This window comes from Phoenix dactylifera, chromosome 13 (assembly GCF_051530095.1).
Source record: "Phoenix dactylifera cultivar Ajwa chromosome 13, Ajwa_hap1_PhDact_Kaust_v1.1, whole genome shotgun sequence".
NCBI lineage: Eukaryota > Viridiplantae > Streptophyta > Magnoliopsida > Arecales > Arecaceae > Phoenix > Phoenix dactylifera.
In genome coordinates, this window is record NC_143202.1 from 6325730 (window position 1) to 6390391 (window position 64662).

Here is a 64662-nt window from a genome sequence, read left to right on the forward strand (position 1 = left end):
TACAATTCTTCAAAGGTAAAATCTAAATGTGTTTCAGATGTTATCTCATTTTGGTTTGTCATAAAGCAGAAATTGGCCTTTTTCTCTTGTTCCTCTTTCGATGATGATGATTATCGGAGTCAGTCCAGATGGTGACAAGAGCTTTTTTCTTATTGTACTTGTTGCCCTTGTTCAGCAAGGGGCAGTCGGCTCTGAAATGACCGGACTTCTTGCATTCATAGCATCCAGTTCCCTTACTTTTCTTTTTCTTACCTTTATCCTTGTAGAAGGAACTCGAGGAAACTCTCTTCTTATGGAAAGGCTTCTTTCTATTGATGAGTGTTGTGCCGATTTCTGTTTACCTAAAAATACGCTAAACAGATTGTTGTTAGAACCGACAAATAAAGCTTAATTTAATTCTGCTCTTACCTTTTCTACTAGAAGAATAGTGATTGTAAGAGGTCGATCCACAGGGAGGCGATTGGAGTTGCATAAAAATTAGAACGTTCACTCGGATTTGAAATTAATTTTTGAATGATAAAAGGAAAACATTATTTTAAGGATGTTGATAGATGATCTAGTCTACCGGAGAATATTTTTTTAATTGAAATTAACTAAAAGATAGATACTTGGAATCGAGGAGCATTTATAAATTTAATAAAATATTTAACTATTCAAAAAAAAACTTTGGCGTGGATGAAAACAGTGCTTAGGAAGATTGAGGCCTGGAACATAGACTGAATGAAAGAGAATTTAATACATTGCATAAAAAGTAGAAATTAAACTGAACCTAGAACATGGATTGCATGAAAGAAAATTAATTGATTTCGTAAAAAGAAATGATTACAAAAAGTAAAAAGATTGAAGATGAAGCCTAATGCTTCTTTCTTCTAAAAAAAATAAAAAATAAAATAAAATAAAAACAAGAAATCTTATTTCCTCTCCCTTTCTCTCCCACGGTGGACTTTCAACATAAAACACTTTTTTTCTCTCTCTCTCTTCTTCCCTTTTCTCAGAAAATAGGGCCTCCTCTGTTCTTTGGCTCAACACCCAGCCCGCAGCCGAGCTCCTCCTCTCCCCCCGTCTTCTTCCGACGGCCACCCTATTTATAGGCAAGTGAGGATGCTTGGGATTCCGGAAGGGGCGGACTCGGAGGCACGATCCATGGAGCTCGGGTGCGATGATGGGAGGAGCGGATCCGTGGGAGAGGGGCACGGAAGAGATCTTGGATGCTTCACGGCTGGCCACGGGATCAACAGAAGGACGTGGATCCGTGGGTGCAGAGGCGGAGGCTGCCGTGCGACCACTGCTAGCATCACGGGAGGCTTGGATTCCATGGGAGAGGGGGCTAGCCACGGGATGATGGCTGGCTTCACGAAAGGGTGATCGACGGAGGAGGTGCTGGGAGCGATGCGGGATCACCGGATTGGAAGGAGCTGGGGATGCGGTGGATGCTGGGAATCCGGAATGGCTTGAGACGCGGACGGGCTGGCTGCTCGGATTTTGATGGCGTGAGGAAGGAGATCACGGCTTGATGGGCATTGGGAGATCGCTGGGAAGTCGCCGCGGATGCTTCACATGCGTGGAAGCTTGATCTGATCACGAGATGGACGGCTGTGATGACGGCATGATCCGTGGGATGCTAGGAGGACTCGTTGACGATGCGGACGGAGTGGATTTATTTGGGATGTTGATGATTGGCTGGGCAGATGGCCGAGAAGGAAATGATCGCGGGGCCTTGATGCGGGACTGATTTGGTAGGTGACCTGATGGACGGCGCAGAATTTCATGCTTGCATGGCAGTTGGGGAATTTGTTGAGCTCGAGCTACCGAGCATTTGGGCTCAAACCTAATGTTATTGGGTCTCTTGGACTCCTTGCACTCAAACACAAATACAATGTTAATTAATTAATTTTATCATTAAAAATTAACTATAATATTAATTAAGGTGGTACGATGATTGCACTTTTGTGCTCTCATCACACCCCCCAACTAGCTTATTGCTAGTCTCTAGCAATTTAGTGCAGAAATGAGAGTGCAAAAGTATTAATTATTATTATATAAATATATGAACTAAAATAAATATTCACTTTCGTAGAGCACCACGATTGCATTTAGCATGTGCAACAAGCCGTTAAACTCCTAGGTTACCCTAGTGGACGAGTGTTGTCTCGTGAAGGTTTGCAGTGAAGTTACCCACAAACTTCATCAGTCAGGAATTTCTAATTTTTAACTCAAAATTTGAATAAGTATTACTGTATGAAACTAGAATTGCAAGGACAATAGAGACTTATTGCTATCATATTTAACCAGGGTCTAACTCAAGTTTCATTACACCCTATCTATCTGCTAACAAGTCAAGAATGTAGTGATGTGCAAGATAGTATCATATAAATGAGTGGCTTTCGCTTACTTCCAACATGATCACTCCAATTTTCAAGACTTTCTAGAGTTAAATGATAATGAACACCCGAGATTTATTTTTATTTTTTATTTTTATTTTTATTTTTTTTAGCAGACTGAATGCTAAGAAGAATGACTTATGCAATATCTGGCCTTATTAAGCTTTCTAGCTGACCCATGTAGCGAGTGTTAGGACAATGACTCCCGATCCAGATGGCTCAGGGCACTAGGTATAGAGATACCCCAACAGGCTTAATAACTCAAGTTAACTAGGCTTCAAGGCCAAATTAGTCACTCAGAGTTTAATCTCAATCATCCTCACTTTTTTACGCGAACACTCGCTGCTTGCCAGGCAAGAGGCCCGGTTACTCAGTGAGAAGACTTAAAATAAACTCATTATTTTTATTTTATTTTATCTTTCTTTTTTTTTCTTTTTTTTCTTTTTTTTTGATTAGGGTGTTCATCACACATATAACTTTAAATTATTCTGAAGATTAAAAGTATTCATATTACTTGCAAGTACACATACCCCACTATTCATGTGCTTACGTGTTGGTGCTAAATCATCTTGTATCATGTTAGCAGAAGATAGGTGGGACGAAAACTCAAGCTAGAATTGCTATCATATTCCTTAACTCAAAGCTATTGTCAAAGCAATTCCTAGTTTGTACAGCCAAAAAGATTAGAATTTGAGTTAAAAATTTGAACTCCTTTTTTTTAATTTTTTTTTGGTATAAAAAAATCAAAAATATTCTCACCCCCATACCTAAATCTAACATTGTCCTCAATGTTAAAGAAGATTTAAAACAGTAATAGGACAGAGGAGAAGTTACCTAATATGGGTAGGTAAAGTGACAATTGGGGCCAAAAACCTCCAAACCTGCATGTTAGTAAATTTTTTTTATTTTTTTATTTATTTTTATTTATTTATGATTTTTTCTTTTTTTATAATATTTACATGTTGGGTTGCCTCCCAAGAGCGCTAAGTTTTATGTCTTCAGCCAGACAAAATGTGGATTCATTTTTTTTTTCAACTATTATCTAAGAATGGTTTTGGAAGAGTCCGAGAAAGAATAGTTGGCTGATGACGATCTATGCTCATGAGGGGAACAGAATTAGGGAGCGCATGCTTGACCCCTTCATCGGAATGGGCAAGATAAGCTTCGAAAGGGTCCTTACTATAAGTTTGAAAGAAAGTCTTCTAAACCAGACTTTCAATCATGTCAACTTCATTGATTTCTTCATCGTCTGGTGGTTGTTTACTTATGTTAAAGACATTAAGCTCGACTTTCATGTTGCCAAAAGATAATTTCAGCATTCCATTTCGACAATTGATCACAGCATTTGCTGTGGCTAAGAAAGGTCTACATTTGATAAATCGATCTACTGTCCCCCAACTATCAACATGCGCGAAGAAGGTAATGGGTCCTCCCCCCTTCCTAAAGCCATGAGAGTTGGTCAGAAAGACCTCCTCATAGACTCCTAAAATTATAGGTGTGTGACTGTCTGGATGTATTACAGGTTCGGTCTCAAGGATAATGAAGTCCACAGGATAGTAAAACTCGTTTACCTTAACTATTACATCCTCTACAATCCCTTTGGGGTACTTCACCGTCCTATCTGCTAAGGAGAGGGTAATATTTGTGGGCTTTAATTCTCCCAAACCTAGTTCGGTATAGACAGAATAGGGTAATAGGTTTACACTTGCTCCTAAGTCTAATAGGGCTCTCTGAATGATGGTTTCTCCTATTTTAATTTCAACAGTGGGGCAACCAGGGTCCTTGTATTTTGGGGCAATCTGTTGTTGAATAAGAGATGAGGCTTATGCCGCCATCACAGCTTGCCTAGGAATATTGGTTTTCCTTTTCACCGTGGTTAGGTCTTTTAAGAATTTTGTATAGGAGGGGATCTGTCTGATGGCATCTAGGAAGGGTAAATTTATTTGTATATTTTTAAAAACTTTCATGATTTCATCGTACTGAGATTTTTTCTTTGAGTTTTGTAGTCTACTAGGAAAGGGAGCCTTGGGTGTGTATGTCTCTATTGGTTTCTCCTCTATTCGTTGTGTTCCCTGTTCTTGTGCCTTTTTCTGAGTGGGGTTCGGTTCATGCTTTTCTTCTTTTTCTTCTACAGGAAGTTGGACCTTGTTGTCCACTTGCTTGCCAGACTGTAAGGTGGTAATTGCCTAGACTTCATGGGTTGAGTTTTCATTCGAATCAATCTGAAACTGGCCTCTTAGCCCTTGATTCTGTTGCCTACTAGGGTTAGGCACTGGTTGACTGGGTAATTCACCTCTCTTCCTATCCCCCAGAGAGTTAGCTATTTGGCTCAAACTAACCTCAAGTTTTGCAATTGCTTGTGCATGGAATTGGTAAGTCTGGGCTTGGGCTGTATTGGTCATTTGTTGTTGCTTGATAAAATTTTGTTGTTGTTTCATCATATTAGCCATCATAGTTTCTAATTGTGAAGGTTGCTGTGGAATAGGGGCATTATAAGGAGGTACAGATGGAACCAATGGTTGGTTCATTTGTGATGGACCTACCCTAGGGAAGTTGTTCTGAAAACCTGGTGGACCACCTTGAGGCTGAATAGGTTCGTTCTGCTTGTATGAGAAATTTGGGTGGAACCTATTATCAGGATGGTAAACTGGGATAAATAAATTGGGAGTGGGCTTCTTGAAGGCACTATATGAATTTAGAGCATTTGCTTGCTCGGCCTTTATGGTGGGCAGATTAGGGCAGCACTCCACTAGATGCTCCGGACTGTTACACAAGACACACAAACTATATGACTCGTGATCCACTTTCATGACGGGATTTGACTCTTTGTATGAACTCGAACTAGTGGAAACAGTGAAAGCATCAAACTTTTTACTTAAGTTGTTCATTCCAGTCACCAGATTGGACATGACATTTTTTAGTTCTGGATCTGTTTTCATTTCATAATTACCTGGTTTTCTAGATCCGAACTCATCTCTATTTACTTCCTCACCATAGCTACTCCAATTTTGGGCATTTTCAGCTAAGTCAACAAGAAATTCATAGGCTTGATCTGGGGTTTGGTTCATGAACCTACCCTTGTGCATGGACTCAATCATGTTTCTATGTGTCGGAGTTAGTCCTTTATAGAAAAAGTGGACCAGATCAGCCTTATCAAGCCCATGGTGCGGGCACTTGACCAAAAGATCATGGAATCTTTCCCAAAGTTGGAAAAATTCCTCCTCAGATTTTCCTCTAAAAGTTCTTATGGCATCCTTAATTTTTTTAGTTTTTACCATGGGATAGAACTTAGCCATGAACTTTCTAGATAGTTGTTCCCATGATGTGATGGAATTTAAAGCAAGGGAATACAACCATGCAGCAGCACGATTCTCTAAAGTCATGGGAAATAACCTTAATTTAATACCCTCTTCATCTAAGTTTTGGTTTCTAAACATTTGACAAATTGTCAAAAATTTGTTTAGATGAATGTAGGGTTGTTCACTTTCGAACCCATGAAACTTGGGTAACATGTTTATTGTTGCAACCCGAATCTCGAATTGGGCCGCGTTATTTATTGGCAACACTATACATGTAGGTGGACTTGCAGACGTAGGAGCGAATAATTCATTCAGGGTTCTGATATGATCACCCATTGTAGAGATTGGTGGTTGATCACTAATTCGTCGGATGTGACGATAATTTTTTTCCAACCTCTGGGTTAAATGGTGTTAACTTACCCCTTAATGATCTTCTATCATGCATACATTATCCACACTTCATTATATTTGACTCCTACAATGAACGAAATCCTAAAAGAAGAGAAGAAGGGCTAGACCAAGATGACCACAATCAACACCACACAATGGATTGGCTCTTTAATCTTGAGGTTAAAGAAGGTTTAGTAGCTTTTAATCTAGTTGCACAAACATTTATCAGGTTAAAAAGTTCCTGAAATTCTCTCCTAGATTAGACAGCTCCTAATCTCCCTTTCAGATTAAGCTTGAGCTTACCAGTTAAGCGATCCAGTAACCAGTGACCAGAAAAGTCCCGGGGTGTGTGGTGGTGCCAGAAGAGATACACCGATACCACAATACCCGTAACAGTTCTAACTGTTGTAAAACTTTCCTAGACATCACCAATTACTAAATCCTCACTGGAGTGGCTTTCAGCCGCTTCTTCCCAAGAGCCTAATTGAGCTCGAAAACCCTAAGGCGAATGTCTAATTGATTTTAATTTAATTTGGCTTAGGATATGTATGCAAGGTGGTGATTTTTGGGCTAAGGACAGGTAATGACTTCCCGACCTTATCTTTTTAATGGGTTTTGCCCTTAAATTATTTTATGCAAATGCTCGATGCAGCAAATAATCAATGATTTTTTAAAGTTTATGCAATGTCATTAGGTTGTACTGATTAAATGAGCAAGCAATTTTTTGTTAATTTACTATTTTTTATTTTTTTATTTTATTTTTTTAATTAATTTTTTTTAATTTTTATATAGCAATAACTTGAATGTAAACTAGACACAATCCTTATGCGTCAGTCAATCTCCGAATGCCCGTTGAATAAGCTCTGGAGATTACTCCGTGAGGAGTCCCAATAGAGGTATGATAACCTCGGAGGATTGCACCCTATCAATTACTAGCAAAAATAATAATTTTTTTTAAATTTATTTTTTTTGATTTAATTAATTTTTTTAAACTTTTTTTTCAAAATTTAAATTTCAAATTTCGAATTTTAGAATTCAAATTTTGAATTTAAATTTTTGAATTTTTTTGAATTTTGGAAATTTTTTTAATTTTTTTTAATTATATTTTTTTTGAATTTTAAATTTTTTTTTTACTTTTTCTTTAGAAGACTTTAAATTTCGAATTTCAAATTTTAGAATTTAATAACTACGAAATTATTAACTAAAGATAATCAACATAAGGAGAATTAATAAAAATAAAAATTTACTACCGGAGTGCGTTCACTCTGGGCATCCAAAATTCGATTTGATCTTCATGATCGTTCTTGCTTCTCGATTTGCCCCTCGGCAACGGCGCCAAAATTTTTCAAAATTTTGTTGTGCCGATTCCTGTTTACTAAAAATTACGCTAAACAGATCGTTGTTAGAACCGACAAACAAAATTTAATTTAATTCTGCTCTTACCTTTTCTACTAGAAGAATAGTGGTTGTAAGAGGTCGATCCACAGGGAGGCGATTGGAGTTGCATAAAAATTAGAACGTTCACTTGGATTTGAAATTGATTTTTGAATGATAAAAGAAAAACATTATTTTGAGGATGTTGATGGATGATCTAGTCTACCGGAGAATATTTTTTTAATTGAAATTAACTAAAAGATAGATACTTGGAATCGAGGAGCATTTATAAATTTAATAAAATATTTAACTATTCAAAAAAAACTTTGGCGTGGATGAAAACAGTGCTTAGGAAGATTGAGGCCTGAAACATAGACTGAATGAAAGAGAATTTAATGCATTGCATAAAAAGTAGAAATTAAACTGAACCTAGAACATGGATTGCATGAAAGAAAATTAATTGATTTCGTAAAAAAAAATGATTACAAAAAGTAAAAAGATTGAAGAGGAAGCCTAATGCTTCTTTCTTCTAAAAAAAATAAAAAATAAAATAAAATAAAAACAAGAAATCTTATTTCCTCTCCCTTTCTCTCCCATGGTGGACTTTCAACATAAAACACTTTTTTTTTCTCTCTCTCTTCTTCCCTTTTCTCAGAAAACAGGGCCTCCTCTGTTCTTTGGCTCAACACCCAGCCCGCAGCCGAGCTCCTCCTCTCCCCTCGTCTTCTTCCGACGGCCACCCTATTTATAGGCAAGTGAGGATGCTTGGGATTCCGGAAGGGGCGGACCCGGAGGCACGATCCATGGAGCTCGGGCGCGATGATGGGAGGAGCGGATCCGTGGGAGAGGGGCACGGAAGAGATCTTGGAAGCTTCACGGCTGGCCACGGGATCAACGGGAGGACGTGGATCCGTGGGTGCAGAGGCGGAGGCTGCCGTGGGACCACTGCTAGCATCACGGGAGGCTTGGATTCCATGGGAGAGGGGGCTAGCTGCGGGATGATGGCTGGCTTCACGGAAGGGTGATCGATGGAGGAGGTGCTGGGAGCGACGCAAGATCACCGGATTGGAAGGAGCTGGGGATGCGGTGGATGCTGGGAATCCGGAATGGCTTGAGACGTGGATGAGCTGGCTGCTGGGATTTTGATGGCGTGAGGAAGGAGATCACGGCTTGATGGGCATTGGAAGATCGCTGGAAAGTCGCCGCGGATGCTTCACATGCGTGGGAGTTTGATCTGATCACGAGATGGACGGCTGTGATGACGGCGTGATCCGTGGGATGCCAGGAGGACTCGTTGACGATGCGGATGGAGTGGATTTATTTGGGATGTTGATGATTGGCTGGGCAGATGGCCGAGAAGAAAATGATCGTGGGGCCTTGATGCGGGACTGATTTGGTAGGTGACCTGATGGACGGCGCAGGATTTCATGCTTGCATGGCAGCTGGAGAATTTGTTGAGCACGAGCTGCCGAGCATTTGGGCTCAAACCCAATGTTATTGGGTCTCTTGGACTCCTTGCACTCAAACACAAATACAATGTTAATTAATTAATTTTATCATTAAAAATTAACTATAATACTAATTAAGGTGGTACAATGATTGCACTTTTGTGCTCTCATCACACCCCCCAACTAGCTTATTGCTAGTCTCTAGCAATTTAGTGCAGAAAAGAGAGTGCAAAAGTATTAATTATTATTATATAAATACATGAACTAAAATAAATACTCACTTTCGTAGAGCACCACGATTGCACTTAGCATGTGCAACAAGCCGTTAAATCCCTAGGTTATCCTAGTGGACGAGTGTTGTCTCGTGAAGGTTTGCAGTGAAGTTACCCACAAACTTCATCAGTCAGGAATTTCTAATTTTTAACTCGAAATTTGAATAAGTATTACTGTATGAAACTAGAATTGCAAGCACAATAGAGACTTATTGCTATCATATTTAACTAGGGTCTAACTCAAGTTTCATTACACCCTATCTATCTGCTAACAAGTCAAGAATGTAGTGATGTGCAAGATAGTATCATATAAATGAGTGACTTTCGCTTACTTCCAACATGATCACTCCAATTTTCAAGACTTTCTAGAGTTAAATGGTAATGAACACCCGAGATTTATTTTTATTTTTTATTTTTATTTTTATTTTTTTTAGCAGACTGAATGCTAAGAAGAATGACTTATGCAATATCTGGCCTTATTAAGCTTTCTAGCTAACCCATGTAGCGAGTGTTAGGACAATGACTCCCGATCCAGATGACTCAGGGCACTAGGTGTAGAGACACCCCAACAGGATTAATAACTCAAGTTAACTAGGCTTCAAGACCAAATTAGTCACTCAGAGTTTAATCTCAATCATCCTCACCTTTTTACGCGAACACTCGCTGCTAGCCAGGCAAGAGGCTCGGTTACTCAGTGAGAAGACTTAAAATAAACTCATTATTTTTATTTTATTTTATCCTTCTTTTTTTCTTTTTTTTCTTTTTTTTTGATTAGAGTGTTCATCACACATATAACTTTAAATTATTCCGAAGATTAAAAGTATTCATATTAGTTGCAAGTATACATACCCCACTATTCATGTGCTTACGTGTTGGTGCTAAATCATCTTGTATCATGTTAGCAGAAGATAGATGGGACGAAAACTCAAGCTAGAATTGCTATCATATTCCTTAACTCAAAGCTATTGTTAAAGCAATTCCTAGTTTGTACAGCCAAAAAGATTAGAGTTTGAGTTAAAAATTTGAACTTCTTTTTTTTTGGCATAAAAAAAATCAAAAATATTCTCACCCCCATATCTAAATCTAACATTGTCCTCAATGTTAAAGAAGATTTAAAGCAGTAATAGGACAGAGGAGAAGTTACCTAATATGGGTGGGTAAAGTGACAATTGGGGCCAAAAACCTCCAAAGCTGCATGTTAGTAAATTTTTCTTATTTTTTATTTATTTATATTTTTTTTATGATTTTTTTTTTATGATATTTACATGTTGGGTTGCCTCCCAAGAGCGCTAAGTTTTATGTCTTCCGCCAGACAAAATGTGGATTCATTTTTTTTCAACCATTATCTAAGAATGATTTTGGAAGAGTCCGAGAAAGAACAGTTGGCTGATGACGATCTATGCTCATGAGGGAAACAAAATTAGGGAGCGCATGCTCGACCCCTTCATCGGAATGGGCAAGGTAAGCTTCGAAAGGGTCCTTACTATAAGTTTGAAAGAAAGTCTTCTGAACCAGACTTTCAATTATGTCAACTTCATTGATTTCTTCATCGTCTGGTGGTTGTTTACTTATGTTAAAGACATTAAGCTCGACTTTCATGTTGCCAAAAGATAACTTCAGCATCCCATTTCGACAATTGATCACAGCATTTGCTGTGGCTAAGAAAGGTCTACCTAAAATTATAGGTGTGTGACTGTCTGGATGTATTACAGGTTCGGTCTCAAGGATAACAAAGTCCACAGGATAGTAAAACTCGTTTACCTTAACTATTACATCCTCTACAATCCCCTTGGGGTACTTCACCGTCCTATCTGCTAAGGAGAGGGTAATATTTGTGGGCTTTAATTCTCCCAAACCTAGTTCGGTGTAGACAGAATATGTTGCCCAAGGTGACAACCCAAGAGGGGGGGTGAATTGGGTCTTTTAAAACTTTTAAACTACTTCTAAAACTTTTTGATTAACTATGCTAAGTTGTCTAGATGCACAGTGAAAGTTAAACTTAGCAAGGGTTTGATGTATAGACTTCGACTTGATTAAATATGCTTGCAACTAAAGGATGTGCGGATAAGAATTAAGCAAGCAATTTATCTAAGTAAGTAAGTGTGTTAGTTAGACAATAACTAGAGGCATTACAAACACAAAGGACATATAGTGGTTCGGTGCACCCCAGCACCTACATCCACTCCCCAAGACCTCTTGGGAATTTCACTATAATCCTACCGATTACAGCCGGTTGTTTTACAAGCTCACAACCCAACTTGTTGTTTTACGAGCGCACAACGAACTCGGTCGGTTTTCCCAGGCTCACCGACTAGAACCACTCCGATTGTTTTCCCGGGATCACAATCGAACCCTACTCGTTGGTTTTACCCTCGGCTCACCAACAAACCTAACACAGTTGGTTTTCCCTTTGGCTTACCAACAAACCTTACACAGTTGGTTTTCCCTTTGGCTCACCAACAAACCTTAACCCCTTGATTCAATCCCTTGATTGAATCAAGTTACAAGATATTAAAACAAAGTATAAAACAAAACAAAGCTTCTTAAACAAGCAAATATGACAATATAAACAAATAGAGTAAAGAGAAGCCCTCAAACGAGTTTTGAAGATGGAGGAGCTCGGCTTCTTCTTTACTTGATCCTCCTCTGATTTGGCATGAAGTAGAGGATCCCCGAGGCAGCACACGGATGGAGAGGAAGCTTTCGGATTCACTTGGATGCTCTTCTTCTCTCTATTTCGTTTTGGATGGCCCTTTTGTGCTTATGGGAGATTTCCTTTGTAATCTCTTTGAGATCTCTTTCCTAGATGATCTCTCCCACTTCCATGCATTCTCCCCTAGCTCTCTTCTTGTTTTTATAGCTTTAGATGGAGTGGAAACAAGAATATAGCCGTTAGAGACAAAAATAGAGCCGTTGGAACCAGTCTGCAGCTCCTGACAATATGACCGTTGGGTTTGGAGTCGACTCGCGCGATCAGGAGTCGGCTCGGCTGTAGCAGGAGTCGACTCGAGCTTTTCCGGAGTCGACTCGGCAACTGTTCCAAGTTTGAATTAAAGTTGCCGTCTTGACTGGGAGTCGACTCGACTTAACCCGGAGTCGACTCGCCAACTTCTGGCGCTGACCTGGCAATTTTGGAGTCGGCTCATCCTCTGTAGTCCGTGGATCCAAATTTGAATTTTGTCCACTCGACTCGACTCGACTGTCCTGGGAGTCGACTCGAATCTCAAAGCCCGAACTCCCGATTCTCTGTCTTTTGGCTCATCCAGTCTTGGAGTCGACTCGAACTTCCTTGGAGTCGACTCGGCTCTCAGTTTCCGAAAGTTGGTCTTCTGCCATCTTAGTGTAGCGCTGCCTTGGAGTCGACTCGAGCTGTCTGGGAGTCGACTCGAATCTCAGAGTCGGAAAACTGATCCTCTGTATTTTGGAGCCGCGCTGCCTTGGAGTCGACTCGACTTGTCTTGGAGTCGACTCGCCTCTCAGAGACGAAAATACCGTCTTCTGTCTTGGGGTTGCGCTGTCTTTGGAGTCGACTCGGACTTTGTGGGAGTCGACTCGAATCTCAGTGTCCAAAAACTGCTTCTCTGAGTTTTCCCTTGTGTACCACTGAGAGTCGACTCTCGCTTTCTTTGGAGTCGACCCGACAACCATTGGAGTCGACTCGCATTCCTCAGGAGTCGACTCGAATCTCAGGGTCGAAAATCCCTCTCTGACTTTTCTGCCTTTTACACCCTGGAGTCGACTCGTTCTACTCTCGAGTTGACTCGCCAAGCATTGGAGTCGACTCGAATTCCTCAGGAGTCGACTCGAAGACTATTCTTTTAAATTTTCCTTGAATTTGCTCCTCCAATTTGAATCTTTTGAACTTGAGACTTGGGCCAATAACTTGTAGCTTTCTTCCAACTTTTCTTGAGTGCTTTTAGAGGCCTTCTTGTGTTCTTCCAACTTGCTATGTTCCTTGCAACATAAATATCTTTCTCCTTGCAACATAAACATTAGTATCTATACTTCAAGGTTTTGTGATCATCAAAATCAATCTATGAATCAATCTTTGGGTCATCAATCTCCCCCTTTTTGATGATGACAAAACTTGGAGTATATGCAATATAAAAGATATTGTTTTCTAGAAGTAATACATAGCTAAGTTGCATGAAGTAGAAAACATATATATTTGAAACATACTTCATGATACTGCTTTAGATTCAATCAGCTTAACACAATCAATTTAAGCTGATTTGTACTCAATACAAAAAGCATTATAAGCATATACTTAAATATTTCTCCCCCTTTTTGACAACATCAAAAAAAAATAGGGAAACATTAAGCACAAATATTTCTTTTCCTTATTGTACTCTGATTTGAATGTTGAATTATTGCAAGAATATGAATCATATAACTCAAGGCAATAATATTGGAATCAGATTAGTGAGCACAGATCAGAGCCAATTAAGATAATTTCAGAGCAGAATACATTAAATGTGATTTCAAGAAGTTTTCTAATTTGATACCACAGATAGTTTTCTATTCAAGTGTAGGTGGAATCTTCCTTAGGTTAATCCAAGAAGTACTACAAATGATATTCAAAGAAAACACGAGTGGAAATCTAACCTCTCTTCAATAATAAGTATGAAAGCTTGTTCATTTAAGACCTTTTGCCCAATCTATTAAGTATTTTATCAAACATGAGAGCAATTTTAGTTAATTTTCAGAGTAAAAGATCAAAACTTATATATTTGAGAGACATATCATCATGTTGGATCATTAATTTTTAATGTCTTCAAAGTTCTTTTATTCCTTTAGAAAATAAGCACAATTTGATACATATATAAAAATATGAATTGGCACAGAATTGACGTTCTAAAGAGCAAGCTAATTAGGACTTATTAGTGAATTTCAAAATAAATTTTCTAAGAGATACTCAAGACCATTCAACACGTTATTCTCCCCCTTTGTCATTAAGTTAAAGGCTCTTAAGATCAACTTGCAATTTGGTTCATGATTTATGCATAAGATATACTAACCAAATAACACGCCTCAAGGTGTATCATAAAGGTTTTCAGATTTAAATTTCAGATGATACATATTGGAGAGTATTAGGATCACTTTTCATTTAGTATTCTTTCTCTCTCCTTTATAAATTTATGCAATTAAGTTCCATCAGACCTCTCCTTCTGAAATTTTCTTTCTCCCCCTCAATTGATCATTCCATCTAAGAGTTTTAAAATTTGAAGATAATGTTCAATAAAATCGTCAATCTCAAAAATATATTTTCTATAAGTTTCAGCTTATTTTCACAAGACTCAAGGTTTGAGATAAGACAACCTTTATAGAACTCATCTCAAGGTAATTAAAGCATGTCTTGCAATATAAGGAGGTTCATCAAAATCAATCCATAAAGTGCAAGGTATGCATCAAATTGAAGTGACTTTAGGATAAGATACTGAATATCTAAAGCTCCCCCTTAAAAGATGCATTCTTCTTTAATCTTTCTTTTCTTTTGTCGAATTTCAGATTTTAATGATAAACGTGAATAGAGCTGAAACTTTATGATATCAAGAATGTAGAGTGATCTAGAAATATTCACAATTTATAGTAATCACTCTTTTTAATCTTTTAAGAACAAGTTATGCTTTCTCCTAATCTTAGAGAAAATGTATGAAAATATTAATCAAAAGTAATTCATTTGAAGCTTAGTTTCTTTCAAAAGCATTTACATTTTCTTTCTTTTAGATCATTCACTCTATTGATGAAAGTCTTTAATGATATAGGAGAAAAAAAAAACATATAGATGATCATGGAAGTATATGTATTTATAGAACTCAATTTCTTAATCACAATTTTTCAGCAATGTATACATGAAACTCAATAAATTTTTAAATATTAAAATAAAGTCATATATTTTAAAAATATTTACTTGCAATCAAGATCATTGAAAGACACATCATTTAGACCAATATTGGTACATTTTAATGATAAGAAAAGATATGTTTCGGATGCGTATCGGAGCAATCAAAATAAATTCTGTTTTTCTTACATTAACATTTTATTTAGTAATCATATGGAGTTTAAGCTTTTATACAAAATCAAATTCTGAATTTCATAAAGATTTTCAATAGAGGCCTTTTAAGTCATAATTTGAGATATGTATCTTTCACATTGTGGCTCATCTTAAATTATTATGATTGAAAAATACATATTTCAATACCATTAAAGCACTTTCAGAATCTTTGTGTTTAATTTTGAGTTTCGATACAAAATAAAGGATATTTTAACAAGTATTAGGACATTATGTATCAAAGTTAGGCGAGTAGAAAGATAGATCAACATCAATTTATTTTTCCTAAATAGAGATATTCTTCTCTTCTCCTTTCTACAATTTTATTTAGCTTTCAGATTTTAACAATGATTGTGAATGACAAATCTGAAATTTCTTTTCAATAAAACTAAACAAAAGATGTTATGTAGCAATTCATGCATTCAATCAAATTGTCCAAGTATGAAACATTACAAAATATTGAGAACCCATAAATCAAGACATCATACTATATGCAAAATATATTAAGTGTTAAGTCATGCATTAAAATAATAATAACAAGCATGTCAAGGATCAAAGTCAATTCTTTTCAAATACACTCCCCCTATTTAAATATCATCTTGCATTGACTTCATCCTTATGGTGTGTTTCCAAGTGACTAATAATTAGACTTGATTCTTCTTATATATTTTCATTTACTTTGTCTTTCATTTTCAACTTTCTTATGCTTTATATTCTATTTGCTCCCTATCCGGTGGAGTTGGGAAGGGGCACGAGGTACTACCACTAGCCTCCCTCTTGTGCCGTCCCTAATATGCCCTACACCGAATAGTTGGGTCAAATAGTGCCGGGTACTACCACTAGCCTCCCCATTGGCACCATCCCTATGATGAGCAATATAGAAGGATTAAAATGTTTGCTTCGAATTCTCCCTGTTTAAGTGTAATTAATTATGGATTTTATCCCTTCCAAATGTGCCAAATATATTATGCTTGTTTTACTTTTCCTTAAGATTGGAGTATTTGCCTTTGCTTAGATTCTACACCTCTTGAATAATATTCATTTTCTTTTCTTTATCTCTCTCTCTTTTTGTTATTCTCAAGTAATTTACATGAAAGAGCAGAATAAAGAATTAATCTTATGTATCATATATATGTATATCATGCAAATAACATTTTTATTATGCTCATGGATTCATAACTTCTCACAAGTTATTTTACATCAAACTTTTAAGCATATACTTGTGTATTTCATGGTTATGACATATGCAAAGATATATTCTAGTTTTGGCAAACCATGAAACACTCTCTAAAAGTACAATTCAATCAATTATAGACATGATATCAAAAATTAATAATTAAAGACTTTAATCATGTCGTAATAAGACTTAAGTTATTGACTTTGCTCAATTAATTTATGAGAGAAGTATCTAGAATTACCATTTCATTCTGCATTCTTCAGTCAAATACCTACTAGATTTCTTATGTATGAACTTTTGGCTGAAGAAGGTCCTCTCTCTTGTTTGCATGTGAATGTTTATTGTATCTTACATGGAGATATCCTTCAAGTTGAGATCTCTCATTTTCTTGCTCAAGGATCCTGCATTATTAACAAACTCCTTTTCTTTCTTGAAAGGAGGTCATTAGTTTCTTCAAGATACAAAACATTCAACCAACATATTTTTATTTAAACTAGATGACTCAATCATAAGATATGACAATAATCAAATGTTGAATCACTTTACTCAAGAGATTGCCTAAATATAAGCAAGCACATTTCACTTGAACTAAAGAGATAGTTTCATTAACCAAGATAGTTCAAGGACAAGCATGTGAGGCAATAGAAGATTTATCAAGGTCAATTCAATTTCTTATTTTCAAAAATAATTTAGTTTAGATTCTATTTGTTTAAGATAATTATCAATAAGATATTTTAGCTAAGTTTTAATCAATTTTATCTTAAACAGTTGTTTCTATCAGAAATTCAGATTATGATTTATTTGTTATCAATAAAATAAGATTCATTAAAGTTAGATTGAAGTCTTGCCCAAGTGCACATAATGAGCATACATTCTGGTCTATTAGCTGTATGATGAAATAATTATTCTATCAATCTTCAATACAACTTTAAACAATAGATCTACTTTGCTCATCCTATTCAAATTCTACAAGATGGGGTCTTAGATGTACCTTCTTCATGCCAATCTTCTATAAGAGTGTTCTTGTGGACTAACATTGGTCAATGAAGATCCCCTTTCTTGTTTGTCTTAATTTGGAGTTTGAGAGAAGATGTTAATTCATTCATCACACATATTTCAAACTCACCTTACATGAGCTAAGTAAAATCTTCATATAACTCTTCATTAGTAGAACCAAAACTGATGTCATCAATGCATTCTTTGAGCAAATAAAATATTACAAATTCTTCTTTTTGATCCATAGATTTATCACTATTGCTTTCTATCAAAAAATTTACTTAAGCTTTTATATATTAAGTTTTTGATGCTTGTATCAAATCTCATATTGCTTTATCATATATGTAATGTGTATTTTTAAGTATGGTGGTTATTTTACATAGATCTCCTTTTTAATGAAATAACCACACAAGAGTGTGTTCTACACATTCATTTGATAGAAAATAACGCTCGTAAAGCAAATAAATGATAAAGGTGATTTTTACTTCTAATTATGCAAGAATCTTATCAAGATCTATTTTATCTTTTCTTAATTTAGTCTTTTAATAGTCAAAAATTTTTTTTATTAAGAGCATATCTGAAAAATCCAATTTGGTTCTAATTATTAACAAGTTTTTCAGATTGTTATATGTAAAAGATTAACCATATAATTTTAGTATCTTGATAATAAATCACTAGTCTCATAAAGAATCAAAATGAATTGATACTTCTACAACTAGAATCTTTTCATGAATGCTCTATATGCATTGCTTGATGAATGATATCCAAGAATAGAAATATCTTTATCAGATTTGGCATTATTTTCATAAGAGCATATCAAGCATAACATGTACGACTGAAAAGGATATGCAATGGTTCATTTTCCATTTTTCAGAAGATCAAAATTTTCATCAAAAATAGATTTAATAGAAGTCATATGTATGACAAGCAGTGATGATAGTCTTTTAAATAGATGACTATCATACATAATTGTCTTTTTCATTTCTTCAAGAATTCTATTAATTCTATTTTACTTATGGTGTCCTTGGTGCTGAAATCATTGGATTTAATATTATTTTCTGTATAACTTTTATCAGGATTTTGGTTTTCAACACTGTGTCATGATTCTTCACAGTTTGGAAACCTTTTTCATTTGAAACACTTTTACAGGATTTAGCAAATACAGAAAATACTTCAGTTTTATTTGCCAAGAACAAATCCAATGTAAGCTTTTGAAAACTCAGTGATAGAAACAACATCTTTAGATTTAGAAATTGATTCTTGTTTGTTTCCTTAGTTAACATGCATAGCAAACTTTGACCTTTCAGAAGATACTCTAAGTAAGCCAATGCCAAAGTCTTTTGAAATTAAATCCATACTCGCATGAGTTGATATTATATGCCAAAGATGGTTTCTTTAATCTTGGTATTTATAGTGCAATATTCAAAGGCATACCAAGTACACATTTTCATATCTATGATCAATAAACAATAATGCCATGGATAAAAGCTCTCAATCAAGCATATAGAGAATTCATAGAGTTAATCTTAATAAATTGATTAATCATCTAGCAACTTATCCAACAATAAGTAAAGTATAATATAGAAAGATGGAGAAATTTGAAGTTATTTCTTCTATTTTAATTATTTTTCTTGATTACATTTAAGTTTTATTCTTTAATATATGTCTAGAGCACCCAATGTCCAATTTAACATCTTTTGTTGGAGCCTTGAGTGCTAGACACACCTGCAGAAAATATTTAGATTTTCAACTTAGGAACCCAAGCTCTTTTGGGTCCTTGCAGGTTAGCTATTATTGTTCCTTTTGGAACCCATATTTTCTTAATAGCTATTTTGTCCATAGGCTTGCAGATTTTTGGACTACAAGAAGTGTATTTCTGCATCTTCTTATTAAATTTAACAAACATGGATTTAACATGAGTGGTAGATAATCCTTCAGTTTTCTGTTTTTGCCTTTTAGGTTTATCAAATTTGTAATGTACAGATTTAGGAACAGAAGAGATTTTGCATAACCTTTGTTCCTGTTTATCAGCATTATAAGAATCTATTTTAAAATGATTAGAAACTGTTTTAACAAACATATTCTTGAAAGATTTTTGGGTGTACCAAGGTTGACATCCCAATCCAATATTATCAAATTCAGCTCTTTGATTATTTATCATTAGATTCAACTTTTCAGAGCTCAAAGTAAATCTTTCAACAACAGGTTTTAATTTGTCAACTTCTTTAGTTAATCTTTTGTTATCTTCTGAAAGCAATTCATTATTTTTCTTAAGTTTATCATGGCTTTCAGTGAGAAGTTGGTTTTTCTGATTTAGTTCTTGATTTTCTTTAATTAAGATTTCAGTTTTACTAGTTAGTTTCAGTTTTTCATCTATTAGAATTTGATTTTCATTCTTCAAGTTCTTGTTCTTACAAACAAGTTTCTTATATTCTAAATACAAATCAGAAAAGGCATCGTGGAGTTCATCAAATGTAAAATTGCTTTCAGTTCCAGCATGTACCTCATGTGCCACCAAGCATGGATTTTCAATATGATACTGCTCTCCTTCTACACATGATGTTTCAGATTTGTTAGTGCATTCATATTTGTCTTCAAGCATATTCCATATTCCTTTAGCAGTCATGCAAGAAGATATGCAATTAAACTCATTCCTATCTAATGCACAATATAAAAGGTTCATGGCATCAGCATTCAATTGTGCTAAATCCTTTTCATTAAAAGTTTGAGAGAGTGTGTGAAGATCATTTATTATGATTTTCCATAAATAATAGTTTTGTGATTGAATAAAGATGCGCATGCGTATTTTCCAATGTGTATAGTTTATGCCATTAAATAGTGGTGGTGTATCAATTGATTGTCCTTCTCCTAGAAAACTATCTATTTGAGTTGTCATGATCTTTGGCTCTAGTCGGTTAAGACTACAAATAATATTTGAGCACCTGCTCTGATACCACTTGTTGCCCAAGGTGACAACCCAAGAGGGGGGGTGAATTGGGTCTTTTAAAACTTTTAAACTACTTCTAAAACTTTTTGATTAACTATGCTAAGTTGTCTAGATGCACAGTGAAAGTTAAACTTAGCAAGGGTTTGATGTATAGACTTCGACTTGATTAAATATGCTTGCAACTAAAGGATGTGCGGATAAGAATTAAGCAAGCAATTTATCTAAGTAAGTAAGTGTGTTAGTTAGACAATAACTAGAGGCATTACAAACACAAAGGACATATAGTGGTTCGGTGCACCCCAGCACCTACATCCACTCCCCAAGACCTCTTGGGAATTTCACTATAATCCTACCGATTACAGCCGGTTGTTTTACAAGCTCACAACCCAACTTGTTGTTTTACGAGCGCACAACGAACTCGGTCGGTTTTCCCAGGCTCACCGACTAGAACCACTCCGATTGTTTTCCCGGGATCACAATCGAACCCTACTCGTTGGTTTTACCCTCGGCTCACCAACAAACCTAACACAGTTGGTTTTCCCTTTGGCTTACCAACAAACCTTACACAGTTGGTTTTCCCTTTGGCTCACCAACAAACCTTAACCCCTTGATTCAATCCCTTGATTGAATCAAGTTACAAGATATTAAAACAAAGTATAAAACAAAACAAAGCTTCTTAAACAAGCAAATATGACAATATAAACAAATAGAGTAAAGAGAAGCCCTCAAACGAGTTTTGAAGATGGAGGAGCTCGGCTTCTTCTTTACTTGATCCTCCTCTGATTTGGCATGAAGTAGAGGATCCCCGAGGCAGCACACGGATGGAGAGGAAGCTTTCGGATTCACTTGGATGCTCTTCTTCTCTCTATTTCGTTTTGGATGGCCCTTTTGTGCTTATGGGAGATTTCCTTTGTAATCTCTTTGAGATCTCTTTCCTAGATGATCTCTCCCACTTCCATGCATTCTCCCCTAGCTCTCTTCTTGTTTTTATAGCTTTAGATGGAGTGGAAACAAGAATATAGCCGTTAGAGACAAAAATAGAGCCGTTGGAACCAGTCTGCAGCTCCTGACAATATGACCGTTGGGTTTGGAGTCGACTCGCGCGATCAGGAGTCGGCTCGGCTGTAGCAGGAGTCGACTCGAGCTTTTCCGGAGTCGACTCGGCAACTGTTCCAAGTTTGAATTAAAGTTGCCGTCTTGACTGGGAGTCGACTCGACTTAACCCGGAGTCGACTCGCCAACTTCTGGCGCTGACCTGGCAATTTTGGAGTCGGCTCATCCTCTGTAGTCCGTGGATCCAAATTTGAATTTTGTCCACTCGACTCGACTCGACTGTCCTGGGAGTCGACTCGAATCTCAAAGCCCGAACTCCCGATTCTCTGTCTTTTGGCTCATCCAGTCTTGGAGTCGACTCGAACTTCCTTGGAGTCGACTCGGCTCTCAGTTTCCGAAAGTTGGTCTTCTGCCATCTTAGTGTAGCGCTGCCTTGGAGTCGACTCGAGCTGTCTGGGAGTCGACTCGAATCTCAGAGTCGGAAAACTGATCCTCTGTATTTTGGAGCCGCGCTGCCTTGGAGTCGACTCGACTTGTCTTGGAGTCGACTCGCCTCTCAGAGACGAAAATACCGTCTTCTGTCTTGGGGTTGCGCTGTCTTTGGAGTCGACTCGGACTTTGTGGGAGTCGACTCGAATCTCAGTGTCCAAAAACTGCTTCTCTGAGTTTTCCCTTGTGTACCACTGAGAGTCGACTCTCGCTTTCTTTGGAGTCGACCCGACAACCATTGGAGTCGACTCGCATTCCTCAGGAGTCGACTCGAATCTCAGGGTCGAAAATCCCTCTCTGACTTTTCTGCCTTTTACACCCTGGAGTCGACTCGTTCTACTCTCGAGTTGACTCGCCAAGCATTGGAGTCGACTCGAATTCCTCAGGAGTCGACTCGAAGACTATTCTTTTAAATTTTCCTTGAATTTGCTCCTCCAATTTGAATCTTTTGAACTTGAGACTTGGGCCAATAACTTGTAGCTTTCTTCCAACTTTTCTTGAGTGCTGTTAGAGGCCTTCTTGTGTTCTTCCAACTTGCTATGTTCCTTGCAACATAAATATCTTTCTCCTTGCAACATAAACATTAGTATCTATACTTCAAGGTTTTGTGATCATCAAAATCAATCTATGAATCAATCTTTGGGTCATCAGAATAGGGTAATAGGTTTACACTTGCTTCTAAGTCTAATAGGGCTCTCCGAATGATGGTTTCTCCTATTTTAATTTCAACAGTGGGGCAACTAGGGTCCTTGTAGTTTGGGGCAATCTGTTGTTGAATAAGAGATGAGGCTTGTGCCGCCATCATAGCTTGCCTAGGAATATTGGTTTTCCTTTTCACCGTGGTTAGGTCTTTTAAGAATTTTGTATAGGAGGGGATCTGTCTGATGGCATCTAGGAAGGATAAATTTATTTGTATATTTTTAAAGACTTCCATGATTTCATCGTACTGAGATTTTTTCTTTGAGTTTTGTAGTCTACTAGGAAAGGGAGCCTTGGGTGTGTATGTCTCTATTGGTTTCTCCTCTATTCGTTGTGTTCCCTGTTCTTGTGCCTTTTTCTGAGTGGGGTTCAGTTCATGCTTTTCTTCTTTTTCTTCTACAGGAAGTTGGACCTTGTTGTCCACTTGCTTGCCAGACTGTAAGGTGGTAATTGCCTGGACTTCATGGGTTGAGTTTTCATTCGAATCAATCTAAAATTGGCCTCTTAGCCCTTGATTCTGTTGCCTACTAGGGTTAGGCACTGGCTGACTGGGTAATTCACCTCTCTTCCTATCCCCCAAAGAGTTAGCTATTTGGCTTAAACTAACCTCAAGTTTTGCAATTGCTTGGGCATGGAATTGGTAAGTCTGGGCTTGGTCTGTATTGGTCATTTATTGTTGCTTGATAAAATCTTGTTGTTGTTTCATCATATTAGCCATCATGGTTTCTAATTGTGAAGGTTGCTGTGGGATAGGGGCATTATAAGGAGGTACAGATGGAACCAATGGTTGGTTCATTTGTGATGGACCTATCCTAGGAAAGTTGTTCTGAAAACCTGGTGGACCACCTTGATGCTGAATTGGTTTTCGTTCTGCTTGTATGAGAAATTTGGGTGGAACCTATTATCAGGATGGTAAACTAGGCTAAATAAATTGGGAGTGGGCTTCTTGAAGGCACTATATGAATTTAGAGCATTTGCTTGCTCGGCCTTTATGGTGGGCAGATTAGGACATCACTCCACTAGATGCTCCGGACTGTTACACAAGACACACAAACTATATGACTCGTGATCCACTTTCATGACGGGATTTGACTCTTTGTATGAACTCGAACTAGTGGAAACAGTGAAAGCATCAAACTTTTTACTTAAGTTGTTCATTCCAGTCACCAGATTGGACATGACATTTTTTAGTTCTGGATCTGTTTTCATTTCATAATTTTCTAGATCCGAACTCATCTCTATTTACTTCCTCACCATAGCTACTCCAATTTTGGGCATTTTCAGCTAAGTCAACAAGAAATTCATAGGCTTGATCTGGGGTTTGGTTCATGAACCTACCCTTGTGCATGGACTCAATCATGTTTCTATGTGTCGGAGTTAGTCCTTTATAGAAGAAGTGGACCAGATCAACCTTATCAAGCCCATGGTGCGGGCACTTGACCAAAAGATCATGGAATCTTTCCCAAAGTTGGAAAAATTCCTCCTCAGATTTTCCTCTAAAAGTTCTTATGGCATCCTTAATTTTTTTAGTTTTTACCATGGGATAGAACTTAGCCATGAACTTTCTAGATAGTTGTTCCCATGATGTGATGGAATTTAAAGCAAGGGAATACAACCATGCAGCAGCACGATTCTCTAAAGTCATGGGAAATAACCTTAATTTAATACCCTCTTCATCTAAGTTTTGGTTTCTAAACATTTGACAAATTGTCAAAAATTTGTTTAGATGAATGTAGGGTTGTTCACTTTCGAACCCATGAAACTTGGGTAACATGTTTATTGTTGCAACCCGAATCTCGAATTGGGCCGCGTTATTTATTGGCAACACTATACATGTAGGTGGACTTGCAGACGTAGGAGCGAATAATTCATTCAGGGTTCTGATATGATCACCCATTGTAGAGATTGGTGGTTGATCACTAATTCGTCGGATGTGATGATAATTTTTTTCCAACCTCTGGGTTAAATGGTGTTAACTTACCCCTTAATAATCTTCTACCATGCATACATTATCCACACTTCATTATATATTTGACTCCTACAATGAACGAAATCCTAAAAGAAGAGAAGAAGGGCTAGACCAAGATGACCACAATCAACACCACACAATGGATTGGCTCTTTAATCTTGAGGTTAAAGAAGGTTTAGTAGCTTTTAATCTAGTTGCACAAAGATTTATCAGGTTAAAAAGTTTCTAAAATTCTCTCCTAGATTAGACAGCTCCTAATCTCCCTTTCAGATTAAGCTTGAGCTTACCAGTTAAGCGATCCAGTAACCAGTGATCAGAAAAGTCCCGGGGTGTGTGGTGGTGCCAGAAGAGATACACCGATACCACAATACCTGTAACAGTTCTTACTGTTGTAAAACTTTTCTAGAAATCACCAATTACTAAATCCTCACTGGAGTGGCTTTCAGCCGCTTCTTTCCAAGAGCCTAATTGAGCTCGAAAACCCTAAGGCGAATGTCTAATTGATTTTAATTTAATTTGGCTTAGGATATGTATGCAAGATGGTGATTTTTGGGCTAAGGACAGGTAATGACTTCCCGACCTTATCTTTTTAATGGGTTTTGCCCTTAAATTATTTTATGCAAATGCTTGATGCAGCAAATAATCAATGATTTTTTAAAGTTTATGCAATGTCATTAGGTTGTACTGATTAAATGAGCAAGCAATTTTTTTTTTAAATTTACTATTTTTTATTTTTTATTTTATTTATTTTAATTAATTTTTTTTTAATTTTTATATAGCAATAACTTGAATGTAAACTAGACACAATCCTTATGCGTCAATCAATCTCCGAATACCCATTGAATAAGCTCTGGAGATTACTCCGTGAGGAGTCCCAATAGAGGTATGATAACCTCGGGAGATTGCACCCTATCAATTACTAGCAAAAATAATAATTTTTTTTAAATTAATTTTTTTTTGATTTAATTAATTTTTTTAAACTTTTTTTTAAAAAATTTAAGTTTCAATTTTCGAATTTTAGAATTCAAATTTTGAATTTAAATTTTTGAATTTTTTTTTGAATTTTGGAAATTTTTTCAATTTTTTTTAATTATCTTTTTTTTTTGAATTTAAATTTTTTGTACTTTTTTTAGAAAACTTTAAATTTCGAATTTCAAATTTTAGAATTTAATAACTACGAAATTATTAACTAAAGATAATCAACATAAGGAGAATTAATAAAAATAAAAACTTACTACCGGAGTGTGTTCACTCCAGACATCCAAAATTCGATTTGATCTTCGTGATCGTTCTTGCTTCTCGATTTGCCTCCTCGGCAACAGCGCCAAAATTTTTCAAAATTTTGTTGTGCCGATTCCTGTTTACCTAAAAATACACTAAACAGATCGTTGTTAGAACCGACAAATAAAGTTTAATTTAATTCTGCTCTTACCTTTTCTACTAGAAGAATAGTGGTTGTAAGAGGTCGATCCAGAGGGAGGCGATTGGAGTTGCATAAAAATTAGAACGTTCACTCGGATTTGAAATTGATTTTTGAATGATAAAAGAAAAACATTATTTTGAGGATGTTGATGGATGATCTAGTCTACCGGAGAATATTTTTTTAATTGAAATTAACTAAAAGACAGATACTTGGAATCGAGGAGCATTTATAAATTTAATAAAATATTTAACTATTCAAAGAAAAACTTTGGCATGGATGAAAACAGTGCTTAGGAAGATTGAGGCCTGGAACATAGACTGAATGAAAGAGAATTTAATGTATTGCATAAAAAGTAGAAATTAAACTGAATCTAGAACATGGATTGCATGAAAGAAAATTAATTGATTTCGTAAAAGAAAATGATTACAAAAAGTAAAAAGATTGAAGATGAAGCCTAATGCTTCTTTCTTCTAAAAAAAATAAAAAATAAAATAAAATAAAAACAAGAAATCTTATTTCCTCTCCCTTTCTCTCCCACGGTGGACTTTCAACATAAAACACTTTTTTTTTTCTCTCTCTCTTCTTCCCTTTTCTCAGAAAATAGGGCCTCCTCTGTTCTTTGGCTCAACACCCAGCCCGCAGCCGAGCTCCTCCTCTCCCCCTGTCTTCTTTCGATGGCCACCCTATTTATAGGCAAGTGAGGATGCTTGGGATTCCGGATGGGGCGGACTCGGAGGCACGATCCTTGGAGCTCGGGCGCGATGATGGGAGGAGCGGATCCGTGGGAGAGGGGCACGGAAGAGATCTTGGAAGCTTCACGGCTGGCCACGGGATCAACGGGAGGATGTGGATCCGTGGGTGCAGACGCGGAGGCTGCTGTGGGACCACTACTAGCATCACGGGAGGCTTGGATTCCATGGGAGAGGGGCTAGCCGCGGGATGATAGCTGGCTTCACGGAAGGGTGATCGACGGAGGAGGTGCTGGGAGCGACACGGGATCACCGGATTGGAAGGAGCTGGGGATGCGGTGGATGCTGGGAATCCGGAATGGCTTGAGATGCGGATGGGCTGGCTGCTGGGATTTTGATGACGTGAGGAAGGAGATCACGGCTTGAGGGGCGTTGGGAGATCGCTGGGAAGTCGCTGCGGATGCTTCACATGCGTGGGAGCTTGATCTGATCACGAGATGGACGGCTGTGATGACGGCGTGATCCGTGGGATGCTAGGAGGACTCGTTGACGATGCGGACGGAGTGGATTTATTTGTGTTAGATGTATGCCCTAGAAATCAATTTTGGCTGACACATTATTAATTCTAGGACATAATTTGTACTTGACTTTATTATTATTGAATAAATGAAAGGCATCTTTTTCATTCATATTGTTATTGTGTCAATGAATCGTCCAAGGAATTAATAAGATGATGATGCATATTCTCAAGAGTTGAGAATTTGAGCCATGTATCATTAGTGATTAATTTCTAAAACGCTCCTGATCGATGGATCATCACGAGGACGGTGATCAATCTGATGAGATCAGTGCACACATTACTTTCCCTATGGATGGACGAGACTCGAGTCCACAGTGTGGAGACACTGAAGTAATAGTGCAGGTGCTTGTTAGAGAACAAGGGTACTGAGCGTGACCAATACAAGAAGTCACTTGAATGTCTATCCACTCGTCAGTGACTTGCTTGATGTTGCAGTAGTGTGACTGGTCCTTTGACCTGCGGTGCTTCGGCTACTCACAGTGAGGTTATTGTAGTTTGACTGCACACATGCATGGTCTCTAGCCATATAGGTCCATGCAGTATAGATTGGCTGCAGTAGGTTCACTGTCGGAGTAGGGTACGCACCTATAAGGAATCTATCGACCTTGATAGATAAGGAGAGATCCCATGTGATTTATAAGACTGAGTTCGTAAGACCTCGGCCGGGGCAGATTGATAAGTGCTTAATAATTTATAATTTAGTTATCTTTCCATAGCACTTATCAATGTTTTTAAACTGATAAATACATATTTTACCATGAAATTGAATAAACATTGAAATGAATTTAAAATATGATAAGAGGTAAATAATTCTTTTCTCAAAACAGACTCTAAACTTGTCTCTCTCCTGGTTGTAATCTTTCATGAAAACATATAAGGAGGAGATTGTGTTGACCCGGTTTAGTAACCTGATGGAGTTGTAATCAAGCTAAGGCTATGATTAAATAGGTTTTGATCCTGATTAGATAATTATTCTTGTATGAGGAAAAAGGTTTGATTGACCTTTTTTATTAAGTCACGATCCTGCTCTTAACTTTGTTGAGTCCGGTCTGAAGCAGTTTAGCAAGAATTAAATTTAAACGACATTGGGCTCGAGAGTAAGTTCAAGCAAATCAACGATCATGACCCACCTCAAACCCAAAGTCAATTTCCAACCAATTTCTTACCTGCCTTCATGTAAAATTTATAAATTTAAAACAAGAAAAAAAGAAAATAATGAATATAATAAAATAAATAAAAATAATTTCGGGGAGAATCACTGGATTCACTGTTCATATGAACAGTGTCACGTGAAAACAATGTTCATATGAACAGTGTTACAAATATATATATATATATATATATATATATATAACTCCACTGTTTATCTTCTTCCCCCCTCCCCCGCAGTGCATCCGGGCCATTCACCTTCTTCCCGTCGATCCCGCGTCGATCTGCCGCCCGTGCCAACCCCAGCCCGTTCCAAGCTTCATCGCGATGAGGCCATCAACAGCCCGCACGCGGTGAATGCTGGTAATCCAGCAACCTCCCACGCCCGTCCAACTGCAAGCGGGATCCAAGCATCACGCCCAGCCATCCCGCCGTCCACGACACCTCCAAGCCATCCTCCGCAGCAGATCAGCCATTCTCCCAATGATCCCGCAGGCTTTCAATTATTCCATTTCTCGCCATCAAGGAACCGCACCAGATCAGCATCTCAGCCTTCCGTTGTCCATGATCGGCTCCCAGCAGCCGGTAACCCAGCGCGGCATTCATCTCTAGCTCCGTCTCCGTCTTCTCCGAGATCCAAACATTCCGCATTAGCCTCCCAGCGATCCCGTGGCGCCCTTCATCCGGAGCCACCTCCTTCCGTTTCTAGCCATCAAGGAACGCGAGATTCAGCCATTCCCACGGATTCACGCCCTTCTCCAGCGATCCCGCATGCAACAATCAAGCCTCCGCGAGATCATTCCCAGCATCACGCCCTCCTCCTCTCTCGGGATCCATCGCTGGTCGTCGGTGATCTATAAAAAGAAGCCACCAGCAGAGAGGAAGGGGGCTCGGTTGAGAAGAAAAAAATAGGGGAGACCCCTATTTCGGTGAAGAAAAGAAGCCACCAGCCGAGAGAAAAGAGAGAAAAAGAAATAAAAAAAGAGAGAAAAAGGGGGGAAAGAGAATATTTTGTGATATATTGGGAATAATGGGAGGTGAAGGCTTTCATTTGAAGATGGGAGGTCGTCCGGAAGCCATGCTTGGCTAAACACCTAGTCTAGGGCTGGATGAAGCTCTAGCAATGTATCAGGGCATTGTAGTTCTTACTCTTTTAATTTTTTGGAGCTTGTTTAAATTCTTATTATCAATGAAAAATCCTTTTACGATGTTTAAACTTTGAGCATGCTATTTATTATTCATGTCTGCTAAAGTAGTCTAAGATGATCCATGCCTAGGAAGATGAGGTGTGCTGCACTCTAGGTTAGCATAATTAGGTAGACACTTTTTGCTATGCCTGAGATGGATCTTCCTAAAACTCTTTATGCTTTTATTTCAAAAAGGCTTGTAGCCAAATTGCATGCCTCTCCAAAAGATAAAAATTAAGAAACAATCCCTAATGCCATGCTACGCGGTGGATTCCAAACCCTAGATCCATTTACTTTGATAAATTTCAATTCATACTCATAGATTAATTTAGTTAAATCGAGTTAGCACATCCTTCTTCTTGATTTATTTTTAAAAAAAAAATAACTTATTCTTCAATTCCTGTGGACCGACACCCGTAATCACTATTCTACAGGATACGTGCTATTGCATAGTTTACTTTTGAAATTAAAAGAACCGATCAATTTTTGGCGCCGTTGCCGGGGATTGCTAGCATAGTTATTTTTCCTATCATTAAAAAAAATTTAATTAATTAAAAACAAACTTTCAAAATATATATATATATATAAAATAAAATAAAAAAAATATTTTCTATTATTGTAATTTTTTTTCTCCTTTTTCTCTTCTACAATTTTTTTTTAATTTTTCTTTTGGTCTTATTTGATCAGGAATCGAAGAGGAGATCTGGGCTATCAAAAAGGAATGCTTTAGAGGTTTGCTTTAAAAAATTTAAATTGCTAGGAAAATTCTCTTTGGTAACCTCTAAACCTTTCTTATTTAAATTAATTATTAGCTTGAAATTTTGTGGGGATTGTTTGATTTTAATTTCAGCAAAAGTGTAAATGCATGCTTGATACACATACACAAATTAATCCGCACATAGTAAGGGCAATCACCCCAACAAGATAAGAGCCGGATTTCATCACCGGACTCTTGCCCAACTTAGATGAACTCAATCTCACATAGTGTCACTTTAATTAAAATCAATTAGACGTTGGCTCCTAGGGACATTCGAGCTCAATAGGACGAAGATCACCGAAAGTTGCACCAATTTCGCTCCGTGGCTTAGTTGATGTCTAGGCAAGCTTTGTCCCTATAAGGGAGACAGTTCATCTGTTCGAGGCAAGTGGGTTTTAAGTGGAACCTTTGCAAACGCATCGTGATCCCTCCACTTACCTGGGAGCTTACCTGGTCAACTCGGTTCATTAGACCGGATTGGAGGCTTAGGTGCCCTCTTCAAACCAGTTAGGAGCTGTCTAGTGATTTTAGGACAAAGACTAGGATTGATATGCTTTTCTCTTTTATTGCATGCTTGATTGATCGAGTACTAGTGTATGCAAGGTAGTCGTTCTAGAGTACGAAACCTATTACCTTTTGACCTTGAAATAGAATGAACCCTTAGGAACATTCGAGCTAAGATCAAAACATTAGGATCATCCCCACCTCCTGAGATGGCTGAAGAACAACCCAAACTCCTGAGGGAGTACTTTACTCCCACCATTTACACTTCCCCATCTTGCATTCGATTACCTGAAGTAGCAGCTGTACAATATAAAATAAAATCTAGTGTGATCCAAATGCTCCCATCTTTTTATGGGCTCACCAATGAAGACCCATATAAACACCTAGATGAATTTCTTGAGATTTGCACCACTGTCAAGATTCAGAACTTCACTGATGATGCTCTGAAACTTAGATTATTCCTCTTCTTCCTTAAAGATAGAGCCAAACAATGGCTGAATTCTTTAGAAGCCAACTCGATTCGTTCTTGGGATCAAATGCAACAAGAATTCCTTAAAAAATACTTTCCTATAGGAAGAACGAACCAGTTTAGACGTGCCATTACAAGCTTCTCCCAAACTGAGGGAGAAAAATTTCATGAAACTTGGAAGAGATTTCGGGACCTAATCCGTAAATGCCCTCATCATCAAATACCTAAGTGGCAGCTAGTGCAATGTTTCTATGACGGATTGACTGAACGAAACCGTCAGATGATCGATGCTGCATGCGGGGGGACTTTCATGCTTCGAAATGAGCATGAAGCATGGCAACTATTTGAAAATCTTAATGAAAACTCCCTCCACCATGCTTCATGTTCTCGTCAAGCACCCCCGAATTTTCAAAGAAAAGGGGCCATTTGTGAAATAAGTCATTCTATGGACCTGTCTAGCAAGGTAGATGCATTGTCCCATAAGATTGACCAACTAATGATAGGAGGACATGTCGTTAGCTCTTCCCAAGCACAAGTATGTGCTATCTGTTCTAGCCCATCGCATCCTATTCATGAGTGCCCCTCAGCACCCCAATTCTCCGAACTCGTGCAAGAACACATCAATGCTGCCCAAACACAACCCAGACCGGGTAATGACCCATTTTCCAATACATATAACCCGGGTTGGCGGAATTTTTCTTGGAGGCGGCAAGCTTCTAATACCTCCCAACCCTTCTCCCAAAATTTTCAAAATCCTCAGAATTTTCATCTCTACCGTCCCTCAAATCAATTTCAACACCCTCCTCCTCCAACCCAAAGAAATACAGCCTTTGAGGAGAAGGTGTTGACTGCCCTTCAAGGTTTGGAGGCAAACACACAACTATTGCACTCTCACACGCAATCAATTGCTAAGCTAGAATCCTAAATGGGTCAACTAGCCAATGCATTAAACAAACAAGAGGAAGGTAAGCTTCCAGGTCAACCAATGAGTAATCCAAGGGGACAATACGTGGCTCAAGGAACTCAACTAAATCATGAGCAAGCCAATGCTTTGACTACCCTGAGGAGTGGCCGTATAATAGATAATAAGGTTGGGGAGGGTAACAATAAGAAAGGTGAAGAAGAGGAACAGACCATATCACATGAAAATCCAAAATCTTCTTCAACTAGTTCACCATCTGCTACAACCCACATTCCAAAGGCCCCATTTTCTGAAGCACTTAATGCACACTCTCCCTTTGGCAAGAAGAGAACTTCATTAGAAGAGATGATGGAGGTCTTCAAACAAGTTAAAATCAACCTCCCACTCCTTGATGCCATCAAACAAGTTCCCTCCTATGCCAAATTTCTCAAAGACCTTTGCACCCAAAAGCGAAAATCTAGGACACATGTGCCTAAAAAGGTCCTACTTATTGAACAGGTAAGTTCCATTCTCCAACACAACACCCCTCCAAAATTCAAAGACCCTGGCGCTCCCACTATTTCCTGTGTCATAGGAGATAACTCCATTGATCGAGCACTTTTAGATCTAGGGGCAAGTGTGAATCTTCTACCCTATTCAGTCTATGAAAAATTTGGGTTAGGTGAATTAAAACCTACCTCGGTGTCCTTTGCAATTGGCGATCGATCTGTGAAGATACCACGGGGGATGATTGAAGATGTTCTTGTCAAGGTAGACAAATTCTATTTTTCAGTAGATTTTATCGTCCATGATATGGAACATGTGCCCAACATAAAAAAACAAATCCCTGTGATTCTTGGTCGTCCCTTTTTAGCTACAGCCAATGCATGTATCAACTGTAGAACTGGGGCAATGGATATATCATTTGGAAACATGAAAATTAAGTTGAATGTGTTTCATGCCGCTGACCAACATGTGAGGGAAGACGAGTGTTGCCTAATTGATGAAATGGATGATCTTGTAGAGGAAGCCCTTCCCTATATCTTAGCAAATGACCCCTTAGAGGCATGTTTGGCCCATTTTGACATTGTCAACTTTGATATAGACAAGGCCATAGAAGAAGTTAACATCTTACTCGATCTATGAGTTCCCTTCCTTGGAAGATCCGATCTGAACCTCTTCCCCCCATTGCCAGCGCACCACTTTGTCCTTCCATTGATTCTCCACCTAAACTCGAGTTGAAGCCACTTCCGACAACTCTTAAGTATGCTTTTGTAGGAACAAAAGATACTCTCCCTGTAATCATCGCGGCCAACTTATCTACGGAACAGGAAGTTAAACTTTTAAGGGCGCTAGAAGAGAATAAACATGCCATAGGATGGTCTGTAGCCGATTTGAAAGGGGTTGACCCCTCCATATGCATGCATCGAATTCACCTCGAAGATGATGTAAAGCCCACCCGAGAAATGCAAAGAAGACTCAATCCTAACATGAAGGAGGTAGTCAAGAAAGAAGTGGTGAAATTACTAGATGCCGGAATCATCTACCCGATTTCTGATAGTAAGTGGGTAAGTCCGACACAAGTGGTGCCAAAAAAATCAGGTATCACTGTGGTTGAAAATACGGAAGGAGAATCGATACAAACACGCACAACCACGGGTTGGCGCATGTGTATTGACTATAGAAAACTTAATTCGATGACTAGGAAAGACCATTTTCCTCTACCTTTCATAGATCAAATTTTGGAATGGTTGGCTGGTCAAGGTTTCTACTGCTTCTTAGATGGTTATTCTGAATATAATCAAGTACCTGTTTACCCGGACGATCAAGACAAAACCACTTTTACTTGCTCATTTGGGACATTTGCATATAGGAGGATGCCTTTTGGATTATGCAATGCACCCGCAACTTTTCAACGATGCATGATGGCCATTTTTTCAGATATGGTGGAAAACTTTCTAGAAGTGTTCATTGATGATTTCTCAGTTTTTGGCCTATCTTTTGACGATTGTCTGGATAATTTGACCTTAGTGTTGAAAAGATGTAAGGAGACCAACCTAGTATTAAGTTGGAAAAAGAGCCATTTCATGGTTCAAGAAGGCATAGTTTTAGGACACGTCGTGTCCAAGAGGGGCATTGAAGTAGATAAAGCCAAAGTCGATCTTATTTCCAATCTCCCTCCACCCAAAACTGTGAAACAAATCCGATCATTCCTTGGCCATGCTGGTTTCTACCGTCGCTTCATTCAGGATTTCAGTAAGATTTCCAAACCTTTGTGCAATCTTCTGGCCAAGGACACTCCCTTTGTCTTTGATAAAGCATGCGAGGAGGCATTTGAAAATCTTCGCTCGAAATTGACCACTGCACCTATCATACGGCCCCCTAATTGGACCCTTCCATTTGAATTAATGTGTGACGCATCCGACTATGCAATTGGGGCAGTTTTAGGGTAACGGCTAGATAAAGTACCTCATGTCATCTACTACGCTAATAAAGCACTCTCAGATGCACAATTGAACTACACCACCACTGAGAAAGAGTTACTAGCTGTAGTATTTGTGCTAGACAAGTTTCGATCTTACCTATTAGGATCCAAGGTTACCGTATTCACTGATCATGCTGCCCTTCGACACCTTCTTGCAAAGAAGGACACCAAACCCCGTCTGATTCAATGGATTCTTTTACTATAAGAATTTGACCTAGAAATTCGTGACAAGAAAGGAACTGCAAATGTCGTAGCAGACCACTTATCTAGGATTCTTCTTGAGCCCTCTAAGAATACCTCACCCTTACATGATGCTTTCCCAGATGAACAATTATTTGGGGTACAAGGAATGAAAACGCCATGGTTTGCAAACATAGTAAATTACCTTGCCATAGGACGAATTCCTGATGATTGGTCAACTCAAGACAAGAACCGATTCTTTTCACAAGTAAAGTTCTATTATTGGGATGATCCCGATCTATTCAAGTATTGTCCCGATCAAGTAATCCGTCGATGTGTCCCCGAATGCGAATTTCAAAGTATTCTTTCATTCTGCCATTCACAAGCTTGTGGGGGACATTTTGGGGATAGAAAAACTGCAGCAAAAGTTTTACAGAGTGGATTTTATTGGCCCACTCTTTTCAAAGATGCCCATAACTTTTGCCAAACTTGTGAACGGTGCCAACGGATGGGTACCATCTCCCGTAGAGATATGATGCCTCTCAATCCTATTTTAATTGTAGAAATATTTGATGTCTGGGGTATTGACTTTATGGGCCCTTTCCCACCATCCTATGGTTTCAAATATATTCTTGTAGGGGTTGATTATGTTTCAAGATGGGTAGAAGCTGTCGCCACCAAAACTAATGACCACAAGGTTGTGATTAAATTTTTACATGAAAACATCTTTTGTCGTTTTGGCACACCCCGAGCCATCATCAGTGATGGGGGATCTCATTTTTGCAACCGGTCTTTCGAGGCTTTGGCTTGCAAATATAACATCACCCACAAAGTTGCTACCCCATATCATCCCTAAATGAGTGGACAAGTCGAGGTGTCCAATAGGAAGTTAAAACACATCTTAGAAAAAACAGTACGTCCCGATAGAAAAGATTGGTCTCAAAGGATAAATGATGCACTCTGGGCCTATCGTACTGCCTACAAAACTCCTATTGGCATGTCTCCCTACCGATTAGTTTTTGGAAAAGCTTGTCACTTACCGGTAGAACTTGAACATAGAGCTTTCTGGGCTATCAAAAAGTTTAACTTAGATATGGCAGTAGCTGGTCCTCACCGAAAACTCCAACTAAGTGAACTTGAAGAATTGCGCAATGAGGCTTATGAAAATGCTAAAATTTATAAAGCAAGGACTAAGGCTTTTCATGATAAAAATATTAACCGTAAGTCCTTCGAACCTGGTCAAAAGGTTTGGCTATTCAATTCAAAGTTGCGACTCTTCCCGGGTAAACTTCGCTCTAGGTGGGATGGACCATTCGTACTGAAAAAGGTTTTTTCTTATGGTGCAGTAGAGATCCAACACCTCAATGGTGGACATATTTTAAAAGTCAATGGTCAAAGGTTAAAACCTTATGTGGACTGTGTTACCGATGGGCAATTGATCGAATCCCTTAATTTGACGAACCCTGTTTATCAAAATAATTAAGGATGCACTGTGTCTGGCTGAAGACAATAAACTTAGCGCTTGTTGGGAGGCAACGCAATTCTCTTAGATTCTCTTTAACATTGAGGACAATGTTAGGTTTAGGTTTGGGGGTATTTTTAAGTATTTTTAATCATTTTTTGTTTTGTTTGCATCTCTTGCATTCGTTTTTGCTTCATAATGCCAGGTTTATCAAAATAAATAAAAAATAAAAAAAAAATATCTTTTAAAAAAATGTGTTCATTTTCATTTTTTATAAAATAATAATAATAATAAAAAATTAAAAAAAAGTTTTTGTTTTTAAAAACCTCATTTCTATACATTAATGCGAGAATGCTAAACACACAAAGTATATAAAATCTGAAAAGCCCAATGACTAGTCGGAAGTAATACAAATTTAAGTTCTTTTCATTAAGTCTCTCTTAGGGAGTTGTAAGCTAATTAATACTTCATAATTTCACTACACACTGGCCGACACTTCTAAGGTCTAGGCTCGATTTATGTTGATAGTATAGTAGCAACCTTGGATCCTGATGAATCATACTTATCTAATCCAAAAAAAAAAAATATCATCAATAATAATGGATTTAGTGAGGAACATCGAAAAGGACTACCTATTGTCAAAGGTCAAGTGGGCTTGTGATGAGAACTCCGAGCATAAGTCCGTAGGGGAGTCTTGATGCCTGACACCTTGTGCCAACTGGTGTGAGAGTTGTTGACTGATTGCTCGTTACACGGAGAAATCACCACAAGAGTAAAAGTGCACAATTTATATGTCTTTATTATTAAAAAAAAACTCTATATTGACCCTGAAAAAGACAATAGTGTGAAAGCCGTCATTGTAAAAAGTCGAGTAAACTGGAATATTACAGATAAAGCCCATGAGGTATTAAAGTAAACATCCACAACTCTCGAAATCCTGCAGATAAGATGATTTTAAATCAGTGAGCAGGTTCTTTCGACCAATCCTTGGAAACTACTGGTATTAGCAACATTTTGGAGATCCAAACTCTTAGCTTGTGAACGGTCCAGATTTCACCGAGCACTCCAGTATAAATGAGTCTTACAACTTTCCTAACGGAAACTTGATGACTTCAACTTGAATTGCATCTTGACCTAGGATTTGGGCTAACTTAGTAAATAAAACCGTGTGTGCTTTGAAATTCTTATCATTTATGTATCTTAAATTAGATTTTAATTAAAAAAAAAGAGTTTTTGAAATTCTTTACTAGTATGCATTTGGAATTCGATTTTCACTTCATAGGTCAATCGATCTAAAAAAAATAATAAATAAAAAAATAACAATAATAATAAATAATTTATTGAAGTTTGTGGGTATCTTCACTGAAAACTCTCACGAGACTATAACTCGTCCACTAGGATAACCTAGGGGTTTAAAGCCTTGTTGCATATGGTAAATGCAATCGCGATGCCTGTGAAAGTGAGTTAGAGTTTTTCTTCTCTAATTTTATTTTGCTCGAGGACTAGCAAAACATAGGTTTGGGGGTGTGATAAGTGCTTAATAATTTATAATTTAGTTATCTTTTCATAGCACTTATCAATGTTTTTAAACTGATAAATACATATTTTACCATGAAATTGAATAAACATTGAAATGAATTTAAAATATGATAAAAAGTAAATAATTCTTTTCTCAAAACAGACTCTAAACTTGTCTCTCTCCTGGTTGTAATCTTTCATGAAAACATATAAGGAGGAGATTGTGTTGACCCAGTTTAGTAACCTGATGGAGTTGTAATCAAGCTAAGGCTATGATTAAATAGATTTTGATCCTGATTAGATAATTATTCTTGTATGAGGAAAAAGGTTTGATTGACCTTTTTTATTAAGTCACGGTCCTGCTCTTAGCCTTGTTGAGTCCGGTCTGAAGCAGTTTAGCAAGAATTAAATTTAAACGATATTGGGCTCGAGAGTAAGTTCAAGCAAATCAACGATCATGACCCACCTCAAATCCAAAGTCAATTTCCAACCAATTCCTTACCTGCTTTCATATAAAATTTATAAATTTAAAACAAGAAAAAAGAAAACAATGAATATAATAAAATAAATAAAAATAATTTCGGGGAGAATCACTGGATTCACTGTTCATATGAACAGTGTCCCGTGAAAACACTGTTCATATGAACAGTGTTACAAAAATATATATATATATAACTCCACTATTTATCTTCTTCCCCCCTCCCCCGCAGTGCATCCGGGCCGTTCACCTTCTTCCCGTCGATCCCGCATCGATCCGCTGCCCGTGCCAACCCCAGCCCATTCCAAGCTTCATCGCGATGAGGCCATCAACAGCCCGCACGCGGTGAACGCCGTAATCCAGCAACCTCCCACGCCCGTCCGACTGCAAGCGGGATCCAAGCATCACGCCCAGCCATCCCGCCGTCCACGACACCTCCAAGCCATCCTCCGCAGCAGATCAGCCATTCTCCCAGTGATCCCGCAGGCTTTCAATTATTCCGTTTCTCGCCATCAAGGAACCGCACCAAATCGGCATCTCAGCCTTTCGTTGTCCATGATCGGCTCCCAGCAGCCGGTAACCCAGTGCAGCATTCATCTCTAGCTCCGTCCCCATCTTCCCCGAGATCCAAACATTCCACATTAGCCTCCCAGCGATCCCGCGGCGCCCTTCATCCGGAGCCACCTCCTTCCGTTTCTAGCCATCAAGGAATGCGAGATTCAGCCATTCCCACGGATTCACGCCCTTCTCCAGCGATCCCGCATGCAACAATCAAGCCTCCGCGAGATCATTCCCAGCATCACGCCCTCCTCCTCTCTCGGGATCCATCACTGGTCGTCGGCGATCTATAAAAAGAAGCCACCAGCAGAGAGGAAGGGGGGCTCGGTTGAGAAGAAAAAAACGGGGGAGACCCCTATTTCGGTGAAGAAAAGAAGCCACCAGCCGATAGAAAAGAGAGAAAAAGAAATTAAAAAAAGAGAGAAAAAGGGGGGAAGGAGAATATTTTGTAATATATTGGGAATAATGGGAGGTGAAGGCTTTCATTTGAAGATGGGAGTTCGTCCGGAAGCCATGCTTGGCCAAACACCTAGTCTAGGGCTGGATGAAGCCCTAGCAATGTATCAGGGCATTGTAGTTCTTACTCTTTTAATTTTTTGGAGCTTGTTTAAATTCTTATTATCAATGAAAAATCCTTTTACGATGTTTAAACTTTAAGCATGCTATTTATTATTCATGTCTGCTAAAGTAGTCTAAGATGATCCATGCCTAGAAAGATGAGGTGTGTTGCACTCTAGGTTAGCATAATTTGGTAGACACTTTTTGCTATGCCTGAGATGGATCTTCCTAAAACTCTTTATGCTTTTATTTTAAAAAGGTTTGTAGCCAAATTGCATGCCTCTCCAAAAGATAAAAATTAAGAACACAATCCCTAATGCCATGCTACGCGGTGGATTCCAAATCCTAGATCCATTTACTTTGATAAATTTCAATTCATACTCATAGATTAATTTAGTTAAATCGAGTTAGCACATCCTTCTTCTTGATTTATTTTTAAAAGAAAAATAACTTATTCTTCAATCCCTGTGGACCGACACCCGTAATCACTATCCTACAGGATACGTGCTATTGCGTGGTTTACTTTTGAAATTGAAAGAACCGATCACAGATTGCACAGTGGAGAAAGAGTTCTCTGCTCTCGAACTTAAGTCGAATAAATCTTGACATATGACAGGCGATGGGGTTTGACGAGTTTTCCATGACCTCCGCCCTGTAGGGATCCACGATAGCAGGACTGTATCACATGATAACTGCACCTAGAGGTTCATCATTCTATTCTGCTGGGTAGCCACTACATGCTGTTAGGTGTCACTGGTGGATGGTGGAACTCATAGGGATTATCTTGATGATCGATAAACCCTAATGAGTAGAGTTGGAATCGTTCCGACCCATTGAAAAGAGTTTTCAATGATATTGTGATAGAGATCACAATATATCTCACTACCAGTCACACTAGAAGTATTGACCGATCCGATGGTTGGAAAGTGATTATGAATCACGAGTAATCAATTCGATTGATAATAAGTTGAAGAAGGAATGGGAATTGATTAATTAGACTTAAAACACGAATCCTACTTCGAGTAGGATTCCTAGAGTCCTAATTGGATTAGGACTAGGAATCCTAATTGGAGTAGGACTGGGATTCCTTCTTGGAGTAGGATTCCCAAAATTCTAATTAGATTAGGAGATTTGAATTAAAATTGGATTCCTACTTAGAATAGGATTCCTAGAGTCCTAATCAGATTAGGACTTCGAATTCAAATAAGAGTCCTAATTGGATTAGGACTAGAATTAAACAAGTCCTAATTGGATTAGGATTTCTTAAGTCATAATTAATTATTAATCTAATGAATCAACATGACTCCTAATTGGATTAGGATTGAAGAGTTCAATAGAGTCATGGTTCATTCAAGTTCTAATTGGATTAGGACTAGCATAGATTGAACCCGATTGATTCATGATTTGGTTAATCCTAATTAGATTAAGACTAAACCATGAGAAGGACACCTAATCCTCCTTGTAACCAAGTAAGAGGGGCATGAGCCCCTCTCCTCTTGATTGGTGCGGCATGAAGAGAGGGGGCCGGTGCCCCCTCTTGGAAATAAGTCAAGGGCTCCTAACTTGTAGGAGCCCTTCATGACTTTAAAAAGGGAGGTGGGCGGCTGACCTAGGGAATCATAAGAAGCCCTCCTCCTCTCCAATTCGTGGCCACCCTTCTCTCCTCTTGGATCAGCCGCAAGCAAGAAAGAAAAGGGCCTTGATAGTCTTCTTCTTTCTCCTTCATTTGGGATTCAACACAAGAAAAAGGAAAGGCTGCATCTAGCCTTTTGGATCTTCTCCCTTGATCCCTTCATCTTCTTCCTCCTCCCTCTATCATTCAAGAGTTGAAGTAAAGGGAAGTGATCAGCCATTAAAGTAATCTCTGCAAGGGAGCTAGCACCTCGGAAAGATAGACAGCTTGGATTGGTCCTCTGCTTCGTGTGGATACCCGTAGAGGCCGGGCACTTGAACGGCTTCAAGCGAACCTTCATCCAAAAACCACGATCATCAGTTTGTGGTGATCATCTACCCGCACAAGGTGAAGATCTGATCTTCCTAAAGTTTTTAAAAGGTTTTAATCCTTATCTATCTACGAACGGTTCTTGAAATACGTTCATGCGATGAACGTCGATCCCACGCATGCCGATTCCGCTGCCATCTTAATTTTTTTTTAAATTTTCTGCGGCATGGGCTGGTTTCCAACAGTGGTATCAGAGCCTAGGCTTCATAGATTAAGGTAAGAATTAATTATCTAAAGGCATCTTAGATCTGAAAATTGAAGGATTATGTGTGCTGAAAATTTCTGCATGCAGATTTTTCAAGGTTGCTGAATTTTTGCATGCTGATTTTTATGTGATAAGATGATGATTCTAATTGCATTGTTAATGAGATTACAAAGTTTAGAATCATGATTAGCATGATCAGCAACCTATGTCATAACATAATCAATTAATTCTCAGATCTAAAAATTATAATTGCTGCATATGGTGATGATCATAGGATTCAAACCCTTTTGGTATTAAATGTAAAGACCTGCGATGTGATCTGCAATGTCATGTAATTTTTCAGATGCTTGCATGCATCTTATTTGATGTTTTGAGAGGCCTGCGTGCCTCCTAAAAGAAGATGTAATTTATTATTATTTTTATTTTACATCTGGTTGTATTTCTGTGATGTGATGTACGTCAACGATCAAGTTGAAGACAAGACATGAGATGAACAGGGGTCTAAGCGGTTGATGGCGATTGGATCAAGAGTTGGTCAAGGATCGAATCAAGGAGGCTTGGAACCAATTCAAGAGTTGAAGACCAGTTGATCGATTGACGTGCATGTGCTTGTAATAATAACCTAATTAGAAGCCATGATCATCACCTATTTAAAGTTTAGTTTTACTTAATGCTGCGATTATAACTGTCTGCAATGTGCCGTTTGCATGTGATGTGAATGAGAGTCGGGTAGATAGGTTTATATGTGATGTAGCAAACCCAATTAGACCTAAACTAAAACCTCCTCAATCAAATCGAGAGTGAACCGACATGAGCAAGTCATATTAGATTAATTGATCTAATTGGTGTCTAGAAAAGCATGAAAGGTGGTTACTTAATTAGGACCTTATTCTCTGAGTAAGGGGAGCCTCCCACCTGCTTACCTGGCCAATTGTTCGATTGCCTCTTATGAAGAGCTCAAGTTGCAAACACTAAGACCTGATTAACCAATATTAAGTCAATAGGTCTTCCACTGTAGTAGAGCTGCTAAGGTCTTTCTGATGTTGATTTGTCTCAGCTGGATACAGTGGTCAAGTTGCATCGGAGAGCTGGACCTCTCTATAGACATGAGATGTTGTAGGATAAAGGTGGGGTTGGGCACCAATAACTGTTAGGTGAGGGCCCAATAACGACTTTATTCCTACGGTTATACGGTGGGTCTGACTTAACTAAGAAATGGGACTAATAACTGTTAGGTGAGGTCTTCATGGCTTAGAGACCAAGAAGCACTGCAACATGCTTGAGAAGCATTGTACAAGAGTTGTACACTCATCTGTTTATGTGTCACCAATAACTGTTAGGTGAGGTGGCATGTAAATCGGTGGGACCGCAGTACCCACTAGAAACCCTAGTCGTGTAGGATTTCCGTTTTCTTACCAGAGGAGTGTAAGGGATTCGAGAAAATAGTGGGAGGTACATTTGTTCTAAAAGACCTTAGAACAGATTAAGGATCAAGTACAAAAATCTAACTAGAATCTTTACTCTCTGCAGATCATAATGTCAGCCTCAAACCCTTTGACCCGTATTCTTGAGACCAACCGATTGACTGGAACCAATTACAAGGACTGGCTAAGAAACCTCAAAATTGTTTTGAACTGTGAGAAACTGGGCTACATACTCAAAATAATATCCCTAGACTACCAGCACGTCCTACTGATGATCAGCGTGTGACGCATCAAAAGTGGACGGATGATGACATCAGAGTCAAGTGCTATATCATGGCATCCATGTTCAATGAACTACAATGCCAGCATGAAAATATGAAGACTGCTAGGGATATACTGGTACACCTGCAAGAGTTGTATGGTGAGCAGAGTCGCACAGCTCATTTTGAAGTATCCAAGAGGCTCTTCAAAACAAAGATGCACGAGGGGCAGTCCGTCCATGATCACGGTCTAACTATAATCAAGGACCTTGAGGAGCTTGAGAAGCTCAGTATAAACATGCACAAGGAATTGCAAGTAGATCTGATCCTTCAATCCCTTCCTGATTCATTTGGACAGTTTATAGTAAACTACCACATGAATAAGATTGAATGCACTAAGACTGAACTAATAAATATGTTGGTAACTGCTGAGGGAGCCTTGAAAGGTTCAAGGGGCAATGTCCTTGCTGCTGAGTTGACTTCTGGTTCCAAGAGAAAGTCTACTTGGAAGAAAAAGAAGCCTGCGAAGAAGCAGAAGAAAGACAAGAAGCCAAAGAAGGAAGTTCAAAAGAAAAAGGCCAATGACAAAGGAAAATATTTCCACTGTAATGTCGATGGCCACTGGAAGAGGAACTGTCCTTCATACCTCGAGAGCCTGAAGAACAAGAAAGGTGACACACCTTCAGAAGGTATAGACTTGCTCATAATTGAAACTAATCTAACAGTTTCTTCTACTTCTAGTTGGGTTATAGATTCTGGTACTAGTGCTCATCTGTGCACTACCATGCAAGATCTAAAGGAAAGTAGAAAGCTGGTGGAAGGTACGGTAACCCTTCGGGTTGGCAACGGAGCAAAAGTTGCTGCTGTGGCTGTGGGCACCTACCATCTGCGACTACCGTCTGGTTTTAGTTTATTACTTAGAGACTGCTATTATGTACTTGCTGCTAGCAGAAATTTGATTTCTGTTTCATGTCTAGCACAGGAAGGTCATATTTTTACATTTGACAAAGACTGCTATTCTATTTATTTCAGAAATAAAATAGTCGCACGTGGTTTTATGATTGACAATCTCTATCATTTGCATATGGATGTATCTGTAAATGTGTCTGAGCAAAAAGTGAATGCCAAAGGATCCAAGAGATCCAGGGATGAGATAAACCAAAAATATTTGTGGCATCTCAGGATTGGCCATATTGGAGAGGACAGAATGAACAAAATGGATAAAGATGGGCTTCTCGGCTCATTGACTTCCGAGTCATATCTAGTTTGCGAGTCCTGTCTTCAAGAAAAAATGGCTAGATTGCCCTTCGTAGGACATGGGGAGAGGACCACTGAAATACTTACCCTGATACACTCAGATGTGTGTGGCCCATTCGATGTGCAAGCCAGGGGACGTTATTCATACTTCATTACCTTTACCGATGATTATTCACGGTATGGGTATATGTATCTTATGAGACACAAATCTGAATCTTTCGAAAAGTTCAAAGAGTTCAGAAATGAAGTAGAAAAACAAACTGGAAAACCTCTTAAGGCTCTTCGATCAGATCGAGGAGGAGAATACCTTAGTGGAGAATTCCGGGACTATCTCAAAGACAATGGCATAGTCTCACAATAGACTCCTTCGGGTACACCTCAACTCAACGGGGTGTCAGAGAGGAGAAATCGGACTCTATTGGATATGGTCCGGTCCATGATGAGCTTCACTGATTTACCGATATTTCTTTGGGGAGATGCCTTACTTACCGCAGTATATCTACTTAATAGAGTTCCCTCTAAATCCGTTCCAACCACACCGTATGAGATATGGCATGGTAAGAAACCAAGTCTTGGTCATCTCAAGATTTGGGGATGTCCAGCCTACGTCAAAAGACTACAGGCGGACAAACTAGAGGCTAGGACCATAAGTGCTCGTTTTATAGGATATCCTAAAGAGTCATTAGGATACAATTTTTACGTCTCAGAGGATCACAATGTGTTTGTGAGCCGTCATGCCATCTTCTTGGAAAACCAGTTTATCCTTGATAGAGGCAGTGGGAGGAAAATTGAGCTTGAAGAGAAAGTCTCTGAAAAGCAACGAGTCATGGATCCTATAGAACCCATTAATACAGAGCCAGTACACGATGTCCCTCAACCACCTCGCAGATCTAGTAGGATCTCCCATCCTCCCGATAGATACTTAGGTGTACTAGAAGAGGATACCGCGAAAATGTTCCTAGTGGGAGATAGGGATCACATACAGGATCTCAAAACCTACAACAAGGCGATATCTGATATCGATTCCGAGAAATGGTTGGAAGCCATGAAATCAGAGTTAGACTCCATGCGTTCCAACCAAGTCTGGACCTTAGTAGATCCACCAGAAGGTATTGTACCTATTGGATGCAAATGGATCTACAAAAGGAAAATAAGTTCGGATGGAAAGGTAGAGACCTTTAAGGCAAGGCTGGTGGCGAAAGGGTATAGTCAACGCGAAAGCATTGACTATCAGGAGACCTTTTCACCTGTAGCCATGCTGAAATCCATCCGAACATTGCTTGCTATTGCAGCATTTCATGATTATGAAATCTGGCAGATGGATGTGAAAACTGCTTTCCTAAATGGATATCTTGAAGAAGATATCTATATGGAACAGCCTCTAGGTTTCACTTCCAGTGATGGAGATCACAAGGTCTGCAAGCTGCAAAGGTCCATTTATGGACTAAAGCAAGCATCTCGAAGTTGGAACACTCGTTTCGATGACGCAATCAAAATGTTTGATTTCATCAAAAATGAAAAGGAGGTTCGACCATCTGGAGTTTAGTAATTTGGAGGCTCGACTATCTGGAGTTTGTTGGACATCGGATGTTTGGCCTTCGGGGATCGGTCATCTGGAGTTTGGCCATTGGGGGCTCGGTCGTCGGATCTTGACTATTTGTTGGACATTGGAGGTTCGGCCATCGGGGCTCGGCCTTTTTCTTTTTCTCTCATTTAGATTCCTGCTAAAAATTTATTTTTTTTTGGATTTTAAATTTTTCCAAAGGCTCGTCGTACATGGACCCCATCAATATGCATCAAATAATTACTGAACTCAATGAATAAGTGAAAGAAACTTTTCTTCTGTTTTAAAACATTGGACTAGGATAGGAACCTAACTGAACGGACTTTTTGAGGGGCACAATTGAGTTACGAAAGCAATTTTTTATTGGGGTTTTTTTTGTATGGATACCCTTCTAAATATCGAATTTTGCATGAATATCCTTCCAAAATCGATATTTGCATGCATACCCTTGTAAAACTCTATTATTGTACAAATGCCCGTAATATAATGGTTCTTCTAACGGTGTTAAAAAAATCATATTTATATTAATTAAAAATAAAATAAAATTTTAAAATTACGCTATTATTCCTGTCTTCTTTTTCTACTATCGGGATCGCAATCTATTTGCATGTCTACCCATTAAGGGTATTTTAGTCATTTTAATTTGAAACCGTTAATTTTTTAACGTCGTTAGATAGCATAGACACATATGCAAAAATAAAAATAAAGAAAAAGTACAATGGCAAAATAAGTGCTTTACGAGGATATACATGTAAATATTAATTTGGAAGGGTATTCATGTAAAATCAAATATTTAGGTGGGTATTTATGTAATTTTTTTTTTTTTTTCAGTGGGGACCGAAGGAACAATGCGCTGAACAAAGACCGAAACAAAAATGAGGAAAGAGAATGATCGGCCACTTCACGAGAACCGGGTGGATCAACCCTTTGCTACCCTTAACCGATTCCACATCCTCGTCCATGTCTCGGTCACCCTCGCCGTGCTCTACTACAGAGTTTCACGGTTGCCACTTCTCCTCCAACTCTCCTTCACCACACTGGCATGGATTCTCCTCATCGGCTCCGAGCTCTTGCTATTTTTCCTGTGGATCCTCGCTCAGGCTTACCGATGGCGACCCATCTCCCGGACCGTGTTTCCTGAGAGACTGCCGGAAGATGGAAGCCTCCCGCCCATCGATGTTTTCATCGTCACGGCTGACCCTGACAAAGAGCCGACCGTCGAGGTGATGAACACACTCATTTCCATCATGTCCCTTGATTATCCTACCAGCAAGCTCCACGTCTACCTCTCCGATGACGGAGGATCACCGATCACTCTGTCTGCTACTAGGCTGGCCTACGATTTTGCCAGATCATGGGTTCCTTTCTGTAGGAGGTACAAGATCGAGACACGGTATCCAGCAGCCTACTTCTCTGGATCTAATGTTGAAAGTGTAGGAAGCCCGGAGTTTCAGGAGGAACGGCAGAGAATCAAGGTATGGTAACTCTCTTGCTCTCCTACAGATTTCTAATTTGCATTATGTCTACGGAAACAACCTTGATAAACGATCACAAGCTGTTGCTTACTCTCAAGTAATTCCTGTATGTTGGCCGGTGGCAGCATAAGAGGTGGGGTGAATTGGGGCTTTTAAAACTTTTAATTAATTCTAAACTTTTGAGTTAATTAAACAAAGTTATATGGATGCGCAACGAAACTTAAACTTAGCAATTGATTAATTCTAATCTAATCAAGATTAAAACTATTAAGCAACAGATAAATGAGCTCAATAAAAGATTAGTCTAAGTTTCCTCAAGCATGCAATTCAATATAATGAATCTTGGTGCAGTTTTATCAAGTGAAACTTCGTTAAATAATTTGAATATACTTGTAACTAAACGATGTGCGAATAAGAGTTAAGTAAGCAATTCAATCAGACATTTGTCTAAGTAAATAAGTGAGGAAATCAAATAATAAAAAGAAGCAACACAAACACAACAATAAGTCAAAAACTTTCAACTTATTAGAACATACAACAGAGAATTCAACTTATGGAGTTAAGCATAGCGGAGAGATAATCTAAACAGAGGAACTAACTTAATACAATCAAGAGTACAGTTCTAATCAAAGTTAGCTAGATAAAGATTAAGCAAGTTAGAACTAGCTAAACAATTTTAACTAGAATTGCAACTGAATGAATAGGCAAGTAAGCTAAATAAGCATTACAAACACACGGAAGTATAGTGGTTCGGTGCCAACTGCACCTACATCCACTCCCCAAGCTCTCTTGGAAATTTCACTATAATCCCCCTGATTATAGTGTGGTTGTTTTCCGAGTTCACAACCCAACTCGTTGTTTTTCCAGAATCACAATGAATCCAAGTTGGTTTTCACAGGCTCACCAACCAAAATCCTTACAAAATTCAATTAAGGTTTGGACCAAACCTTCCCAAAAGTTCCAGCAGCTGAAACTTGTTACAAAATAAGTATTGAAAGAATTAAAGTACAAATACTATTGCTCAATAAATAAAAATATGTTGATTATGTTACAAGAGAGCACAAGAAAGTTGTGGGTGGTTTGAATGATGTCGTGGGTGCTTCACCAACTTTCAGAGCTGTGGAATGTTGAATGCTTGCAATAAAAATTTTAAGGATTTCACTTGGTTGCTTACTCCTATGCTCTGGTTTTGGGGGCTCTTTAATGATTTGAATGTTGGGTAGTTGAGCTCATTTCAATCTGAGGTAGTTTTCTTGTATTTATAGCCTTTGATGTGGTAGGAACTTGATTCTAGCCGTTAGAGACAAAAACTAGCCGTTAGAAAGTGGTTTTCCTTGAACTTTTTCATAAAAAACTAGTCGTTGTCACTTCCAGCAGAGTTGGAGTCGTATCGGCCAGTCTAGAAGTCATCTCGCATATGGATTTACCAAAAAATAGGCTTCTATCTTTCTATGAGGCATCTCATGCCTGTAGGAGACGTCTTGTGCTTCTGCAGGAGCCATCTCGCGCTTCTGCAGGAGCTGTCTCGCGCTCTGCAGGAGCTATATCCTGGTCATCTCCTAGACTGTTTCTTTGGATTTTTCTTTGAATTGCTCCTCCAACTTGAATCCTTTGAACTTGAAACTTGGACCAATGAAGTGTAGCTTTCTTCTAACTTTTCTTGAGAACTTTTGAGGCTTTCTTGTATCCTTCCAACTTGCTATGTTCTTTACAAAACAAATTATCTTTCTTTTTGCAACACAAACATTAGAAATTGCACCACAAAATTTTGGGATCATCAAAATCAATTCTAGGATAGACCACAAAACTTTAAGTATATGCAAGTGAAAAAATAGAATGTGTCTAAGGACAAATACATAGCTAAGTTTCATGATGTAATTACATGTAACTTCAAGAACATCATGATAATGCTTTAGAGTTAATCAGCATAACATAATCAACATATTTCAATCTAAGCTGATTTATATTCAATTCAAAATATAAAGCATTATGAAAATATACTCAGATATTTCATCCTCTTTTTGATAGCAGCAAAAAGGTTGTAAAATAATGAAACATAAGCACAAAGCAACAACAAAAAGGTTGCAAAATATTTCTCCTCCTTTTTCATTCAATGTATGTCAAATTATTGCAAGAATATGAATCATGTAACTCAAGGCAATAAAGTCAGAACAAGATAATGAGTAGAGATTAGAGCCAATTAAGATAATTTCAGAGATATCAAAGCGAATTATGATGAGATCACATCAAATTTGATGATTTTAACATTCTTTTAAAGTTTTTTTACCTCTCTTTCAAAAGAGTAAACCTGAAATAATTTCAAAGGTAACAAATATCATCAAAATCAAGGATGAAAAGTTTGACTTTGCGACATTTGAGATATGAGCCAGAAGAGATCTCTAAATATAGATTTCAAAGATAGTTTTCAAATCAAATATAGATGGAATCTTTTTCAAGTTATTTTAAGGAATATCAAGAATGATATTCAAAGAAAGCATGAATGAAAATCCAACCTCTTTTCTTTTTTTTGAAAGATCTTTAATAACATATTAAAGCTTTTTCATTTTTTTTTCTGATATATTAAGTATATAGCAACATGAGAGCAATCTAATTAATTTTCAGAGTATAGTATAATAGCAGATAAAGATCAAAACTCATATACTCGAAAAACATAAGATCATGTTGAATCATTAATTCTTAATGACTTCAAAGTTCTTCTATGATATAAAAGCATTAAGGCTCAAAGTTCTTCTATGATATAAAAGCATTAAGGCGCAGATACCAAAACATTAATTCATGCAAATTGTGATACATCTTAGAGTATACATAAAATCCAAAACTTTGAAAGTTCTTTTAGAGCTCTTTTAAAAATTTTCTTTTACTCCTTTAAAGAGGAACATCTATTGATATATATAAAAATGAATTGGCACAGGATTGAAACTTTAAAGCTCAAGCCAATAAGAACTCATTAGTATATTCCAAAGTAAATTTCTGATACTAAGACAAATGAAATCCTTTTCAATTAGTTTTCAAAATAAATGATTTACCAATTAAGTACCCATGAAAATCCAACTTCCAAAAGATATTCAATGAAGCACAAAGTCTGATACCAAAATATGCTTAAATTGGTATCAATTTTAAACCAATTAGACATTAAAAGTATACTAAAAGTTCTTTGCCAAATTTACATAGAGTACCCTTTAATGATTTAGCTTTAAGAACATTCATTTCTCTTTCATTTATGTAAGGCTCTTGATATCAATTCATGTTTTGTAAGTAAAACAGTTAAATTCAGAAATTGACAAGAATGATCATGAATCAAAGATAAAACATTCAAGGTATGCATCAAATGAAAGCGACTTTTGAATAAGATGCAGAATGCAAAGAGATTGAATATCTAAAGCTCCCCCTCAATAGATGCATTCTTCTTTAAATATTCTTTTCTTTTATTAAATTTTAGATTTTGATGCTAAGTGTGAATAAAACTAAAATTCTATAATATCAAGAATGTAAAGTGATCTAAAGTTTTTCAAAATTTATACCGATCACTCTTTTTAATCTTTTAAGTGCAAGTTATGCTTCCTCTTAATTTTTGAAAATATGCACTAAAATATTAATCAGAAAATAATTCTTTTGAAGCTCAAATTTTTTTCAAAAGCAATTACATTTTTTCTTTAAGAATTATTTGAGTGATTTGAAATATTTCTAGCTTTAGGATCATTCACCCTCATTTAAAAATAACTTTTTCTTTTAATGATAGAAGCACATAATTATACAGAAGAAAAATATATAAAAGATCATTCAAGTGTATATTTATAAAATTCAATTTCTTAGTCATAGTTTCACAGCAATGTATGCAAGAAACACAATAATTTTTTCTAATATCAAAATAAAATTATATATTTAAAAATATTTGTTCGCAATCAAGATCATTGAAAAACACATCCTTAGCATTTAACTATGCCATCTTTTTATCTAATTTTTCCCATTTTCCTTCAAGATTGGGAAGAGACACACCATCAATAATCTGTAGGTATGTGAGGTCGATTAACTATAACACTCAACATATCATAGTCTAGTGCTTTAATTAAAATATGCATGCGTACTTTCCAATAAGTATAATTCAAACCATTGAAAAGTGGAGGTCTATTCGTGGATTGTCCCTTGGCTAAAGAGGTCCCATTAAGGGCTGCCATAGATTTTTAACTCGTTGACAGTTAGGTCAATGACAGACTTGAATACCAGGCTTTATACCACTTGTTGCCTAGCTATGTAGCCCAAGAGGAGGGGGTGAATTGAGTTTTTCAAAAACTTTAAGTAATTGCAGCGGAATTAAATACTTGATGGAAGAAGATAAATTTTTGCAGTAAACTAATAAACAGATATGCTAAAGATAAATGCAAATAAAATAATCAACACAAACACAAGATATTTATAGTGGTTTGGTGCCATTCTTCCTACGCCTATGTCCACTCCCCCAAAACTTTCTTCTGAAGAGTTTCACTATAATTTATAATCCAAAGTACAACCCAATTATCTTTCGGGTTTACAACTAAACCCAATTGATTTTCTCAGGTTAATTAACCAAAATCTTCAACTGATTGTTTTTCGGATTCACAATCAACTCAATTAATTTTTCAGGCTATCAACCAAAATCTTCTTCGAACCCAGCCACAACACAATCCAATTCAAAGTTGGATGGACCTTTTTCTAAGTTTCAATTTTTGAAACTAGTTACAACAAAATATGAAAGAATTAAAGCACAGTAAAGTACAGCTCCTAAACAATGAATGCGAACGTGTTGCTCTTGATGGCGCTTGACCAACTCTTTGGCGTATAAGATTTGATCGTTCAACTCAAAATGCTCTTGAATAATTTTCTCGTTGAGGTTCTCTTCTTTTTCTTTTCTTTTCTTGCTCTTAGTGGATTTTCCTTCATAGTGCTTGAGCTCTTATTTTTCTTTGGTGTTCTCATACATTTATACTCTTTAGAGATGGTTGGAAAATTTTTCTAGCTGTTAGACAATTAATAGAGCCATTGTGAGACAAAAACAACCATTTTGATTCACAGAAAAATTGGCATTATTGTTGTCAGGCGTAGAGAGCAACACGCCATTTTTTAGGACCAACTTGGGATTTTTAAAAGTCAACTCGTGATCTTCAGGAGTCATCTCGAGCTTACTTTTGTTTTTTCTGCATTTTGTCTTTCTTCTGTGGCACTTGTACAGTCGGCTTTCTTAGTTTAAGAGTTGACTCGTTAGATGACTAAGGTCGACTCATTGCTTTTGGGGGTCGACTCTTCAACGACTAAGTTTTGCTACTTTATATCTTTCCACTCTGGCTGTTCTAGGGTCGGCTTGACTATTTTTGAGGCCGACGCTAATTTGACTGGAGTCGGCTCGTGAATTTTATGGGTCAACTCGCCAACGCGATGATTTTCTCAAGTCTCTATCTTTTCTCTGTGCCCATTTTGGGGTCGACTCGCTTTTGTCTAGGGTCGACTCTTGCTAAATTAGAATCGGCTTGAGTACTTCATGAGTCGACTCATCAATATGATTAATTTTTATGGCTTTCTATCTATCCTTGAGACTGTTTTGAGGTACACTCGCAATCTACTGGAGTCAGCTCATGAAGGCTTATCAGTTAGCGATCGTGTGCCTGGGTCGACTCGTTGCAAACTTTTGTATGTGAGCTTTCAAGAAATATTTTTATAGCCTTTTGGAATTCAGTTTCTTGATGTGGAGCTTGAAATAGATGATCTTTACTTGAGAGTGGTTGAAGGCCTTCTTCTTGCTTTTTGAAATTGATCAATTAAACTCGAAGTAGTAAATTAGTCAACTTTTGAATCAATTGTTTTGCATTATCAAAATCAATTTTTTAGGGTTAACAACAATTATTTTTAGAATACCCCAAGAAATAGGTTATTTGTGGAATTAGGTGGTATGGTCATGGACAAATTGATCATACTTTTAATGAAGGTACTGCAACCAAATATAAATATTTTCTTCATGACCGAGTATAACTTTTTCATCAAAGTTTTGAATTTACTCCCTATCAAATTAGAAACATCATTGTTCCTTAGGAAGGAATTTCACCAAATAGAGACATGGATGGAAAAGTTTGGGTAGGCAAAAGCAACTTTTGAACATCGATGTATCCATATTTTATAAAATTAGTCTTTAGATAATCCAACTAGTTCTCCAACTTTTTTGTATCAGCAACTCCGTTATGCACAAGTATCTTGATTCAATCTTTTGACTTTTAGAGGTTGAACGGGGATATTTTGAGCACAGATATGTTGATTCTCCACTTCATTGGATGATTGATGGTCATCACCAAATATTGGAGATAGCTTCACAATGGAGTTTTGGTTTAGACCTAAAGGCTTAGTGGAGAGAAGAGCTCTATTCATTGTGTGATCTTCTCCTCATATAGAAGATCGAGATGAGTCTTCTCATCATCATCTCTTGTGGTAGAAGCCATTGTCCTTGTCTATCCTCCAATGTGCATCGAGCATCAAAAGCCTTTTTTCCATCCATTTATATAGACCATCCGCTAGGGCTCCACAAAGTTATAACCATAGACTTTGATACTACTTGGATCTAACTGGAGAGTGAAGAAAGCAATTCTTCCAATCCATTTAACTCAGAACTCTCCCTAAATGATAATAGTAAAATAATACAAATTTTGAAAGTAGAGTTTTAGATCTCTTTTGTTTTCACTCATTTTTAATAGCATTATAATAGTAACTTTATCTATAATAATGATGTCCGAGTCCCCAAATCCAGGTTTGGTTCATCTTCTAATTAAAGAAGGTTATATTTCTTCTAAAATAGTAAGTGACCGGTGGAAATAATCATTGAAAAGCTAAAATCCTTTTGGATCTAGATCTCAACTTCTACATAAAATTTATGGTGTGTCATGTTACCTAATTCCTCACAGATTGAAGATATGATAGTTAAAAGTTTTTCAGTCATTAAATGTAATTCGATTGAGTATTTTGGAAATCTCAATGGTCTCGAAATGGGGTCATCTTGAACTCGGCAAGCTTGTCAACTACTCACCACATCATAGATCTCAAGAAGTATCCATTTCCTGCATCCGTGCGCCCCCCCCCCCCCCCCCCCCCCCCCCCCCCCCCCCAAAAAAAAAGGAAAAAGCTAGAAACAAACAAGTTATATGAAAGTTTGTAGTTCATACATTTTACTACATGAACTAGCCCTAGATGTAGTAGATCTTGCTCTAAACTCTATTTAGACCTACCAAAAATGGTCAAATCAATTCATGACAAGTCCAATTATCCTCCTAGATCAAATAATTACCTTATAAACTCTAGGAGATATGCATGAACTATGATTAAAATGATGCTTTGAAATTCTAAAATATTTAGGAACACTTAATTAAAGCTTAATGACAACTAATTATAGATAAATAATGATTACAATTTGACTAGACTTCAACCTACTGACTTATAATATCGAACAATCATATGGGAGGTCTAAGATAGACTAATATGATATGTTTGTTACATTGCTCCTATCTTAGGCATCTCTATCTTATAAACTCATCCTTGATTAATTTCTTTTATTATCATTTCTCTAGAATTCCATGTCTTCGATCCCATAACTTTGTACGACGTCCACTAAATAATTTGCATTTTATTGAATGTAGATGATGCAATCCAAGAACAAATGACCTTGGTGTTTTATAGAGAAATAAGGATATTTAAATATATCGCGAAAAGATTCTTTTAGTTCCAAACAAAAGGATTTCTTGAAACATTTTTTGTTAAAATTAAAACATTAAATCAAATTTTGAGTTCAATTATGCCCTAAGGATCTAAAATGTTAAGTTCTGGTCCTTTCAAATCAAATGCTAATGGTATAGAGTTGACTGGATTAATGATATATAGGCATAATTAGGTCGTGCAATAATTGTGTGGGTTTTAGGAGCTGGAGGATAGGATGTGAGAGTGTTAAAATGATACTAACAATACTTATCGTCACAACATTAATAGAAATTTGAGATGAAGTTCCAAATTCATCAATCTTGCTAATTGTCTCTTTTCCTTTTTGTGGATATTGACTTTGTATCGAACAAATGACAATCTAATAATGGTCAATCATTTGAAGAAATCTTAGTTGTGTAATGGAATGAAGCAGCATGGATTGAAGTTTCTCAAGAATATGTTGAAAATTTCTTGTTTGTTCTTTAAGCTTATATGCTCATTTTTTTGAATCCTCCATCTATATCCTTCCTTTTGGTTCTGGACAAGACATCTTCATATAAGTGAAGTAACCTCTTATGATCTTTAAGAAGTTCATCATTTACATCTTTTTATACCATAATGTTGGAAAGGAGATGCATTTTCAAAAAGAGAAATAGGATAAAAGGATGATAGATTGAAATGATTCCCTGATAATAGCTAATGTCAAAATTGTGGGCATTTACAAAAAAATGAGGAAGAGAGATTTGGATGGAGGGGAAGATAGTAGAAGAAGGGAAATTTCAAGTAGAATCAACTGTTATAATCTTAGGAATAAACTCTCCAATTTTTAGTTCTTTATTCATTTTGTTTATTTGACTTAATGTGGAGACTATATAACTCTTCATATCCCTTGCATTAATACATAACTACTTTTTGAAGGATACAAATGATAATTGTCTTTATAAATTTTAAGATATTTATGGATAAAGTATAACTAATAATAATCAATGATATATGTTGATTAATGCAGCTTTTGTATGAGTCCTTTAAGAAAAATGTGGAGAAGGAAAAGGACAAGACTAAAAGTACTCAAGTTATGACCAAAAGAGTTCAAGATCAACCTTCTTGTATTGAGGTAAATTCGACTACTACAATAGCATCATGAACAATGGTCGGCTTACAAATATATTAACTCTCCGTGTTCTTTTGACCAATAACTACAAGTAAAGTTTCATAAGATTATAGTCTTCTTCTGACAAGCTGCCAATTTCTTGTACTTGATAGAGAGCATAGGTATTTGCTTGTTACCTTTTAAATTTGCCTTGAACCATCAAGCTAATCATAGCTAAGTTATAGATTACTTCTTAAGCTACATTTTAGAAAACTCCCTTTATAGCTTTAATTTTTCCTACAAATTCTCTAAAAAAATTTCAAAGAGTCTCATTAAAATCTATCAAACCATTAAACAAGTCCAATAGGAATTTAACTATAATACTTGTTATCTAGGAGGGTCTTCTAGACCTTTATGGACCACTTAAGCCACTTTAGGTACAGCTAGATAAGGTATGGAAATAAAATATGTACCATCCAAATCTCAATGGCAACATGTAACCTACTAAAATTTCTTTTCTAGATAATGATATTCATTTTTAATGCTTCAAGTTTCAAAACAATTAGATTTGATGAAAAATATAGTAAATCAACCTAGTAAAGACTAATTAGAGTCATCTAAAAAGACCTACCAATAACTTGGAAAATATATATCTGTGTACTTGTGTGCATCAAAATATATTTGTCTATTGAAGTGCTAAGTGTTATTAAGCATCATTTTAGAAGACATTCTTTGGAGAACAAAATCAAATGTGTTCTTGAAATGTTTTTTCATTGAAACTTTTACAATTTGTGAAAAAAATGACCTAAATCTACAAAAATAAAAAATGAAGCAGGTCTTATTAGATGATAGACTAATCGTCCCTTTCATAATTTATTCATATATGAAGCAAGAGATATGTTAGCAATTTTCTTAAGGCATGCAGTAAGGTGGCCTTAATTGGCTATAGAACTATAACTAAGATGAGCTCTATTAGTTTTGCTAATTTTAATGAACAACAAATCAATTTTCATTTATTGTCTTTTTGTTTTGCTTTTTTTTTTTGGAGGAAATGAGCTGGAGCCAGATTCAATTTATCAAATTATTGATTCGGAGTCAGTAGATTACTCTCACTTTCCTTTTCAAGAAAACAAAAAACAATAACTGAATTTTTAATTTGACTTCATCTAGTTAATTATAATTATTTACACATACAATTTTATTGGTCTGAAAAGTTTGGGCCCCTTGTCATATTATCTGTACAAAAAGTGTGATAGATTAGGTTTTAAGTGCCAAAGGTTGATTAATGTTATTGGTTTATTTTTAATTAGAATCATACTATGACAGATTCTGTAATATGACTAGGCTAATATTTTGATCCATTAATCCTTTTCCCTTTTTGCTCAAATTTAAGTTTTGGTAGTTTACTCCAAGTTCCCCATCCATGTAATAGGGAAATCAACCACTTTCCTGTTAAACAATTTGATTCGTGGAATCTAAGAACATTTTGGCTTGCACTTAGATAATCAAAGGCGACCAAGAAATGAGTACCTCCTTTGAGAAACAAGCAGAGATACCACTACTAGTCTATGTCTCCCGTGAGAAAAGAAAGAACCATCCTCACCACTTCAAGGCTGGTGCATTGAATGTCCTTGTGAGCTTTCTTTCTCACCTCTTTATATTCTCTCTCTTATAGTCTCTGAGAACAATAATGGTCAACGTTATCTTCGTTGCAGCTTCGCATCTCAGGCATAATAAGCAATTCTCCTTATATATTAGTATTAGACTGTGACATGTACACCAACAACCCAGCATCTGTACGACAGGCAATGTGCTTCCACCTTGATCCCCATTTATCCCCTTCGTTAGCTTTTGTTCAATTCCCTCAAAATTTCCACAATATTAGCAAGAATGACATATATTGTGCTGAATTGAGGTCGGTTTTCGAGGTACATATCCAACCAAGAAGAATGGCATGTGTTTTTCTTAAAAGGTTTTGATAACAAGAAGGAAAGTGAGTTTCTTTGCAGATTCAATGGAAGGGCTGTGATGGGCTCAAGGGGCCAATACTCTCTGGCACAGGCTTCTACATCAAAAGAAATGCATTGTATGGAGCCAGACCAGGCCAAAAGTCAACAAGAGAAGGTGATATTAGACATTTTGATGCAAAGAAGCCTGGATGACCATTAACCATTGCATGCTTCCATTACTCTGCACTAAAGATCAGATGTTATTTTACAGGGTTCAACTCGACCGAGATAGCAGAACTCAAACAAAGTTTTGGTTCCTCCAATGAGTTTATCGCATCGTTTCTTCATAACAGAAGAAATGATCTTGACAACAGAGCAACAACATACGCATGCTCACAAGAAGCCACACTTCTGGCTTCTTGTACATATGAGATTGATACTCAATGGGGTGAACAGGCAAGTCTCTGGCAAATGATACGTAAAGATGCTATTAATGACTTCATATCTATCTCATTGCATATCTCTGTCCCCAGATGGGATTCTTGTATGGTTCAGTAGTTGAGGACTACTTCACAGGCTTTCATTTGCACTGCCGAGGTTGGAACTCAGCCTACTATATCCCTCCAAGCCCTGCATTTCTTGGCAGCGTTCCCACTAGCTTCAGTGACACTCTGATCCAGAGAAAGAGATGGATGTATGGATTGCTCGAAGTGGGATTCTCAAGATTTTGCCCTCTCACTTTTGGTATTTCAAGTGCAACTTGTATGCTTCAGAACATGTGCTATGCCTGGCAGGCATTCCAGCCCTTAGACTCATTTTCTCTGTTGTGCTATGGCATCATCCCCCAGTTGTGCTTCTTGAATGGCATCTCCTTGTTTCCTGAGGTAAAGGAAAAAAAATATCTCCACTTTCCAAGCTGTATTTGGCATTTCTCTTTAACTACTTGACCTGCTGCTCTAGGTTTCCAGCCCATGGTTTGCTGCCTTCGTGGCGGTGCATCTATCTTCCTTGTCTCAACATCTAAGGGAGGTCCTTTACTCCAAAGGATCTCTAAGGACATGGTGGAATGAGCTGAGATTTTGGATGATAATTTCTGTAACAGCCCATCTCTTTGCATGTTTAAATATAATCATGAAGTTGGTTGGCATGAAGGGAGTAATCAACTTCGATCTTACAAACAAAGCAGTGAGGGAGACGCAAATCCAAATGTATGAGAATGGGATTTTTGATTTTGAAGGAACGTCACTGTTACTCATCCCACTGACAACCCTCAGCATCCTAAATGTGGCTACATTGATTGGAGGGGGATGTCGTGTGATCGTGCAGAAAAGCCTCCATGATTTGTTTGGACAGCTTTACATCTCGTGTTTTATACTGCTCATCAGCTATCCAGTGCTTGAAGGGATCATAATAAGAAGAGACAAGGGTAGAGTTCCAACTTCCATCACCTTGTGGTCTATTATGTTGACTGTGATCCTTCTGCTTTTGTTTGGGTAACGGTCTCTGACATTCTCATGTCTTTTCTACTTGTTTGCATTCACTATATAAGTGCCTACAGGATACTCTTCATAGTCTTTTATACTCTGATGTATTTTTGTAGTTGTTTGTATGCACTAAATAGGTAAAAGATAATCTCTGGTTGGGGTGCTGGGTTGATATGCGCCCACCTAAATAGACTACTCATCTATGAATCCAACAAGATTTCCAGCCCAATTTTGCTGAATATTATCCAACAGCTCTGGAGGGAGATGTCCTACTTGCATCTGACAACCGGTCAGTCCTCCCCAGCCCCACCCTAATATAATTAGTTTGGATGAAATCTTTAGGGTGATCACTTCATGACTTGAAACCTGATCCCCATTTGTAAGCGATGAGGTATATACAATAATCTTTTGAAGTTCATTGTGGATACCATATGTGCAATTAACTATGAGCTACGTGGTAAAAGATAAGGGTTTAGACCCGCTAGCAATGATTGACAAGAACTTTTTTTCTTTTTGGTAAGGTGGAAAGCGATCAATCCTCTACAACAGAGTTACAAGTGACCAGATGAAACCAACTCAACATATACCGCAGATCCTGCAAATATTTTTTTATTTGCATTGCTACTAAAATGGTCTTGATGCAGGTCTAAATGGGTAATTTGCAGACCATAGATGCTGAAATTAAGATCCATATTACTACTTTCTTTTCCTAACTCTCTGAAAGTTCTAATCTAAACATAAAATTTAAAGAGTTTCCTCTTGACTTATGGTCCAAGAAGTCAATGAAACAAAGAGCCATCTTTTGTACCCTCTCATCAATAGATAGACCCAATATTTACCCCACAATTAGTATCATTAGTATCCTGCTCAGCAGACATAATATGAGAATAGGCCCAAAAAAGGCTGAAGTCGGCAGGCCCAAACAACTTTAGCCTAGGGCCCAAAAAAAAATTATATAACAGAGGATCACGATCACGATCCTCTGCTTGTGCATTATGGGGATGAAGACACCGTGGTAGCTCTGTGCCAACCCTACGGCCTCTTGAATGGCCGCCGATTCTGCTCAACCGCCGTGACAATCGTGGCGGTGAACGAGCTACAGCCATTCGAAAACTGCTTATAAATTCTCTTTCTCTGCCACCGAGTCACCATCATTTTCATCCCCTTCTACCTTCTTCTCCGGCGACCAGGGTGCCGCCTCGGCCAAGCGCTGCCGCTAGAGTCTCCTCCTTTTCCTCTAAGACCACCGACGAACCTATTTCTCCCTCTTCTTGTTTCGAGTGCCGCAATAGCCAGCTCGCCGACCGAGTTGTCCTCAACCAAAATTCTTCTTCTTCTCTGGTGGCCAGTCTGCCACCCGGCTGAGCACCACCACCCAAAGCCTCCTCTTCTATCTGATCTCCTACTTGCTCTGTTTTACGACTCCTTTCTTCGTCGGAAGTTGCTCCGCTGCCGCCGCAAGAACCACCGCCACTGCAGGTGCCTCGGTGAACTCTCTTCCCTCTGTTTCTCCACTCTAGACCATTGTTGGGATGTTCCATCTACTTGGGCCGAGTTCATCCATTTGGGCCATGTTGGGCCGTTTCAACTACTTGAGTCAAGTTTATCCATTTGGGTCATGTTGGTCATTCCATCTTCTTGCGATGAGTTCATCCATTTGGTCCGTGTTGGGCCGTTTCATCTACTTGGGCCGAGTCGATCCATTTGGGCTATGTTAGGCTGTTTCATCTACTTAGGTCATGTTCATCCATTTTAAGCCCAATTGGGCCGTGGCTATTGTCGGCCAAATTTAGGCCTAGTTTAGTTATTTTGGGCCATATTGGGCCATGACCATTGTGGGCCGAGTTTGGACTTTGCTCAGTCTCTTGGGCTGTGCTCATTATGGGCCAAATTTGGGCCTAGTTTAGTTATTTTGGGCCCTATTGGATCGTGTCCATTGGAGGCCAAGTTTGGGCCCTGTTCACCCTGTTGGGCTATGTCCATTGTGGGCCATGTTCGGGCCCTGTTCACCCTATTGGGCCATGTACATTGTAGGTTGTATTTCTTTTGGGCCTTGTCGGACCCTATTCATCCCTTTTGGGACGTACCAATTTTGGGCCCTGTTCATCCATTTTCGGCCGTGCCCGTTCATTTTGGGCCAAGAGATTAGAAGAGAGAGAGAGAGTAGGGAAACCCTCTTTGTCACTCTCTATTTAACTTGTGAACTAGATACATTGATTGATCCAAGTTGACCCAGGCCAAATCTCTCTTTTCCTACTTTGGTCAAACTGGACTGAATAGGCCAAACCTCTAATTGGACCTAACCAAGGGGATTAGGCTCGAAACTAAGTGGATCAGGCCCAAAAACTCAACTAGCCTTATATCGTGTACCTCTCTCTCTAAACAAGCCCATATTTTGACTAGATCTAAACCTTTCTCCTAATAGTTGATCCGAACCACTTGGATTGAGCCCAAGACCAAGATCAGACTAAATCCAGACTCGAGCTAAGATTCTCTTTTCTCTCCTTTTTCTTCTCTCTAGATATGCTCGGGGTTCCTAGAAGAAGAAGAACAAGAAGGACAAGGAGAAGAAGAAGAAGAATGAGAAGATGGAGCAAAAGAAGGAGAAGAGAAGGTGGAGGAGGTAGAAGTAGAAGAAGAAGAAGAAAAAGGAGGAGGAGGAGGAGAGGAGGAAGCAAAAGGAGAAGAAGAAGAAGAAGATGGAGGAGGAGAAGAAGAAGGTGAAGGAGGAGGAGGAGAGAAAAAGAAGGAGAAGGAGAAGCACAAGAAAGGGAAGAAGTAGTAGAAAAAGTAGAATAAGAAGGAGAAGGAGAAGAAGGAGAAGTAGAGGAGGAAGAAGAACAGAAGGAGAAGTAGAAGAAGAAGATGATGAAGAAGAAGGGGAAGGAGAGGAAGAAGAAGGAGAATTTGAAGCAGAAGGAGATGGATAAGAAGAGAACAAGATAGGAGAGGCAGAATTAGGAGAAGAAGAATAAGAAGAAGGTGAAGAAGTAGAAGAAGCAGGAAGAAGCAGGAGGAGAAGTAGAAGAAGTAACAGAGGAAGAAGAATGAGAAGTAGAAGAAAAAGACTAGTAAGAATGAGAACAAGAAGAAGAACAAGGAGAAAAAGAAAAAGGAAAAGAAGTAGAGAAAGAAGAAGAAGGAGAAGACGAATGAGATGGAGAAGCAGGAGTAGAAGTAGAAGAAGAAGATGAAGAAGAAGGAGGAGGAGGAGGAGGAGGAGAGGAAGGAGGAGGAGGGGAAGAAGGAGTGGAAGCAGCAAGAGAAAAAGGAGGGGAAGAGGGAGAAGAAGAGGGAGAAAAAGAAGTTGAAGAAGGAGAGGAAGTAGAGGAAGAAAATGAAGGAGAAGACGGTGAAGAAGAAGAAGTAGAAGATGGAGGGGAAGAAGAAGGAGGAGAAGGAGGAGGTGAAGGAAGAAGGAGAGAAAGAAGGAGAAGTTGAAGAGGAAGAAGAAGGCAAAGTAGAAAAGAAAGTAAAAGAAAGGGAAATAGTAGTAGTTGTAGTAGTAGTAGAAGAAGAGGAAGCATAAGAGGAGAAGAGGAAGAGGAAGATGGAGAAGCGGAAGTAGGGGAGAAGAAGATGGAGATGTAGAATTAGGAGAGGAAGAAGAAGAAGAATGAGAAAAAAGAGAAGATGAAGATGCAGTAGAAGGAAAAGGAGAAGAAGGTAAAAGAAGAAGAAGAAGAAGGAGAAGCAGAGGAAGAAGAAGAAGGACAAGAAGAAGTAGAAGAAGAAGAACAAGGGGAAGGAGAGAAGAAGGAGAAGAAAGAAAAAAGGAAATGGAGAAGACGGGGAAGAAGATGAAGAAGAAGGAGGAGAAGTTGAAGGAGGAGGAGGAGGAGGAGAAAACAAAGATGAAGGGAAGCAAATGGAGAAGAAGAAGGAGAAGAAGAAAAAGAAGGAGAAGAAAGAGGAGGAGGGGGAGGAGAAGAAGGAGAAGAAGGTGAAAGTAGAAGAAGAAGAAAAAGGATCAGAAGGAGAAGGAGAAGAAGGTGAAAGTAGAAGAAGAAGAAAAAGGATCAGAAGGAGAAGGAGAGAAGAAGAAAGAGAAGAAGTAGTAGTAGAAGTAGTAGAAGAAGAAGAATAAGGAGAAGAAAGAGAGGAAGAAGTAGGAGAAATAGAAGGAGGGGAAGACGAAGAAGAAGTGGAAGAAGATGGAGAAGAAGAAAAAGAAGTAGCAGTAGAAGAAGATGATGAAGAAGAAGGCGAGAAGAAGAAGATGAATAAGGAGGAGAAGCAAAATTAGGAGAAGAACAAGAAGGAGAAGCAGAATTAGGGGAAGAAGAAGAAGTAGGAGAAGAGGAATTGCGGGAAGAAGAAGACGGAGAAGTTGAAATAGGAGAACAAGAACAAGAAGGACAAGGAGGAGAAGAAGAAGAATGAGAATATGGAGAAAAAGAAGAAGAAGGAGAAGAGGAGGTGGAGGAGGTAGAAGTAGAAGAAGAAGGAGGAGGAGGAGAGGAAGAAGCAAAAGGAGAAGGAGGAGGAGAAGAAGAAGTTGGAGAAGAACGAGAAGGAGAAGAAGAAGGAGAAGGAGAAGCACAACAAGGGGAAGAAGGAGAAGTAGTAGAAAAAGGAGAAGCAGAAGAAGAAGAAAAAGGAGAAGGAGAAGAAGAGGAGAAAGAAGAAGAGGAGGAAGAAGAAGAAGAAGGAGAAGTGGAAGAGTAAGATGAAGAAGAAGAAGGGGAAGGAGAGGAAGAAGTAGGAGATGGGTAAGAAGAGGAAGAGAAAGGAGAGGCAAAAATTAGGAGAAGAAGAATAAGAAGAAGGTGGAGAAGGA

General features: G+C 37.9%; 1 protein-coding gene and 1 non-coding gene across 4 annotated transcripts; one reads left to right on the top strand and one right to left on the bottom strand.

The window, feature by feature from the left end:
• Positions 1 to 31420: 31420 nt before the first annotated feature.
• On the bottom strand, positions 31421 to 31526 carry LOC120107700 (small nucleolar RNA R71). Its single transcript, XR_005509377.2, has one exon. It is a non-coding gene; the product is annotated as a small nucleolar RNA R71 (small nucleolar RNA).
• Positions 31527 to 46987: 15461 nt separating this feature from the next.
• LOC103697601 (quillaic acid 3-O-glycosyltransferase CSL1-like) lies at positions 46988 to 60307 on the top strand. Of its 3 annotated transcripts, XM_026801300.4 has the most exons (9): positions 46988 to 47631; positions 56369 to 56473; positions 57951 to 58082; positions 58165 to 58377; positions 58459 to 58573; positions 58670 to 58854; positions 58932 to 59282; positions 59359 to 59891; positions 60020 to 60307. In XM_026801300.4, exons 1-9 carry the CDS (start codon positions 47032 to 47034, stop codon positions 60021 to 60023), a joined length of 2238 nt encoding a protein of 745 aa, XP_026657101.2. In that variant the 5' UTR covers positions 46988 to 47031; the 3' UTR covers positions 60024 to 60307. The 3 variants fall into 3 exon arrangements, with proteins under 3 accessions (XP_026657101.2, XP_038986949.1, XP_038986948.1); XM_039131020.3 differs by lacking the exons at positions 56369 to 56473; positions 60020 to 60307 and having other exon boundaries at positions 46994 to 47631; positions 59359 to 59979; XM_039131021.3 differs by lacking the exons at positions 57951 to 58082; positions 58165 to 58377; positions 60020 to 60307 and having other exon boundaries at positions 59359 to 59979.
• The last annotated feature ends 4355 nt before the right edge of the window (positions 60308 to 64662 follow it).

What these genes read in the sequence shown, in the direction of transcription:
- LOC103697601 (XM_026801300.4), top strand. Translation starts at nt 47,032, where the DNA reads ATGAGGAAAGAGAATGATCGGCCACTTCACGAGAACCGGGTGGATCAA. An exon ending in AATTGAGGTCGGTTTTCGAG is followed by an intron (nt 58,378 to 58,458) that starts GTACATATCCAA and finishes GTTTCTTTGCAG; the next exon opens with ATTCAATGGAAGGGCTGTGA. An exon ending in GCATCTCCTTGTTTCCTGAG is followed by an intron (nt 59,283 to 59,358) that starts GTAAAGGAAAAA and finishes CTGCTGCTCTAG; the next exon opens with GTTTCCAGCCCATGGTTTGC.